This window comes from Panulirus ornatus, chromosome 16 (assembly GCF_036320965.1).
Source record: "Panulirus ornatus isolate Po-2019 chromosome 16, ASM3632096v1, whole genome shotgun sequence".
NCBI classification, from domain to species: Eukaryota; Metazoa; Arthropoda; class Malacostraca; order Decapoda; family Palinuridae; genus Panulirus; species Panulirus ornatus.
Genome location: NC_092239.1, coordinates 48,221,155 through 48,293,243, shown reverse-complemented (window position 1 = coordinate 48,293,243; position 72,089 = coordinate 48,221,155). Strand labels below are relative to the sequence as shown.

Below are 72,089 nucleotides of genomic sequence, written 5' to 3'. Positions count from 1 at the left end.
GGTAAAACTTTTCACTGCTTCTAACAACTTGCCTCCTACACCATATACTCTTAATACCTTCCACAAAGCACCTCTATCAACTCTATCATATGTCTACTCCAGATCCATAAATACTACATACAAATCCAACTGTTTTTCTAAGTATTTCTCACATACATTCTTCAAAACAAACATCTGATCCACACATCCTCTATCACTCCTTAATCCACACTGCTCTTCCCCAATCTAATCCTCTATAGGGACCTTCACCCTCTCAACCAATACCCAACATATAATTTTCCAAGAATGTTTATTAGGTTCAGTAGGGCTGAAGTACAAGTCAATTGGGAGATAGGTTTAAATGGAGAAAACCGGAGAAAGTGAAGGGTTTAGATATCTAGGAGTGGATTTAGTAGCGGATGGAACCATGGAAGCGTAAGATAGTCACAGGGTGGGGGAGAGAGAAGAGGGTCTGCGAGCGTTGAATAATGTGTGGAAGGCGTGAACGTTATCTAGAAGAGGAAAAACAGGTATGAAAAACAGGTTTGAAGGAATGATGATTCCAACAATGTCATATGGCTGCGAGGCGTGGGCTATAGATATGGTTATGCGGAGGAGGGTGGATGTGTTGGAAATGAGATGTTTGTAGTGTGAGGTAGTTTGATCGACTAAATAATGAAAGGGTGAGAGAGATGTGTGGTGATAAAAAGAGTGTGGTTGAGTAAGCAGAAGCGGGTGTATTGAAAGAGGATATATGTGTCAGAGGTGGTGGGAGGAGAAGTGAGAGTCCATATTGGAGGTGGAAGGATAGAGTGAAAATGATTTTGAGCGAGCAGGGCCTGAACATACAGGAGGGTGAAAGGCGCGCAAGGGATAGAGTAAATTGGAACGATGTGGTATACCGGTGTCGACGTACTGTCAATGGATTGAACCGGGGCATGTGAAGTGTGTGGGGTAAGCCATGGAATGTTTTGTGGGGCCTGGATGTGGAAAGGGAGTTGTGGCTTCGATGCATTACACATGAAAGCTAGAGACTCAGTGTGTACGAATGTAGCCTTTGTTGTATTTTCCTAGCGCTACCTCGCGCACATGCTATGTGAGGAGGAGGGTTGTGGGTGGGGTGCCATTTTATGTGTGGCGGGATAGCGATGGGAATGGATGAGACCAGCAAGTATGAATATGTTCATGTACATATATCTATATGTCTGTTTATGTATATGTATGTATACGTTGAAGTATATAGGTACGTATATGTGTGTTTGTGAGCGTTTAGGTATGTACATGTGTCTGTCCGTGGGATGGGCCATTCTTTCGTCTATTTCCTTGGGCTACTCGCTAACGTGGAAGACAGCGACAAAGTATGATAAATGATATATATATATATATATTTTTTTTTCTTTCATAGTATTCGCCATTTCACGCATTAGCGAGGTAGCGTTAAGAACAGAGGACTGGGCCTTTTAGGGAATATCCTCACCAGGCCCCCTTCTCTGTTCATTCTTTTGGAAAATAAAAAAGAAAAAAAAATTGAGAGGGGAGGATTTCCAGCCCCCCGCTCCCTTCCCTTTTAGTCGCCTTCTACGACACGCAGGGAATACCTGGGAAGTATTCTTTCTCCCCTATCCCCAGGGATAATATATATATATATATATATATATATATATATATATATATATATATATATATATATATATATATATATATATATATATATATATATATATATATATTATTTTTATATTTTATTATACTTTGTCGCTGTCTCCCGCGTTTGCGAGGTAGCGCAAGGAAACAGACGAAAGAAATGGCCCAACCCCCCCCCATACACATGTATATACATACGTCCACACACGCAAATATACATACCTACACAGCTTTCCATGGCTTACCCCAGACGCTTCACATGCCTTGATTCAATCCACTGACAGCACGTCAACCCCGGTATACCACATCGCTCCAATTCACTCTATTCCTTGCCCCCCTTTCACACTCCTGCATGTTCAGGCCCCGATCACACAAAATCTTTTTCACTACATCTTTCCACCTCCAATTTGGTCTCCCTCTTCTCCTTGTTCCCTCCACCTCCGACACATATATCCTCTTGATCAATCTTTCCTCACTCATACTCTCCATGTGCCCAAACCACTTCAAAACACCCTCTTCTGCTCTCTCAACCACGCTCTTTTTATTTCCACACATCTCTCTTACCCTTACGTTACTCACTCGATCAAACCACCTCACACCACACATTGTCCTCAAACATCTCATTTCCAGCACATCCATCCTCCTGCGCACAACTCTATCCATAGCCCACGCCTCGCAACCATACAACATTGTTGGAACCACTATTCCTTCAAACATACCCATTTTTGCTTTCCGAGATAATGTTCTCGACTTCCACACATTCTTCAAGGCCCCCAGAATTTTCGCCCCCTCCCCCACCCTATGATCCACTTCCGCTTCCATGGTTCCATCCGCTGACAGATCCACTCCCAGATATCTAAAACACTTCACTTCCTCCAGTTTTTCTCCATTCAAACTCACCTCCCAATTGACTTGACCCTCAACCCTACTGTACCTAATAACCTTGCTCTTATTCACATTTACTCTTAACTTTCTTCTTTCACACACTTTACCAAACTCAGTCACCAGCTTCTGCAGTTTCTCACATGAATCAGCCACCAGCGCTGTATCATCAGCGAACAACAACTGACTCACTTCCCAAGCTCTCTCATCCCCAACAGACTTCATACTTGCCCCTCTTTCCAAAACTCTTGCATTTACCTCCCTAACAACCCCATCCATAAACAAATTGAACAACCATGGAGACATCACACACCCCTGCCGCAAACCTACATTCACTGAGAACCAATCACTTTCCTCTCTTCCTACACGTACACATGCCTTACATCCTCGATAAAAACTTTTCACTGCTTCTAACAACTTTCCTCCCACACCATATATTCTTAATACCTTCCACAGAGCATCTCTATCAAATCTATCATAAGCCTTCTCCAGATCCATAAATGCTACATACAAATCCATTTGCTTTTCTAAGTATTTCTCACATACATTCTTCAAAGCAAACACCTGATCCACACATCCTCTACCACTTCTGAAACTACACTGCTCTTCCCCAATCTGATGCTCTGTACATGCCTTCACCCTCTCAATCAATACCCTCACATATAATTTACCAGGAATACTCAACAAACTTATACCTCTGTAATTTGAGCACTCACTCTTATCCCCTTTGCCTTTGTACAATGGCACTATGCACGCATTCCGCCAATCCTCAGGCACCTCACCATGAGTCATACATACATTAAATAACCTTACCAACCAGTCAACAATACAGTCACCCCCTTTTTTAATAATTTCCACTGCAATACCATCCAAACCTGCTGCCTTGCCGGCTTTCATCTTCCGCAAAGCTTTCACTACCTCTTCTCTGTTTACCAAATCATATATATATATATATATATATATATATATATATATATATATATATATATATATATATATATATATATATATATATATATATATATATATATATATATATATATATATATATATATATATATATATATATAAATATATATATATCTATATATATATATATATATTTTTTTTTTTTTTTTTTTTTTTTATACATTGTCGCTGTCTCCCGCGTTTGCGAGGTAGCGCAAGGAAACAGACGAAAGAAATGGCCCCCCCCCCCATACACACGTACATACACACGTCCACACACGCAAATATACATACCTACACAGCTTTCCATGGTTTACCCCAGACGCTTCACATGCCTTGATTCAGTCCACTGACAGCACGTCAACCCCTGTATACCACATCGCTCCAATTCACTCTATTCCTTGCCCTCCTTTCACCCTCCTGCATGTTCAGGCCCCGATCACACAAAATCTTTTTCACTCCATCTTTCCACCTCCAATTTGGTCTCCCTCTTCTCCTCGTTCCCTCCACCTCCGACACATATATCCTCTTGGTCAATCTTTCCTCACTCATTCTCTCCATGTGCCCAAACCATTTCAAAACACCCTCTTCTGCTCTCTCAACCACGCTCTTTTTATTTCCACACATCTCTCTTACCCTTACGTTACTTACTCGATCAAACCACCTCACACCACACATTGTCCTCAAACATCTCATTTCCAGCACATCCATCCTCCTGCGCACAACTCTATCCATAGCCCACGCCTCGCAACCATACAACATTGTCGGAACCACTATTCCTTCAAACATACCCATTTTTGCTTTCCGAGATAATGTTCTCGACTTCCACACATTTTTCAAGGCTCCCAAAATTTTCGCCCCCTCCCCCACCCTATGATCCACTTCCGCTTCCATGGTTCCATCCGCTGACAGATCCACTCCCAGATATCTAAAACACTTCACTTCCTCCAGTTTTTCTCCATTCAAACTCACCTCCCAATTGACTTGACCCTCCACCCTACTGTACCTAATAACCTTGCTCTTATTCACATTTACTCTTAACTTTCTTCTTCCACACACTTTACCAAACTCAGTCACCAGCTTCTGCAGTTTCTCACATGAATCAGCCACCAGCGCTGTATCATCAGCGAACAACAACTGACTCACTTCCCAAGCTCTCTCATCCCCAACAGACTTCATACTTGCCCCTCTTTCCAAAACTCTTGCATTTACCTCCCTAACAACCCCATCCATAAACAAATTGAACAACCATGGAGACATCACACACCCCTGCCGTAAACCTACATTCACTGAGAACCAATCACTTTCCTCTCTTCCTACACGTACACATGCCTTACATCCTCGATAAAAACTTTTCACTGCTTCTAACAACTTTCCTCCCACACCATATATTCTTAATACCTTCCACAGAGCATCTCTATCAAATCTATCATAAGCCTTCTCCAGATCCATAAATGCTACATACAAATCCATTTGCTTTTCTAAGTATTTCTCACATACATTCTTCAAAGCAAACACCTGATCCACACATCCTCTACCACTTCTGAAACTACACTGCTCTTCCCCAATCTGATGCTCTGTACATGCCTTCACCCTCTCAATCAATACCCTCACATATAATTTACCAGGAATACTCAACAAACTTATACTTCTGTAATTTGAGCACTCACTCTTATCCCCTTTGCCTTTGTACAATGGCACTATGCACGCATTCCGCCAATCCTCAGGCACCTCACCATGAGTCATACATACATTAAATAACCTTACCAACCAGTCAACAATACAGTCACCCCCTTTTTTAATAATTTCCACTGCAATACCATCCAAACCTGCTGCCTTGCCGGCTTTCATCTTCCGCAAAGCTTTCACTACCTCTTCTCTGTTTACCAAATCATATATATATATATATATATATATATATATATATATATATATATATATATATATATATATATATATATATATATATATATATATATATATATATATATATATATATATATATATATATATAAATATATATATATCTATATATATATATATATATTTTTTTTTTTTTTTTTTTTTTTTTTTTATACATTGTCGCTGTCTCCCGCGTTTGCGAGGTAGCGCAAGGAAACAGACGAAAGAAATGGCCCCCCCCCCCATACACACGTACATACACACGTCCACACACGCAAATATACATACCTACACAGCTTTCCATGGTTTACCCCAGACGCTTCACATGCCTTGATTCACTCCACTGACAGCACGTCAACCCCTGTATACCACATCGCTCCAATTCACTCTATTCCTTGCCCTCCTTTCACCCTCCTGCATGTTCAGGCCCCGATCACACAAAATCTTTTTCACTCCATCTTTCCACCTCCAATTTGGTCTCCCTCTTCTCCTCGTTCCCTCCACCTCCGACACATATATCCTCTTGGTCAATCTTTCCTCACTCATTCTCTCCATGTGCCCAAACCATTTCAAAACACCCTCTTCTGCTCTCTCAACCACGCTCTTTTTATTTCCACACATCTCTCTTACCCTTACGTTACTTACTCGATCAAACCACCTCACACCACACATTGTCCTCAAACATCTCATTTCCAGCACATCCATCCTCCTGCGCACAACTCTATCCATAGCCCACGCCTCGCAACCATACAACATTGTCGGAACCACTATTCCTTCAAACATACCCATTTTTGCTTTCCGAGATAATGTTCTCGACTTCCACACATTTTTCAAGGCTCCCAAAATTTTCGCCCCCTCCCCCACCCTATGATCCACTTCCGCTTCCATGGTTCCATCCGCTGACAGATCCACTCCCAGATATCTAAAACACTTCACTTCCTCCAGTTTTTCTCCATTCAAACTCACCTCCCAATTGACTTGACCCTCCACCCTACTGTACCTAATAACCTTGCTCTTATTCACATTTACTCTTAACTTTCTTCTTCCACACACTTTACCAAACTCAGTCACCAGCTTCTGCAGTTTCTCACATGAATCAGCCACCAGCGCTGTATCATCAGCGAACAACAACTGACTCACTTCCCAAGCTCTCTCATCCCCAACAGACTTCATACTTGCCCCTCTTTCCAGGACTCTTGCATTTACCTCCCTAACAACCCCATCCATAAACAAATTAAACAACCATGGAGACATCACACACCCCTGCCGCAAACCTACATTCACTGAGAACCAATCACTTTCCTCTCTTCCTACACGTACACATGCCTTACATCCTCGATAAAAACTTTTCACTGCTTCTAACAACTTGCCTCCCACACCATATATTCTTAATACCTTCCACAGAGCATCTCTATCAATTCTATCATATGCCTTCTCCAGATCCATAAATGCTACATACAAATCCATTTGCTTTTCTAAGTATTTCTCACATACATTCTTCAAAGCAAACACCTGATCCACACATCCTCTACCACTTCTGAAACCGCACTGCTCTTCCCCAATCTGATGCTCTGTACATGCCTTCACCCTCTCAATCAATACCCTCCCATATAATTTACCAGGAATACTCAACAAACTTATACCTCTGTAATTTGAGCACTCACTCTTATCCCCTTTGCCTTTGTACAATGGCACTATGCACGCATTCCGCCAATCCTCAGGCACCTCACCATGAGTCATACATACATTAAATAACCTTACCAACCAGTCAACAATACAGTCACCCCCCTTTTTAATAAATTCCACTGCAATACCATCCAAACCTGCTGCCTTGCCGGCTTTCATCTTCCGCAAAGCTTTCACTACCTCTTCTCTGTTTACCAAATCATTTTCCCTAACCCTCTCACTTTGCACACCACCTCGACCAAAACACCCTATATCTGCCACTCTGTCATCAGACACATTCAACAAACCTTCAAAATACTCATTCCATCTCCTTCTCACATCACCACTACTTGTTATCACCTCCCCATTTACGCCCTTCACTGAAGTTCCCATTTGCTCCCTTGTCTTACGCACCCTATTTACCTCCTTCCAGAACATCTTTTTATTCTCCCTAAAATTTAATGATACTCTCTCACCCCAACACTCATTTGCCCTTTTTTTCACCTCTTGCACCTTTCTCTTGACCTCCTGTCTCTTTCTTTTATACTTCTCCCACTCAATTGCATTTTTTCCCTGCAAAAATCGTCCAAATGCCTCTCTCTTCTCTTTCACTAATACTCTTACTTCTTCATCCCACCACTCACTACCCTTTCTAAACAGCCCACCTCCCACTCTTCTCATGCCACAAGCATCTTTTGCGCAATCCATCACTGATTCCCTAAATACATCCCATTCCTCCCCCACTCCCCTTACTTCCATTGTTCTCACCTTTTTCCATTCTGTACACAGTCTCTCCTGGTACTTCCCCACACAGGTCTCCTTCCCAAGCTCACTTACTCTCACCACCTTCTTCACCCCAACATTCACTCCTCTTTTCTGAAAACCCATACTAATCTTCACCTTAGCCTCCACAAGATAATGATCAGACATCCCTCCAGTTGCACCTCTCAGCACATTAACATCCAAAAGTCTCTCTTTCGCACGCCTGTCAATTAACACGTAATCCAATAACGCTCTCTGGCCATCTCTCCTACTTACATAAGTATACTTATGTATATCTCGCTTTTTAAACCAGGTATTCCCAATCATCAGTCCTTTTTCAGCACATAAATCTACAAGCTCTTCACCATTTCCATTTACAACACTGAACACCCCATGCATACCAATTATTCCCTCAACTGCCACATTACTCACATTCAAATCACCCATCACTATAACCCGGTCTCGTGCATCAAAACCGCTAACACACTTTTAAAGGGGAAGTAAATGTTTATAGTTGTGTTACTGGAGTGATAGTTTCCATGCATGGTGTTTTTGACAAGAAAATAGTGAAGTTGGAGAAAAATGTAGCTTAGACATTGAAGCTTATTGATACAGTGGTGAAATTGATGAGAACTGCTATTGACGTTTGTGTGAATAAATTGTACATTTCCTTTTCCATAGCCAGAGGTTGAACCATTATGTGACATTCATTTTTTTCATTCATTTCAAGCTAAAAGTTTGTTTTCTAAATTGTTTCTTACATTTTTCATATGTATATATATGTATGTGTGTGTGTGTGTGTGTATGTGCGTATGTGTGTGTATGTGTGTGTGTGTGTATATGTATATATATATGTATAGTATCCCTGGGGATAGGGGTGAAAGAATACTTCCCACGTATTCCTCGCGTGTCGTAGAAAGCGACTAGAGGGGACGGGAGCGGGGGGCCGGAAATCCTCCCCTCCTTGTATTAACTTTCTAAAATGGGAAACAGAAGAAGGAGTCACGCGGGGAGTGATCATCCTCCTCGAAGGCTCAGAGTGGGGTGCCTAAATGTGTGTGGATGTAACCAAGATGTGAAAAAAGGAGAGATAGGTAGTATGTTTGAGGAAAGGAACCTGGATGTTTTGGCTCTGAGTGAAACGAAGCTCAAAGGTAAAGGGGAAGAGTGGTTTGGAAATGTCTGGGGAGTGAAGTCAGGGGTTAGTGAGAGGACAAGAGCAAGGGAAGGAGTAGCAATACTCCTGAAACAGGAGTTGTGGGAGTATGTGATAGAATGTAAGAAAGTAAATTCTCGATTAATATGGGTAAAATTGAAAGTTGATGGAGAGAGGTGGGTGATTATTGGTGCATATGCACCTGGGCATGAGAAGAAAGATCATGAGAGGCAAGTGTTTTGGGAGCAGCTGAATATATATATATATATATATATATATATATATATATATATATATATATATATATATATATATATATATATATACGAATAAAGTGGACCGGAGCCCTTACCTTTATCGAACATACAAACCTCCAACAGCCAAGATCGAACCCGGGGCCCCTGTGCAAAAGGGGGAAATGCTACCGCTAGGCTACGGGCCTGGCTAATAGGATATAACTATTCGAACGCTAAGGACTCGAATATCCTTCGTCGCACGTTGGTGACCAACGGGGTGTAGACCGGTGTAGATCCCGTTCCTCACCAACGTCAGACAAAGGGTATTTGAGTACATAGTATTCGAATAGTTATTTCCTATTAGCTAGACCAATAGCCTAGAGGTAGAATTAACGCCTCTTGCACAGGGGTCCCAGGTTCGATCCTGGCTATTGTAGGTATATTGAGTATTCCTGGGAAATTATATGGGATTGTATTGATTGAGAGGGTGAAGGAATGTACAAAGCATCAAACTGGGGAAGAGCAGTGTGGCATCAGAAGTGGTAGAGCATGTGTGGATCAGGTGTTTGCTTTGAAGAATATATGTGAGAAATACTTAGAAAAGCAGATGGATTTATATGTAGCATTTATGGATCTGGAAAAGGCATATGATAGAGTTGATAGAAATGCTCTGTGGAAGGTATTAAGAATATATGGTGTGGGAGGCAAGTTGTTAGAAGCAGTGAAAAGTATTTATCAAGGATGTAAGGTATGTGTAAGTGTAGGAAGAGAGGAAAGTGATTGGTTCTCAGTGAATGTAGGTTTGCGGCAGGGGTGTGTGATGTCTCCACGGTTGTTTAATTTGTTTATGGATGGGGTTGTTAGGGAGGTGAATGCAAGAGTTTTGGAAAGAGGGGCAAGTATACAGTCTGTTATGGATGAGACACCTTGGGAAGTGAGTCTGTTGTTGTTCGCTGATGATACAGCGCTGGTGGCTGATTCATATGAGAAACTGCAGAAGCTGGTGAATGAGTTTGGTAAAGTGTGTTAAAGAAGAAAGTTAAGAGTAGATATGAATAAGAGTTTGGTTATTAGGTACAGTAGAGTTGAGGGTCAAGTCCATTGGGAGTAAGTTTAAATGGAGAAAAACTGGAGGAAGTGAAGTGTTCTACATGCCTGAGAGTGGATTTGGCAGTGGATGGAACCATGGAAGCGGAAGTGAATCATAGGTTGGGGGAAGGGGCGAAAGTTCTGAGAGCCTTGAAGAATGTGTGGAAGTCGAGAACATTATCTCGGAAAGCAAAAATGGCTATGTTTGAAGGAATAGTGGTTCCAACAATATTATATGGCTCCAAGGTGTGGGCTAGGGACAGAGTTGTGCGGAGGAGGGTGGATGTGCTGGAAATGAGATGTTTGAGGACAATATGAGGTGTGAGGTGTTTCGATCGAATGACTAATAATAGTGTAAGAGAGATGTGTGGTAATAAAAGCAGTGTGGTTGAGAGAGAAGAAGAGGGTGTTTTGAAATGGTTTGGTCACATTGAGAGAATGAGTGAGGAAAGATTGACCAAGAGGATGTATATGTTAGAGGTGGAGGGAACGCGGAGAAGTGGGAGACAAAATTGGAGACGGTATTATAGAGAGAAATAGATTTAGAGTAATCAGGGCCTGAACATGCAGGAGGGTGAAAGGCGTGCAAGGAATAGAGTGAATAGGAACGAAATGGTATACCGGGGATGACGTGCTGTCAATGGATTGAACCAGGGCATGTGAAGCGTCTGGGATAAACCATGGAAAGTTCTGTGGGGCCTGGATGTGGAAAGGGAGCTGTGGTTTCGGTGCATAATTATATGACAACTAGAGACTGAGTGTAAACGAATGGGGCCTTTGTTGTCTTTTCCTAGCGCTACCTCGCACACATGAGGGGGAAGGGGCTTGTTATTCCATGTGTGTCTAGGTAGCGATGGGAATGAATAAAGGCAGACAGTATGAATTATGTACATGTGTATTTGGTTGGGTTGGGCCATTCTTTAGTCTGTTGCCTTGTGTGGCGAGGTGGCGATGTAAAAATATATAAATATATATATATATATATATATATATATATATATATATATATATATATATATATATATATATATATTTTTTTTTTTTTTTTTTTATACTTTGTCGCTGTCTCCCGCGTTTGCGAGGTAGCGCAAGGAAACAGAGGAAAGAAATGGCCCAACCACCCCCCCCATACACATGTACATACACACGTCCACACACGCAAATATACATACCTACACAGCTTTCCATGGTTTACCCCAGACGCTTCACATGCCTTGATTCACTCCACTGACAGCACGTCAACCCCTGTATACCACATCGCTCCAATTCACTCTATTCCTTGCCCTCCTTTCACCCTCCTGCATGTTCAGGCCCCGATCACACAAAATCTTTTTCACTCCATCTTTCCACCTCCAATTTGGTCTCCCTCTTCTCCTCGTTCCCTCCACCTCCGACACATATATCCTCTTGGTCAATCTTTCCTCACTCATTCTCTCCATGTGCCCAAACCATTTCAAAACACCCTCTTCTGCTCTCTCAACCACGCTCTTTTTATTTCCACACATCTCTCTTACCCTTACGTTACTTACTCGATCAAACCACCTCACACCACACATTGTCCTCAAACATCTCATTTCCAGCACATCCATCCTCCTGCGCACAACTCTATCCATAGCCCACGCCTCGCAACCATACAACATTGTTGGAACCACTATTCCTTCAAACATACCCATTTTTGCTTTCCGAGATAATGTTCTCGACTTCCACACATTTTTCAAGGCTATATATATATATATATATATATATATATATATATATATATATATATATATATATATATATATATATATATATATATATATTCTGCAGTTTCTCACATGAATCAGCCACCAGCGCTGTATCATCAGCGAACAACAACTGACTCATTTCCCAAGCTCTCTCATCCCCAGCAGACTTTTCATACTTGCCCCTCTTTCCAAAACTCTTGCATTCACCTCCCTAACAACCCCATCCATAAACAAATTAAACAACCATGGGCACATCACACACCCCTGCCGCAAACCTACATTCACTGAGAACCAATCACTTTCCTCTCTTCCTACACGTGAGAAACTGCAGAAGCTGGTGATTGAGTTTGGTAAAGTGTGTGAAAGAAGAAAGTTAAGAGTAAACGTGAATAAGAGCAAGGTAATTAGGAACAGTAGGGTTGAGGGTCAAGTCAATTGGGAGGTAAGTTTGAATGGAGAAAAACTGGAGGACGTAAAGTGTTTTAGATATCTGGGAGTGGATCTGGCAGCGGATGGAACCATGGAAGCGGAAGTGGATCATAGGGTGGGGGAGGGGGCGAAAATCCTGGGAGCCTTGAAGAATGTGTGGAAGTCGAGAACATTACCTCGGAAAGCAAAAATGGGTATGTTTGAAGGAATAGTGGTTCCAACAATGTTGTTTGGTTGCGAGGCGTGGGCTATGGATAGAGTTGTGCGCAGGAGGATGGATGTGCTGGAAATGAGATGTTTGAGGACAATGTGTGGTGTGAGGTGGTTTGATCGAGTAAGTAGCGTAAGGGTAAGAGAGATGTGTGGAAATAAAAGAGCGTGTTTGAGAGAGCAGAAAAGGGTGTTTTGAAATGGTTTGGGCACATGGAGAGAATGAGTGAGGAAAGATTGACCAAGGGGATATATGTGTTGGAGGTTGAGGGAACGAGGAGAAGTGGGAGACCAAATTGGAGGTGGAAAGATGGAGTGAAAAAGATTTTGTGTGATCGGGGCCTGAACATGCAGGAGGGTGAAAGGAGGGCAAGGAATAGAGTGAATTGGATCGATGTGGTCTACCGGGGTTGAGGTGCTGTCAGTGGATTGAATCAGGGCATGTGAAGCGTCTGGGGTAAACCATGGAAAGCTGTGTAGGTATGTATATTTGCGTGTGTGGACGTATGTATATACATGTGTATGGGGGTGGGTTGGGCCATTTCTTTCGTCTGTTTCCTTGCGCTACCTCGCAAACGCGGGAGACAGCGACAAAAAAAAAGAAATATATATATTATTTATTTATTATTTATTTTGCTTTTCGCTGTCTCCCGCGTTTGCGAGGTAACGTAAGGAAACAGACGAAAGAAAATAGCCCAACCCACCCCCATACACATGTATATACACACACGTCCACACACGCAAATATACATACCTATACATCTCAACGTACACATATATATATACACACACAGACACATACATATATACCCATGCACACAATTTACACTGTCTGCCCCTACTCATTCCCATCGCCACCTCGCCACACATGGAATAACATCCCCCTCCCCCCTCATGTGTGCGAGGTAGCGCTAGGAAAAGACAACAATCTATCCTCTTGGTCAATTTCTCGTCACTCATTCTTTCCATGTGCCCAAACCATTTCAAAACACCCTCTTCTGCTCTCTCAACCTTGCTCTTTTCATTTCCACACATCTCTCTTACCCTTACATTACGTACTCGATCAAACCACCTCACACCAAACATTGTCCTTAAACATCTCATTTCTAGCACATCCACCCTCATGCGCACAACTCTATCCATAGCCCACGCCTCGCAACCATACAACATTGTTGGAACCACTATTCCTTCAAACATACCCATTTTTGCTTTCCGAGATAATGTTCTCGACTTCCACACATTCTTCAAGGCTCCCAGGATTTTCGCCCCCTCCCCCACCCTATGATCCACTTCCGCTTCCATGGTTCCATCCGCTGCCAGATCCACTCCCAGATATCTAAAACACTTTACTTCCTCCAGTTTTTCTCCATTCAAACTTACCTCCCAGTTGACTTGACCCTCTCGCTACCTCGCAAACGAGGGGGGAGGGGGTTCTTTTTCTATATGTGGCGGGGTGGCGATGTTAGTAAATAAAGGCAGACAGTATGCATTATGTACAATTGTATATATGTATATGTCTTTGTGTGTATATATATGTATACGTTGAGATATATTGGTATGTATATTTGCGTGTGTGGACGTGTATGTGTATACATGTGCATGTGAGTGGGTCTGTTTCCTTGCGCTACCTCGCTAGCGCGGGAGGCAGCGACAAAGCCAAATAAATGAATAAATATATCTTTCTTTTTCTTTCATGCTATTCGCCATTTCCCGCGTTAGGGAGGCCTATGCCTTTGAGGGAATATCCTCACCTGGCTCCCTTCTTTGTCTCTTCTTTTGGAAAATTAAAAAAAAAGAAAAAAAACGAGAGGGAGGATTTCCAGCTACCCGCGTGTCACTTTTAGTGACCTTCTACGACACGCAGGGAATACGTAGGAGGTATTTTTTCTCCTCGATCCGCAAGGGTAATACGTATATATATATATATATATATATATATATATATATATATATATATATATATATATATATATATATATATATATATATATATATATATATATATATATATATATATATATATATATATATATGCATTATCCCTGGGGATAGAGGAGAAAGAATACTTCTCACGCATTCCTCACGTCTCGTAGTAGGCGACTAAAGGGGACGGGAGCGGGGGACTAGAAACACTCCCCTCCTTGTATTTTAACTTTCTAAAATGGGAAACAGAAGGAGTCACGCGGGGAGTGCTTATCCTCCTCGAAGGCTCAGATTGGGGTATCTAAATGTGTGTAGATGTAACCAAGATGAGATAAAATGAGAGATGGGTAGAATGTTTGAGGAAATGAAACCTGGATGTTTTGGCTCTAAGTGAAACGAAGCTCAGTGGTAAAGGGGAAGAGTGGTTTGGGAATGTCTTGGGAGTAAAGTCAGGGGTTAGTGAGAGTAGAAGAGCAAGGGAAGGAGTAGCGCTACTCCAGAAACAGGAGCGGTTGGAGTATGTGATAAATGTAAGAAAGTAAACTCTAGATTGATATAGTTAAAACTGAAAGTTGTTGGAGAGAGATCGGTGATTATTGGTGCATATGCACCTGGGCATGAGAAGAAAGATCATGAGAGACAAGTGTTTTAAGAGCCGCTGAGTCAGTGTCTTAGTAGTTTTGATGTACGAGACCGTGTTAAACTGATGGGTGATTTGAATGCAAAGTTGAGTACTTTGGCAGTTGAGGGAATAATTGGTATACATGGGGTGTTTAGTGTTGTAAATGGAAATGGTGAGGAGCTTGTAGATTTTTTTGTGCTGAAAAAGGACTGGTGATTGGAAATACCTGGTTTAAAAAGAGTGATATACATAAGTATACGTATGCAAGTAGGAGAGATGGCCAGAGAGCGTTATTGGATTACATGTTAATTGATAGGCGCGCGAAAGAGAGACTTTTGTATGTTAATGTGCTGAGAGGTGCTACTAGTGGGATATCTGATCATTACCTTGTTGAGGCGAATGTGAAGATTTGTAGAAGTTTTCAGAAAAGAAGAGAGAATGTTGGGGTGAAAAGAGTGGTGAGAGTAAATGAGCTTGGGAAGGAGACTTGTGTGAAGAAGTACCAGGAGAGACTGAGTACAGAACAGAAAACGGTTAGAACAAGGACTTAAGGGGAGTGGGGGAGGAATGTGATGTATTTAGGGAAGCAGTGATGGCTTGCGCAAAGGATGCTTATGGCATGAGAAGCGTGGGAGGTGGGCAGATTACAAAGGGTAGTGAGTGGTGGGATGAAGAGGTAAGATTATTAGTGAAAGAGAAGAGAGAGGCATTTGGACGATTTTTGCAGGGAGATAATGCAAGTGAGTGGGAGATGTATAAAAGAAGGAGGCAGGAGGTAAAAAGAAAGGTGCGAGGTGAAAAAGAGGGCAAATGATAGATGGGGTGAGAGAGTATCATTGAATTTTAGGAGAATAAAAAGACGTTTTAGAACGAGGTAAATACAGTGCGTAAGACGAGGGAACAAATTGGAACTTCAGCGAAGTGGGATAATAGGGAGGTGATAACAAGTAGTGGTGATGTGAGAAGGAGATGCAGTGAGTATTTTGAAGGTTTGGTGAATGTGTTTGATGATAGAATGGCAAATTTAGGGGGTTTTAGTCAAGTTGGTGTCGTGTGCAAAGTGGGAGGGTTAGGGAAAATGATTTGGTAAACAGAGAAGAGGTAGTAAAAGCTTTGTGGAAGATGAAAGCCGTCAAGGCAGCGGGTTTGCATGGTATTGCAGTGGAATTTATTAAAAGAAAGGTGGTGAATGTATTGTTCACTGGTTGGTAAGGTTATTTCATGCATGTATGCATGCCTGAGGATTGCCGGAATGCTTGCATAGTGCCATCGTACAATGACAAAGGGGATAAGAGTGAGTGCTCAAATTACAGAGGTATAAGTTTGTTGAGTATTCCTGGGAAATTATATGGGAAGGTATTGACTGAGAGGGTGAAGGCATGTACAGAGCAACATAATGGGGAAGAGCAGTGTGGTTTCAGAAGTGGTAGAGGATGTGTGGATCAGGGGTTTGCTTTGAAGAATGTGAGAAATTCTTAGAAATGCAAATGGATTTGTATGTAGCATTTATGGATCTGGAGAAGGCATATGATAGAGTTGATAGAGATGCTCTGTGGAAGGTATTAAGAATATATGGTGTGGGAGGTAAGTTGTTAGAAGCAGTGAAAAGTTTTTATCGAGGATGTAAGGCACGTGTACGTCTAGTCAGGGAAAAGTGATTGGTTCTCATTGAATGTAGGTTTGCGGCAGGGGTGTGTGATGTCTCCTTAGTTGTTTAATATCTTTATGGATGAGGTTGTTAGGGAGGTAAATGCAAGAGTTTTGGAAAGAGGGGCAAGTATGCACTTTGCTGTGGATGAGAGAGCTTGGGAAGTGAGTCAGTTGTTGTTCGCTGATGATACAGCGCTGGTGGCTTATTCGTGTGAGAAACTGTGAAAGCTGGTGACTGAGTTTGGTAAAGTGTGAGAAAGAAGAAAGCTGAGAGTAAATGTGAATAAGAGTAAGGTTATTAGTTACAGTAGGGTTGAGGGTCAAGTTGATTGGGAGGTAAGTTTGAATGGAGAAAAACTGGAGGAAGTGAAGTGTTTTAGATATCTGGGAGTGGATCTGGCAGCGGATGGAACCATGGAAGCGGAAGTGGATCATAGGGTGGGGGAGGGGGCGAAAATCCTGGGAGCCTTGAAGAATGCGTGGAAGTCGAGAACATTATCTCGGAAAGCAAAAATGGGTATGTTTGAAGGAATAGTGGTTCCATCAATGTTGTATGGTTGCGAGGCGTGGGCTATGGATAGAGTTGTGCGCAGGAGGGTGGATGTGCTGGAAATGAGATGTTTGAGGACAATGTGTGGTGTGAGGTGTTTTGATCGCGTAAGCAATGTAAGGGTAAGAGATATGTGTGGAAATAAAAAGAGCGTGGTTGAGAGAGCAGAAGAGGGTGTTTTGAAATGGTTTGGGCACATGGAGAGAATGTGTGAGGAAAGATTGACCAAGAGGATATATGTGTCGGAGGTGGAGGGAACGAGGAGAAGTGGGAGACCAAATTGGAGGTGGAAAGATGGAGTGAAAAAGATTTTGTGTGATCGGGGCCTGAACATGCAGGAGGGTGAAAGGAGGGCAAGGAATAGAGTGAATTGGATCGATGTGGTCTACCGGAGTTGACGTGCTGTCAGTGGATTGAATCAGGGCATGTGAAGCGTCTGGAGTAAACCATGGAAAGTTGTGTGGGGCCTGGTTGTGGAAAGGGAGCTGTGGTTTCGGGCATTATTGCGTGGCAGCTGGGGACTGAGTGTGAACAAATGGGGCCTTTGTTATCTTTTCCTAGTGCTACCTCGCACACATGAGGGGGGAGGGGGATGGTATTCCATGTGTGGCGAGGTGGCGATGGGAGTGAATGGGGGCAGACAGTGTGAATTGTGTGCATGGGTATATATGTATGTATCTGTGTATGTATATATATGTGTACATTGAGATGTATAGGTATGTATATTTGCGTGTGTGGACGTGTGTGTGTGTATACATTGTGTATGGGAGTGGTTTGGGCCATTTCTTTCGTCTGTTTCCTTGCGCTACCTCGCAAACCCGGGAGACAGCGACAAAGCAAGAAAAAAAAATCATATATATATATATATATATATATATATATATATATATATATATATATATATACGTATTGAAAATACCGAAATATTTTCATGTGTGAGTATCTAAACGGGGACGACTTGGCATATAATAGATCATCATCCAGCAGTGCACACGTTAAAACAAGAGAAGTGCAATCATCTTATAGTTTAGGAACAGATGAACTGTTTCCTAAATATATTTTTTTCACTCGAAGATGATGCAATATACTTGGGGATCATAATGTTATGACGTAATGGAATACGTATTCAATGATGTATGTTTAGTTTGAATGACGTAATTTCTTCTGCTGTACTTACCCGAAAATACTGTACATTAGTATAGTTGGATTCCCATATCATGGTCACAGCTGGGTCATCTAACACATCCCTGAGGGTGTGGTAAGGTTGTGGGATGTGTCTCACGGCCAGGAGGGACATGAGGTTGCCGGCGTAGCTCCGTGTTAACACCAGCGTCATCATCATCCACACCCCCAACACCAGCCGCTCCCACCACCTCCAGCCACCTCCAACCACTAAATAGTCTGTTGGAGGAGGACAATGAAGCATATTCCTGTGTGAATATATTTACCTTTTCTGACATATATTCTTCCTTACATATCATTTTTCTCACTGATCATCGTAGGCAACGCAGATATATATCAATTGTTTCCAACTTTCTCGCCATTTGCATGCCTGTTTATTGGTGAATGAAGCATATCAAGACATCCCCAATTTATTCTCCTCCAGTGTCAAGTGCGCTACATAAACTTTGCTTTTCGATTGTAGAACGCTAGTCCACATTATGTTCAGCACGATCATTGTTTAAACGATAATGCGATAACCACACAATCGTTTACCTTATTGTTGAATTCATATCTACTGAACATCAACCAACGACCAATTCAATAACATCCTTTTCTAAAACTCTTTAGCCTCAAACATACAAATCATGACATTTCTGTATGTCTTTAGAAGTTTTGTTCACCCTATACAGTAAACACGTTTAACTACATTGCCCTATATTATTCCTATCAACCTTATCATCTACCGTACGTAGAACATGTACGCGTCATCATCGTAGCCGTAATGCAATCAAGAGTATTTTCAAACATCTTTTTAAGTTATTTTCTCTCCCATTTTCTATTCTTCACTTTCTCTTCTTTTGTTCCTCTTACCACAATAGATAGACAAAATTATCATTTTTGTTACCTACCTTGATACAAGAAATGGTTTTCGTATCCATACATTCCATGTGAAATATTTACTCCATCCTCCTCCCTCTTTACATTTCATTGGTTCGTCTCTATCTTGTATATTGTGTTCAGATTTGGCAATTCTACCTAACGGCCAGACTGGAGAGATCACAGCGTCGAGTTACCAAGATGATTCTCAGGCTGGAGAGCAAATCCTCTGAGAACCGATTAAATGACTTGTATCTATCTAACTTAGAAAAGGCAAGGTTAAGAGGTGATCGAACACGGATTCAAAATATCAGAAACTGATAATTTTAATCTATGAATCCACGAAAGACTTGATTCTTCTGATTATAATCGTAGTAAAGTCCCCAACTCCTGGGCAAATGTTTTTACCTTGAATTAGGTGAAATACATTTTCTTCAACAGAAGTTTTAACATATGGAACGATCTGTTAATTAGAGGCGTTGAAAGCAGTATTTCAAACATACTTATTTCGCTTTAGGTCAGTGACTTACTTTATTTGTACCTCATTAATCACAATGACAGTTTGATGGTTATTTATTTAGAATTGTGTATATTTCCCTTTAACTTTGACTACAAGAATCTGTGAGTTTCTGATATCTTTCGCAAACACTAGCGACCTCGAAACGACCCAGTGATCTGTTACAATTTGAATTCCTTTGTAATTCTTTGCAATAAAGAGTAAAGAAAATAACGTTCATTCTTCATTTACAGAGCGCTGGTCAGTACTTTTGTTAACATAATCCCTGAAATCACCACAATGTATCTTAACAACAGTACAAAGACGACTGCTCGTCTGTAATTCCTACGATAATATCTAGACCCGTCTCTGTACAGCAAAGACATCATGTTTATTATTCGGTCACTTGGCGCACATACCACTGTCATTACTTCAAGTCCAGATATCTTTATTACCTGATTCTATGATAACGTACTCTAGCATATGTTGGACTTTTGTAAGGATACTGAACCTGAGTATGATAATACACACGGTGAATAGTATGTCCATCCTTCGTACCAGTAAATGATGAGATGATTATGACATGAATATATGCATGACAACATAAAAGAATATAAAGCTCGCCTACGTAGTTTCCATAAACAATATACGATAATAATAAGAGAAAGGTGTACCTACCTTGCTGGAACAAAATGCGAACCAAGCTGAACGTCTCTATGTTTTTATTTCTTGGACTATCAGAGCCTTGCGTAAAGTATGAAGTCAACAGGAACACTGCAGTGGCCATGGCCAGCAGCGCCGTCAGGATGAACGTCCACACTAAAGGGGAGAGAGGCAGCAGAAAGCTCCAAGGGTCCACCTCTGGTCGCCCACGACCAGCCAGGATCCAGGAGTATGCTATGAATATTGGCCACATAAACTCCACAAACTCTGCACGGCTGGAACTGATCCCGAAGGGACCGAGGCCGATGTCTGCCTCCTGTATGCACCCATGAGAATATTTGTGGTTGAGATGGATGATAAGGTTATATCTAAAACATGTACATAGGAAGTGTCCGCAAAGAATAAGAGATCAGAAGAATACTCCGGTAAATGTTTGCTATAGGAGAATACAATTCAAGAGTCTCGTGTCCCTGTATCAGCAGGCAGAAACTAAATCGTGATTGACAGATATATCCTTTTTGTTTTAAGACAGGAAGACACAACACTTGTAATTAGTCCCCTTTGAGTAGTCAAGAGAACTAAAGCCCACACAAGAAAATAAAGCATTGCATGTAAAGATTACTAAATACTGGTGCTCCCTTTAAGTGATAAATTTACGTTGCTCCCAAGATTGTTTAAATGCTTTAATGTAAATGTTGCTTTCAACAATAAAAACACTATAAAGAAGAACTTAATCAAAAACTAGCCAAAAAATTCTGCGGAGTGTGTTTACAGAATTCCTTGTAAAAGCAGTACTGTTTCATAGTTTCGGCAGACTGGTATTTTTATGTTAGACTCAATTAACATTCATATATATATATATATATATATATATATATATATATATATATATATATATATATATATATATATATATATATATATATATATATATATATATATAAGATATATATTTTCAAACTGTTCGCCATTTCCCGCATTAGCGAGGTAGCGTTAAGAACAGAGGACTGGGCCTTTCAGGGAATATTCTCACCTGGCCCCCTTCTCTGTTACTTCTTTGGGAAATTTAAAAAAAAAAAAAAGAGATGGGAGGATTTAAAGCCTCCCGCCCCTTTCCCTTTTAGTCGCCTTCTACGACACGCAGGGAATACGTGGGAAGTATTCTTTCTCCCCTATCCCCAGGGATATCTATCTATCTATCTATCTATCTATCTATCTATCTATCTATCTATCTATCTATATATATATATATATATATATATATATATATATATATATATATACATTATTCATTTATTTTGCTTTGTCGCTATCTCCCGCGTTTGCGAGGTAGCGCAAGGAAACAGACGAAAGAAGTGGCCGAACCCACCCCCATACACATGTATATACATACACGTCCAAACACGCAAATATGCATACCTATACATCTCAATGTACACATATATATATATATATATATATATATATATATATATATATATATATATATATATATATATATATATATATATATATATATATATTTTTTTTTCTTTTATACTTTGTCGCTGTCTCCCGCGTTTGCGAGGTAGCGCAAGGAAACAGACGAAAGAAATGGCCCAACCACCCCCTCCCCATACACATGTATATACATGCGTCCACACACGCAAATATACATACCTACACAGCTTTCCATGGTTTACCCCAGACGCTTCACCATGCCTTGATTCAATCCACTGACAGCACGTCAACCCCGGTATACCACATCGCTCCAATTCACTCTATTCCTTGCCCTCCTTTCACCCTCCTGCATGTTCAGGCCCCGATCACACAAAATCTTTTTCACTCCATCTTTCCACCTCCAATTTGGTCTCCCACTTCTCCTCGTTCCCTCCACCTCCGACACATATATCCTCTTGGTCAATCTTTCCTCACTCATTCTCTCCATGTGCCCAAACCATTTCAAAACACCCTCTTCTGCTCTCTCAACCACACTCTTTTTATTTCCACACATCTCTCTTACCCTTACATTACTTACTCGGTCAAACCACCTCACACCACATATTGTCTTCAAACATCTTATTTCCAGCACATCTACCCTCCTGCGCACAACTCTATCCATAGCCCACGACTCGCAACCATACAACATTGTTGTAACCACTATTCCTTTAAACATAGCCATTTCTGCTTTCCGAGATAATGTTCTCCACTTCCAAACATTCTTCAAGGCTCTCAGGATTTTCGTCCCCTCCTCCACCCTATGATTCACTTCCGTTTCCATGGTTCCATCCGCTGCCAGATCCACTCCCAGATATCTAAAAGACTTTACTTCCGGCAGTTTTTATCCATTCAAACTTACCTCCCAATTGACTTGACCCTCAACCCTACTGTAACTAATAACCGTGCTATCATTCACATTTACTCTTAACTTTCTTCTTTCATACACTTTACCAAACTCAGTCACCAGCTTCTGTAGTTTCTTACACGAATCAGCCACCAGCGCTGTATCACCAGCGAACAACAACTGACTCACTTCCCAAGCTCTCTCATCCACAACAGACTTCATACTTGCCCCTCTTTCCAAAACTCTTGCATTCACCTCCCTAACTAGCCCATCCATAAACAAATTAAACAACCATGGAGGTTTGATGAATGTGTTTGATGACAGTGTGGCAGAATATAGTTTTTTTTAGTCGAGGTGGTGTGCAAAGTGAGAGGGTTAGGGAAAATGATTTAGTAAACAGAGAAGAGGTAGTAAAAGCTTTACGGAAGATGAAAGCCGACAAGGCAGCAGGTTTGGATGATATTGGAGTGGAATTTATTAAAAAAGGGGGTGACAATATTGTTGATTGGTTGGTAAGGTTATTTAATGTATGTATGATTCATGGTGAGGTGCCTGAGGATTGGCGGAATGCTTCCATAGTGCCATTGTACAAAGGCAAAGGGGATAAGAGTGATTGCTCAAATTACAGAGTAATAAGTTTGTTGAGTATTCCTGGTAAATTATATGGGAGGTTTTGATTGAGAGGGTGAAGGCGTGTACATAGCATCAGACTGTGGAAGAGCAGTGTGGTTTCAGAAGTGGTAGAGGATGTGTGGATCAGGTGTTTGCTCTGAAGAATGTATGTGAGAAACATTTAGAAAAGCAAATGGATTTTTATGTAGCATTTATGGACCTGGAGAATGCATATGATAGAGTTGATAGAGATGCTCTGTGGAAGGTACTAAGAATATATGGTGTGGGAGGCAAGTTGTTAAAAGCAGTGAAGAGTTTTTATCGAGGATGTAAGGCATATGCACGTGTAGGAAGAGAGGAAAGTGACTGGTTCTCAGTGAATATATATATATATATATATATATATATATATATATATATATATATATATATATATATATATATATATATTTATCTATTTTGCTTTGTCACTGTCTTCCGCGTTTGCGAGGTAGCGTAAGGAAACAGACGAAAGAATGGCCCAACCCAAACACATACACATGTATATACATACACGTCCACACGCGCAAATATACATACCCATACATCTCAATGTACACATATATATACACACACAAACATATACGTATATACACATGCACACAATTCACAGTGTCTGCCCTCATTCACTTCCATCGCCACCTCGCCATACATGGAATAACATCCTCCTCCCCCCCTCATGTGTGCGAGGTAGCGCTAGGAAAAGACAACAAAGGCCCCATTCGTTCACACTAAGTCTCTAGCTATCATGCAGTAATGCCCAAAAACATAGCTCCCTTTCCACATCCAGGCCCCACACAACTTTCCATGGTTTACCCCAGACGCTTAACATGCCCTGATTTAATCCATTGACAGCACGTTGATCCCAGTATACCACATCGATCCAATTCACTCTATTCCTTGCCCGCCTTTCACCCTCCTGCATGTTCAGGCCCCGATCACTCAGAATTTTTTTCACTCCATCTTTCCACCTTCAATTTGGTCTCCCACTTCTCCTCGTTCCCTCCACCTCCAACACATATATCCTCTTGGACAATCTTTCCTCACTCATTCTCTCCATGTGCCCAAACAATTTAAAAACACCCTCTTCTGCTCTCTCAACCACACTCTTTTTATTTCCACACATCTCTCTTACCCTTACATTACTTACTCGGTCAGACCACCTCACACCACATATTGTCATCAAACATCTCATTTCCAGCACATCCACCCTCCTGCGCATAACTCTATCAATAGCCCACGCCTAGCAACCATACAACATTGTTGGAACCACTATTCCTTCAAACATACCCATTTTCACTTTTCGAGATTATGTTCTCGACTTTCACACATTCTTCAAGGCTCCTACGATTTTCGCCCCCTAACCCACCCTATGATTCACTTCCGCTTCCATGGTTCCATCCGCTAAAAGATCCACTCCCAGATATCTAAAACACTTTACTACTTCCAGTTTTTCTCCATTCAAACTTACCTCCCAATTGACTTGACCCTCAACCCTACTGTACCTAATAACCTTGCTCTTATGCACATTTACTCCTAATTTCTTCTTTCACACACTTTACCAAACTCAGTCACCAGCTTCTGCAGTTTCTCACATGAATCAGCCACCAGTGCTGTATCATCAGCGAACAACAACTGACTCACTTCCCAAGCTCTCTCATCCACAACAGACTTCATAATTGCCCCTCTTTCCAAAACTCTTGCATTCACCTCCCTAACAAGCCCATCCATAAACAAATTAAACAACCATGGAGACATCACACACCCCTGCCGGAAACCTACATTCACTGACAACCAATCACTTTCCTCTCTTCCCACACGTACACATGCATTACATCCTCGATAAAACTTTTCACTGCTTTTAACAACTTGCCTCCCACACCATATATTCTTAATACCTTCCACAAAGCAACTCTATAAACTCTATCATATGCCTTCTCCAGATCCATAAATGCTACATACAAATCCACTTGCTTTTCTAAGTATTTTTCACATACATTCTACAAAGCAAGCACCTTATCCACACATCCTCTACCAATTCTGATAAAACAATGCTCTTCCCCAATCTGATACTCAGTACATGCCTTCACCCTCTCAACCAATACCCTCCCATATAATTTACCAGGAATACTCAACAAAATTACACTTCTGTAATTTGAGCACTCACTCTTATCCCCTTTGCCTTTGTACAATGGCACTATGCACTCATTCCGCCAATTCTCAGGCACCTCACCATGAGTCGTACATACATTAAATAACCTTACCAACGAGTCAACAATACAGTCGCCCACTTTTTTAATAAATTCCACTGCAATACCATCCAAACCTGCTGCCTTGCCGGCTTTCATCTTCCGCAAAGCTTTTACTACCTCTTCTCTGTTTACCAAATCATTTTCCTTAACCCTCTCACTCTGCACACCACCTCCATCAAAACACCCTATATCTGCCACTCTATCATCAAACACATTCAACACACCTTCAAAATACTCACTCCATCTCCTTCTCACATCACCACTACTTGTTATCACCTCCCCATTTGCCACCTTCACTGAAGTTCCCATTGTCTTACGCACTTTTTTTACCTCCTTCCAGAATATCTTTTTATTCTCCCGAAAATTTAATGGTACTATCTCACCCCACCTCTCATTTGCCTTCTTTTCCACCTTGTGCACCTTTCTCTTGACCTCCTGTCTCTTCCTTTTATACATCTTCCACTCATTTGCAGTTTTTCCCTGCAAAAATCGTCCAAATGCCCCTCTATTCTCTTTCACTAATAATCTTACTTCTTCATCCTACCACTCACTACCCTTTCTAATCAACCCACCACCCACGCTTCTCATGCCACAAGCATCTTTTGCGAAGCTATCACTGCTTCCCTAAATACATTCCATTCCTCCCCCACTCCCCTTACCTCCTTTGTTCTCACCTTTTTCCCTTCTGTACTCAGTCTCTCCTTGTACTTCATCACCCAAGTCTCCTTCCCAAGCTCACTTTCTCTCACCACCCTATTCACCCCAACATTCACTGCTCTTTTCTGAAAACCCATACAAATCTTCACCTTCGCCGCCATAAGATAATGATCAGACATCCCTCCAGTTGCATCTCTCACCACATTAACATCCAAAAGTCTCTCTTTCGCGCGCCTGTCAATTAACACAGTCCAATAACACTCTCTGGCCATCGCTCCTACTTACATACGTTTACTTATGTATATCTCGCTTTTTAAACCAGGTATTCCCAATCAACAGACCTTTTCACCTCATAAATCTTAAATCTCTTCATCATTTCCATTTACAGCACTGAACACCCCATTTATAAAAAATTATTCCCTCAACTGCCAAATTACTAACCTTTGCATTCAAATCACCCATCACTATAACCAGGCCCTCTGCATCAAAACCACTAACACACTCATTCAGCTAATCCCAAAACACTTGCCTCTCATGATCTTTCTTGTCATGCCAAGGTGCATATGCACCAATAAACACCCATCTCTCTCCATCCACTTTCCGTTTTACTCATATCAATCTAGAATTTACTTTCTTACATTCTATCACATACTCCCACAACTCCTGATTCAGGAGTTGTGGTACTCCTTCCCTTGCTCTTGTCCTCTCACTAACCCCTGACTTTACTCCCAAGACATGTCCAAACCACTTTTCCCCTTTAACCTTGAGCTTCGTTTCACTCAGAGCCAAAACATCCAGGTACCTTTCCTCAAACATACTACCTTTCTCTCCTTTTTTCACATCTTGGTTACATCCAAACACATTTAGACACCACAATCTGAGCCTACAAGGAGGATGAGCACTCCCCGCGTGAATCCTTCTGTTTCCCATTTTAGAATCCTGTTTCCCATTTTAGAGTCACGCGAAGAGTGCTCATCCTCCTCGAAGGCTCAGATTGGGGTGTCTAAATGTGTGTGGATGTAACCAAGAGGAGAAAAAAGGAGAGATAGGTAGTATGTTTGAGGAAAGGAACCTGGATGTTTTGGCTCTGAGTGAAACGAAGATAAAGGATAAAGTGGAAGAGTGGTTTGGGAATGTCTTGGGAGTAAAGTCAGGGGTTAGTGAGAGGACAAGAGCAAAGGAAGGAGTAGCACTACTCCTGAATCAGGAGTTGTGGGAGTATGTGATAGAGTGTGAGAAAGTAAATTCTAGATTCATATGAGTAAAACTGAAAGTTGATGGAGAGAGATGGGTGAGTATTGGTGCATATGCACCTGGGCATGAGAAGAAAGATCATGAGAGGCAAGTTTTTTGGGAGCAGCTTAATGAGTGTGTTAGTGGTTTTGATGTACAAGACCGGGTTATAGTGATGGGTGATTTGAATGCAAAGGTGAGTAATGTGGCAGTTGAGGAAATAATTGGTATACATGGAGGGTTCAGTGTTGTAAATGGAAATGGTGAAGAGCTTTTTGATTTACGTGCTGAAAAAGGACTGGTGATTAGGAATACCTGGTTTAAAAAGCGAGATATACATAAGTATACGTATGTAAGTAGGAGAGATAGCCAGAGAGCTTTATTGGATTACGTGTTAATTGATAGACGCACGTAAGAGAAACTTTTGGATGTTAATGTGCTGAGAGGTGTAACTGGATGGATGTCTGATCATTATCTTCTGGAAGCGAAGGTGAAGATTTGTGGGAGTTTTCAGAAAAGAAGAGAGAATGTTGGGGTGAAGAGAGTGGTGAGAGTAAGTGAGCTTGGGAAGGAGACTTGTGTGAGGAAGTACCAGGAGAAACTGAGTACAGAATGGAAAAAGGTGAGAACAAAGGAGGTAAGGAGAGTGGGGGAGGAATGGGATGTGTTTAGGGAATCAGTGATGGCTTGCGCAAAACATGCTTTTGGCATGAGAAGTGTGGGAGGTGGGTTGATTAGAAAAGGTAGTGAGTGGTGGGATGAAGAAGTAAGATTATTAGTGAAAGAGAAGAGAGAGGCATTTGGACGATTTTTGCAGGGAAAAACTGCAAATGAGTGGGAGAGGTATAAAAGAAAGAGGCAGGAGGTGAAGAGAAAGGTGCAAGAGGTGAAAAAAAGGGCAAATGAGAGTTGGGGTGAGAGAGTATCATTACATTTCAGGGAGAATAAAAAGATGTTTTGGAAGGAGGTAAATAAAGTGCGTAAGACAAGGGAGCAAATAGGAACTTCAGTGAAGGGGGCTGATTGGGAGGTGATAACAAGCAGGGGATGTTAGAAGATGGAGTGAGTATTTTGAAGGTTTGTTGAATGTGTGTCATGATAGAGTGGCAGATGTGGGGTGTCTTGGTCGAGGTGGTGTGCAAAGTGAGAGGGTTAGGGAAAATGATTTGGTAAATAGAGAAGAGGTAGTAAAAGCTTTACGGAAGATGAAAGCCGGCAAAGCAGCAGGTTTGGATGGTATTGCAGTGGAATTTATTAAAAAAGGGCGTGACTGTATTGTTGACTGGTTGATAAGGTTATTTAATGTATGTATGATTCATTGTGAGGTGCCTGAGGATTGACGGAATGCGTGCATAGTGCCATTGTACAAAGGCAAAGGGGATAAGAGTGATTCCTCAAATTACAGAGGTATAAGTTTGTTGAGTATTCCTGGTAAATTATATGGGAGGGTATTGATTGAGAGGTTGAGGGCATGTACAGAGCATCAGATTGGGGAAGAGCAGTGTGGTTTCAGAAGTGGTAGAGGATGTGTGGATCAGGTGTTTGTTTTGAAGAATGTATGTGAGAAATACTTAGAAAAACAAATGGATTTGTATGTAGCATTTATGGATCTGGAAAACGCATATGATAGAATTGATAGAGATGCTCTGGGGAAGGTTTTAAGAATATATGGTGTGGAGGCAAGTTGTTAGAAGCAGTGAAAAGTTTTTATCGAGGATGTAAGGCATGTGTACGTGTAGGAAGAGAGGAAAGTGATTTGTTCTCAGTGAATGTAGGTTTGCGGCAGGGGTGTGTGATGTCTCCATGGTAGTTTAATTTGTTTATGGATTGGGTTGTTGGGGAGGTGAATGCAAGAGTTTTGGAAAGAGGGGCAAGTATGAAGTCTGTTGTTGATGAGAGAGCTTGGAAAGTGAGTCAGTTGTTGTTCGCTGATGATACAGCGCTGGTGGCTGATTCATGTAAGAAACTGCAGAAGCTGGTGACTGAGTTTGGTAAAGTGTGTGAAAGAAGAAAGTTCAGAGTAAATGTGAATAAGAGCAAGATTATTAGGTACAGTAGGGTTGAGGGTCAAGTCAACTGGGAGGTAAGTTTGAATGGAGAAAAGCTGTAGGAAGTGAAGTGTTTTAGATATCTGGGAGTGGATCTGGCAGCGAATGGAACCATGGAAGCGGAAGTGAATCATAGGGTGGGGGAGGGGGCGAGAATTCTGGGAGCCTTGAAGAATGTTTGGAAGTCGAGAACATTATCTCGGAAAGCAAAAATTGGTATGTTTGAAGGAATAGTGGTTCCAACAAAGTTGTATGGTTACGAGGCGTGGGCTATGGAAAGAGTTTTGCGCAGGAGGGTGGATGTGCTGGAAATGAGATGTTTGAGGACAATATATGGTGTGAGGTGGTTTGATCGAGTAAGTAATGTAAGGGTGAGAGAGATGTGTGGAAATAAAAAGTGTGTGGTTGAGAGAGCAGAAGAGGGTGTTTTGAAGTGGTTTGGTCACATGGAGAGAATGAGTGAGGAAAGATTGACCAAGAGGATATATGTGTTAGAGGTGGAGGGAACGAGGAGAAGTGGGAGCCCAAATTGGTGGTGGAAAGATGGAGTGAAAAAGATTTTGAGTGATCGGGGCCTGAACATGCAGGAGGGTGAAAGGCGTGCAAGGAATAGAGTGAATTGGAACGATGTGGTATACCGGGGTCGACGTACTCTCAATGGATTGAACCAGGGCATGTGAAGCGTCTGGGGTAAACCATGCAAAGTGTGTAGGGCCTGGATGTGGAAAGGGAGCTGTGGTTTCGGTGCATTATTACATGACAGCTAGAGACTGAGTGTGAACGAATCCACTCACTACCCTTTCTAATGTGCCCACCTTCCACTCTTACCATGCCACAAGCATCTTTTGCGCAAGCCATCACTGCTTCCCTACATGCATCCCATTCCTCACCCACTCCCCTTACGTCCTTTGTTCTCACCTTTTTCCATTCTGCACTCAGTCTTTACTGGTACTTCCTCACACATCTTCTCAAGCTCTCTTACTCTCACCACTCTGTTCACCCCAATATTTTCTATTCTTTTCTGAAAACCTCTACAAATCTTCACCTTCGCCTCCACAAAACAATGATCAGACATCTCTCCCGTTGCACCTCTAAGCACATTAATATCAAAAAGTCTCTTTTTCGCGCGCTTATCAATTAACACGTAATCCAACAACGCTCTCTGGCCATCTCTCCAACCTACTTACGTATACTTATGTATATCTCTCTTTTTGAACCAGCTATTCCCAATCACTAGTCCTTTTTCAGCGCACAAATCTAAAAGCACTTCACCATTTCCATTTACAACACTGAACACCCCATGCACACCAATTATTCCCTCAACTGCCACATCACTCACCTTTGCATTCAAATCACCCAACACTATAACCCGATCTCGTGCATCAAACCTGCTAACACACTCACTCAGCTGCTCCCAAAACACTTGCCTTTCATGATCTTTCTTCTCATGCCCAGGTGCATATGCACCAATAATCACCCATCTCTTTCCATCCATTTTCAGGTTTACCAATATCAATCTAGAGTTTACTTTCTTACACTCTATCACACACTCACACAACTCATGTTTCAGGAGTAGTGCTACTCCTTCCCTTGCTCTTGTCCTCTCACCAACCCCTGACTTTACTCCCAAAACATTCCCAAATCACTCTTCCCTTTTCTTTTGAGCTTCGTTTCAATCAGAGCCAAAACATCCAGGTTCCTTTCCTCAAACATACTCTCTATCTCTCCTTTTTTTCTTATCTTCGCTACATCCACACACATTTGGACACCCCAGTCTAAGCCTTCGAGGAAGATGCGCACTCCCCGCGTGACTCCTTCTTCTGTTTCCCCTTTTACAAAGTTTAATCATAAGGATTGAGGGTTTCTATTTGTATATATGTATGTGAATATATTAGATGTTTGAGAACTGTATGTGGCGTGAGGTGTTTTGATCGACTAAGTAGTGAAAGATTGTGGTTGAGAGAGTTGAAGAGGGTGTATTGAAATAGGTTGATCACATGGAGAGATTGAATGAGTAAAGATTGACAAAGAGGATGTATGTGTCAGAGTTGGAGGGAACGAGGAGAAGAGGGAGACCAGATTGAAGGTGGAAGCATGGAATGATAAAGATTTTCAGTGAACGGGGCCTGAACATACAAAGGGATGAAAGGCTTGCAAGGAATAGAGTGACCTGGAACGATTCAGTATGCTGGGGTCGAGGTGTTGTCAGTGGACTAAACCAGGGCATGTGAAGCCCCTGGGGTAAACCATGAAAAGTTTTGTGGTGCAAAGATATGGAAAGGGAGCTTTGGTTTCGGTGCATTACACATGACAGCTAGAGACTGAGGCTTTAATTGTGTTTTCCTAGCGCTACCTAGCGCGCATGCGGGGGAGTTGGGTGTCATTTCATGTGTGGTGGGAAGGCGGTGGGAATGGATTAAGGCAACATGTATGAATATGCATATATGTATATATGTATATGACTGCGTATATATATTTATGTATACGATGAAATGTATACATATGTACATGTGCATTAGTGGTCATTTATGTATATACATGTGTATGTGGGTGGGCAGAGCCGTTCTTTTGACAGTTTCCTTGAGGTACCTCGCTAACGCCGGAGACAAAGTATAATAAACAAATAGAATAAATAATTTTTTTTTTTTTTATTATACTTTGTCGCTGTCTCCCGCGTTTGCGAGGTAGCGCAAGGAAACAGACGAAAGGAATGGCCCAACCCCCCCCCATACACATGTATATACATACGTCCACACACGCAAATATACATACCTACACAGCTTTCCATGGTTTACCCCAGACGCTTCACATGCCTTGCTTCAATCCACTGACAGCACGTCAACCCCGGTATACCACATCGCTAAAATTCACTCTATTTCTTGCCCTCCTTTCACCCTTCTGCATGTTCAGGCCCCGATCACACAAAATCTTTTTCACTCCATCTTTCCACCTCCAATTTGGTCTCCCTCTTCTCCTTGTTCCCTCCACCTCCGACACATATATCCTCTTGGTCAATCTTTCCTCACTCATCCTCTCCATGTGCCCAAACCACTTCAAAACACCCTCTTATGCTCTCTCAACCACGCTCTTTTTATTTCCACACATCTCTCTTACCCTTACGTTACTCACTCGATCAAACCACCTCACACCACACATTGTCCTCAAACATCTCATTTCCAGCACATCCATCCTCCTGCGCACAACTCTATCCATAGCCCACGCCTCGCAACCATACAACATTGTTGGAACCACTATTCCTTCAAACATACCCATTTTTGCTTTCCGAGATAATGTTCTCGACTTCCACACATTCTTCAAGGCCCCCAGGATTTTCGCCCCCTCCCCCACCCTATGATCCACTTCCGCTTCCATGGTTCCATCCGCTGACAGATCCACTCCCAGATATCTAAAACACTTCACTTCCTCCAGTTTTTCTCCATTCAAACTCACCTCCCAATTGACTTGACCCTCAACCCTACTGTACCTAATAACCTTGCTCTTATTCACATTTACTCTTAACTTTCTTCTTCCACACACTTTTCCAAACTCAGTCACCAGCTTCTGCAGTTTCTCACATGAATCAGCCACCAGCGCTGTATCATCAGCGAACAACAACTGACTCACTTCCCAAGCTCTCTCATCCCCAACAGACTTCATACTTGCCCCTCTTTCCAAAACTCTTGCATTTACCTCCCTAACAACCCCATCCATAAACAAATTAAACAACCATGGAGACATCACACACCCCTGCCGCAAACCTCCATTCACTGAGAACCAATCACTTTCCTCTCTTCCTACACGTACACATGCCTTACATCATCGATAAAAACTTTTCACTGTTTCTAACAACTTTCCTCCCACACCATATATTCATAATACTTTCCACAGAGCATCTCTATCAACTCTATCATATGCCTTCTCCAGATCCATAAATGCTACATACAAATCCATTTGCTTTTCTAAGTATTTCTCACATACATTCTTCAAAGCAAACACCTGATCCACACATCCTCTACCACTTCTGAAACCACACTGCTCTTCCCCAATCTGATGCTCTGTACATGCCTTCACCCTCTCAATCAATACCCTCCCATATAATTTACCAGGAATACTCAACAAACTTATACCTCTGTAATTTGAGCACTCACTCTTATCCCCTTTGCCTTTGTACAATGGCACTATGCACGCATTCCGCCAATCCTCAGGCACCTCACCATGAGTCATACATACATTAAATAACCTTACCAACCAGTCAACAATACAGTCACCACCTTTTTTAATAAATTCCACTGCAATACCATCCAAACCTGCTGCCTTGCCGGCTTTCATCTTCCGCAAAGCTTTCACTACCTCTTCTCTGTCTACCAAATCATTTTTCCCTAACCCTCTCACTTTGCACACCACCTCGACCAAAACACCCTATATCTGCCACTCTATCATCAAACACATTCAACAAACCTTCAAAATACTCACTCCATCTCCTTCTCACATCACCACTACTTGTTAACACCTCCCCATATGCGCCCTTCACTGAAGTTCCCATTTGCTCCCTTGTCTTACGCACTTTATTTACCTCCTTCCAGAACATCTTTTTATTCTCCCTAAAATTTAATGATACTCTCTCACCCCAACTCTCATTTGCCCTTTTTTTCACCTCTTGCACCTTTCTCTTGACCTCCTGTCTCTTTCTTTTATACATCTCCCACTCAATTGCATTTTTTCCCTGCAAAAATCGTCCAAATGCCTCTCTCTTCTCTTTCACTAATACTCTTACTTCTTCATCCCACCACTCACTACCCTTTCTAATCAACCCACCTCCCACTCTTCTCATGCCACAAGCATCTTTTGCGCAATCCATCACTGATTCCCTAAATACATCCCATTCCTCCCCCACTCCCCTTACTTCCATTGTTCTCACCTTTTTCCATTCTGTACTCAGTCTCTCCTGGTACTTCCTCACACAGGTCTCCTTCTCAAGCTCACTTACTCTCACCACCCTCTTCACCCCAACATTCACTCTTCTTTTCTGAAAACCCATACAAATCTTCACCTTAGCCTCCACAAGATAATGATCAGACATCCCTCCAGTTGCACCTCTCAGCACATTAACATCCAAAAGTCTCTCTTTCGCACGCCTGTCAATTAACACGTAATCCAATAACGCTCTCTGGCCATCTCTCCTACTTACATAATTATACTTATGTATATCTCGCTTTTTAAACCAGGTATTCCCAATCATCAGTCCTTTTTCAGCACATAAATCTACAAGCTCTTCACCATTTCCAGTTACACCACTGAACACCCCATGTATACCAATTATTCCCTCAACTGCCACATTACTCACCTTTGCATTCAAATCACCCATCACTATGACCCGGTCTCGTGCATCAAAACCACTAACACACTCATTCAGCTGCTCCCAAAACACTTGCCTCTCTTGATCTTTCTTCTCATGCCCAGGTGCATATGCACCAATAATCACCCACCTCTCTCCATCAACTTTCAGTTTTACCCATATTAATCGAGAATTTACTTTCTTACACTCTATCACATACTCCCACAACTCCTGTTTCAGGAGTATTGCTACTCCTTCCCTTGCTCTTGTCCTCTCACCAACCCCTGACTTTACTCCCCAGACATTCCCAAACCACTCTTCCCCTTTACCCTTGAGCTTCGTTTCATTCAGAGCCAAAACATCCAGGTTCCTTTCCTCAAACATACTACCTATCTCTCCTTTTTTCACATCTTGGTTACATCCACACACATTTAGGCACCCCACTCTGAGCCTTCGAGGAGGAGGAGCACTCCCCGCGTGACTCCTTCTTCTGTTTCCCATTTTAGAAAATTGATACAAGGAGGGGAGGATTTCTGGCCCCCCGCTCCCGTCCCCTCTAGTCGCTTTCTACGACACGCGAGGAATACGTGGGAAGTATTCTTTCACCCCTATCCCCAGGGATAAATAAATAAATAAATAAATAAGTATATATATATATATATATATATATATATATATATATATATATATATATATATATATATATATATATATATATATATATATATATATATATATATATATATATATATAAAGATGGTGAGAATGAAGGACGTTTGGACAGAGGCAGAGAGAGGTCCCGGGGTACAGTGCGAGCTTATACAAAGAGTGGTCGCAAAGTCAAAGGAAGAGGTTCCTTGCACGTCAATCTGAGGCATTCTGAGGCATGCCTTGTGGTCGATCATGTCTCTCCTAGGGGCTGGACCCTCCTGCTCCTCATTCACTCTGATCTGACTGTGTAGAGCGACAGCCTCGGCACAATCACTGAACACCACAATCCAAGATCAAGAAACTGGATGCATCTAAAGAATCAGGACGTCCGCCCGTCAGGAACTCATCTACCCGTGCACGGAACCGCTTCGGGTGAACATACTTGGACGTGGTGGGACAAGTAGTTGCACGGACTGTGATCCTCGCTTTAGTTACAAGAATGTTCTTCCGCCCACCAGTGATGCTACTACTTTTGTGAATTAAGAACCATTGCAACACAAACCTAGCCAGGTGGTAGAGTAACCCGCAGTGTATCGAGACAGACTTCCCCAGAAGTTTTTTTAAAGGGGAAGTAAATGTTTATAGTTGTGTTACTGGAGTGATAGTTTTCATACATGGTGCTCTGACAAGAATATAGTGAAACTGGAAAAGAATGTAACTTAGATATTGAAGCTTATTCTTTCATAGAAATAGAAAGGGAGCATTCTTTTTTTTTCAAAGTGATAGATATGGAAAGCAAAAAGGTGTTTTTCATGAATGTACTGGAAAAGTTGAGGTCCAGATAAACTTTTGGTCTGTCAAGGCTTTATTATGGCGGATGACCAACTACCTACCCTCATGTATCCAAGATATGGTTGTACTTTGTGTAATGAAGACAATTGAGAAACATCATAAGCCAATATTCCATTTTCATGATAAGATAAGTGGACCAGGCAGTATGATACAGTGGTTAAATTGATGAATACTATTGAGGTTTGTGTAAATAAATTATACATTTCCCTTTTCCATAGCCAGAGGTTGAACCATTATATGACATTCATTTTTCATTTCATTTCAAGCTAGAAGTTTCAGTTTTCTAAATTATTTCTTACATTTTTCATATGTATATATATATATATATATATATATATATATACATATATATATATATATATATATATATATATATATATATATATATATATATATATATATATATATATATATATATATATATATATATATATATATATATATATATATGTGTATGTATGTGTGTATATGTATGTATATATGTGTATATGTATGTATATATGTGTATATATATATATATATATATATATATATATATATATATATATATATATATATATATATATATATATATATATATATATATATATATATATATATATATATATATATATATATATATATATATATTATCCCTGGGGATAGGGGTGAAAGAATACTTCCCACGCATTCCTCACGTGTCGTAGAAGGCGACTAGATGGAACGGGAGCGGGGGGCCAGAAATCCTACCCTCCTTGTATTTTAACTTTCTAAAAATGGGAAACAGAAGGAGTCACGCGGGGAGTGCTCATCGTCCTCGTACACTCAGATTGGGGTGTCTAAATGTGTGTGGATGTAATCAAGATGTGAAAAAAGGAGAGATAGGTAGTTTGTTTGAGGAAAGGAACCAGGAGGTTTTGGCTCTAAGTGAAACGAAGCTCAAGGGTAAAGGGGACGAGTGGTTTAGGGATGTCTTAGGAGTAAAGTCAGGGGTTAGTGAGAGGACAAGAACAAGGGAAGGAGTAGCAGTACTCCTGAAACAGGAGTTGTGGGAGTATGTGATAGAATATAAGAAAGTAAATTCTCGATTGATATGGGTAAAACTGAAAGTTGATGGAGAGAGATCGGTGAATATTGGCGCATATGCACCTGGGCATGAGAAGAAAGATCATGAGAGGCAAGTGTTTTTGGAGCAACTGAATGAGTGTGTTAGTGGTTTTCATGCAGAAGACCAGGTTATAGTGATGGGTGATTTGAATGCAAAGGTTAGTAATGTGGCAGTTGAGGGAATAATTGATATACATGGGGTTTTCAGTGTTGTAAATGGAAATGGTGAAGAGCTTGTAGATTTATGTGCAGAAAAAGAACTGGTGATTGGGAATACCTGGTGTAAAAAGCGAGACATACATAAGTATGTGTATGTAAGTAGGAGAGATGGCCAGAGAGTGTTATTGGATTACGTGTTAATTGACAGGCGCGCGAAAGAGAGACTTTTGGATGTTAATGTGCTGAGAGGTGCAACTGGAGGGATGTCTGATTATCTTGTGAAGGCTAAGGTGAAGATTTGTATGGGATTTCAGAAAAGAAGAGTGAATGTTGGGGTGAAGAGGGTGGTGAGAGCAAGAGAGCTTGGGAAGGAGACTTGTGTAAGGAAGTACCAGGAGAGACTGAGTACAGAATGGAAAAAGGTGAGAACAATGGAAGTAAGGGGAGTGGGGGAGGAATGGGATGTATTTACGGAATCACTGATGGAGTGCGCAAAAGATGCTTGTGGCATGAGAAACGTGGGATTTGGGTTGATTAGAAAGGGTAGTGAGTGGTGGGATGAAGAAGTAAGATTATTAGTGAAAGAGAAGAGAGAGGCATTTGGACGATTTTTGCAGGGAAAAAATGCAATTGAGTGGGAGATGTATAAAAGAAAGAGACAGGAGGTCAAGAAAAAGGTGCAAGAGGTGAAAAAGAGGGCAAATGAGAGTTGGGGTGAGAGAGTATCATTAAATTTTAGTGAGAATAAAAAGATGTTCTGGAAGGAGGTAAATAAAGTGCGATAGACAAGAGAGCAAATGGGAACTTCAGTGAAGGGGGCTAATGGGGAGGTGATAACAAACAGTGGTGATGTGAGAAGGAGATGGAGTGAGTATTTTGAAGGTTTGTTGAATGTGTTTGATGATAGAGTGGCAGATATAGGGTGTTTTGGTCGAGGTGGTGTGCAAAGTTAGAGGGTTAGGGAAAATGATTTGGTAAACAGAGAAGAGGTAGTAAAAGCTTTGCGGAAGATGAAATCCGGCAAGGCATCAGGTTTGGACGGTATTGCAGTGGAATCTGTTAAAAAAGGGGGTGACTCTATTGTTGACTGGTTGGTAAGGTTATTTAATGTATGTATGACTCATGGTGAGGTGCCTGAGGATTGGCGGAATGCGTGCATAGTGCCATTGTACAAAGGCAAAGGGGATAAGAGTGAGTGCTCAAATTACAGAGGTATAAGTTTGTTGAGTATTCCTGGCAAATTATATGGGAAGGTATTGATTGAGAGGGTGAAGGCATGTACAGAGCATCAGATTGGGGAAGAGCAGTGTGGTTTCAGAAGTGGTAGAAGATGTGTGGATCAGGTGTTTGCTTTGAAGAATGTATTTGAGAAATACTTAGAAAAGCAAATGGATTTGTATGTAGCATTTATGGATCTGGAGAAGACATATGATAGAGTTGATAGAGATGCTCTGCGGAAGGTATTAAGAATATATGGTGTGGGAGGCAAGTTGTTAGAAGAAGTGAAAAGTTTTTATCGAGGTAAGGCATGTGTACGTGTAGGAAGAGGGGAAAGTGATTGGTTCTCAATGAATGTAGGTTTGCGGTAGGGGTGTGTGATGTCTCCATGGTTGTTTAATTTGTTTATGGATGGGGTTGTTAGGGAGGTGAATGCAAGAGTTTTGGAAAGAGGGGCAAGAATGAAGTCTGTTGTGGATGAGAGAGCTTGGGAAGTGAGTCAGTTGTTGTTCGCTGATGATACACCGCTGGTGGCTGATTTATGTGAGAAACTTCAGAAGCTGGTGACTGAGTTTGGTAAAGTGTGTGAAAGAAGAAAGTTAAGAGTAAATGTGAATAAGAGCAAGATTATTAGGTACAGTAGGGTTGAGGGTCAAGTCAATTGAGAGGTAAGTTTGAATGGAGAAAAATTGGAGGAAGTAAAGTGTTTTAGATATCTGGGAGTGGATCTGGCAGCGGATGGAACCATGGAAGCGGAAATGAATCATAGGGTGGGGGAGGGGGCGAAAATCCTGGGAGCCTTGAAGAATGTGTGGAATTCGAGAAAATTATCTCGGAAAGCAAAAATCGGTAAGTTTGAAGGAATAGTGGTTCCAACAATGTTGTATGGTTGCGAGGCGTGGACTATGGATAGAGTTGTGCGCAGGAGGGTGGATGTGCTGCAAATGAGATGTTTGAGGACAATGTGTGGTGTAAGGTGGTTTGATCGTGTAAGTAATGTAAGGGTAAGAGAGATGTATGGAAATATAAGAGCGTGGTTAAGAGAGCAGAAGAGGGTGTTTTGAAATGGTTTGGGCACCTGGAGAGAATGAGTGAGGAAAGATTGACCAAGAGGATATATGTGTCGGAGGTGGAGGGAACGAGGAGAAGTGGGAGACCAAATTGGAGGTGGAAAGATGGAGTGAAAAAGATTTTGAGTGATCGGGGCCTGAACATGCAGGAGGGTGAAAGGCGGGCAAGGGAGATAGTGAATTGGATCGATTTGGTATACCGAGATTGAGGTGCCGTCAGTGGATTGAATCAAGGCATGTGAAGCGTCTGGGGTAAACCATGGAAAGTTGTGTGGGGCCTGGATGTGGAAAGGGAGCTGTGGTTTCGGGCATTATTGCATGACAGCTAGAGACTAAGTGTGAACGAATGGGGCTTTTGTTGTCTTTTCCTAGCGCTACCTCGCACAAATGAGGGGAGAGGGGCATGGTATTCCATGTGTGGCTAGGTGGCAATGGGAATGAATAAAGGCAGACAGTATGAATTGTGTGCATGGGTATATATATATGTGTCTGTGTGTGTATATATATGTGTACATTGAGATGTATAAGTATGTATATTTGCGTGTGTGGACGTGTATGTATATACATGTGTATGGGGGTTGGTTGGGCCATTTCTTTCGTCTGTTTCCTTCCACTACCTCGCAAACGCGGGAGACAGCGACAAAGCAAAATGAATAAATAAATAATACATATATATATATATATATATATATATATATATATATATATATATATATATATATATATATATATATATATATATATATATATATATATATATAGGAAAGGATCAAAATTTTGCGCGTTATCAAGATATTCCTACTAGTCCACGGGGAAGATGACACACGAAAAGTTCCCAAGTGCATTTTCGTGTAATAATCACATCGTCAGGTGAGACACAAGAGAGAAATATAACAGTCAGTTGATATACATCGAAGAGGCGAAGCTAAGACGCCATTTGGTAAATATATTTACTATATATATATATATATATATATATATATATATATATATATATATATATATATATATATATATATAATTATATATATATATTTTTCTTTTTTGCCGCTGTCTCCCGCGTTTGCGAGGTAGCGCAAGGAAACAGACGAAAGAAATGGCCCAACCCACCCCCATACGCATGTATATACATACGTCCACACACGCAAATATACATACCTACACAGCTTTCCATGGTTTACCCCAGACGATTCACATGCCCTGATTCAATCCACTGACAGCACGTCAACCCCGGTATACCACATCGATCCAATTCACTATATTCCTTGCCCTCCTTTCACCCTCCTGCATGTTTAGGCCCCGATCACACAAAATCTTTTTCACTCCATCTTTCCACCTCCAATTTGGTCTCCCACTTCTCATTTCCTTCACCTCCGACACATGTATCCTCTTGGACAATCTTTCCTCACTCATTCTCTCCAGGTGCCCAAACAATTTCAAAACACCCTCTTCTGCTCTCTCAACCAAACACTTTTTATTTCCACACATCTCTCTTACCCTTACGTTACTTACTCGATCAAACCACCTCACACCACACATTGTCCTCAAACATCTCATTTCCAGCACATCCATCCTCCTGCGCACAACTCTATCCATAGTCCACGCCTCGCAACCATACAACATTGTTGGAACCACTATTCCTTCAAACATACCCATTTTTGCTTTCCGAGATAATGTTCTAGACTTCCACACATTCTTCAAGGCTCCCAGGATTTTCGCCCCCTCCCCCACCCTATGATCCACTTCCGCTTCCAGGGTTCCATCCGCTGCCAGATCCACTCCCAGATATCTAAAACACTTTACTTCCCCCAGTTTTTCTCCATTCAAACTTACCTCCCAGTTCACTTGACCCTCAACCCTACTGTACCTAATAACCTTGCTCTTATTCACATTTACTCTTAACTTTCTTCTTTCACACACTTTACCAAACTCAGTCACCAGCTTCTGCAGTTTCTCACATGAATCAGCCACCAGCGCTGTATCATCAGCGAACAACAACTGATTCACTTCCCAAGCTCTCTCATCCACAACAGACTTCATACTTGCCCCTCTTTCCAAAACTCTTGCATTCACCTCCCTAACAACCCCATCCATAAACAAATTAAACAACCATGGAGACATCACACACCCCTGCCGCAAACCTATATTCACTGAGAGCCAATCACTTTACTCTCTTCCTACACGTACACATGCCTTACATCCTCGATAAAAACTTTTCACTGCTTCTAACAACTTGCCTCCCACACCATATATTCTTAATACCTTCCACAGAGCATCTCTATCAACTCTATCATATGCCTTCTCCAGAGTCATAAATGCTACATACAAATCCATTTGCTTTTCTAAGTATTTCTCACATACATTCTTCAAAGCAAACACCTGGTCCACATATCCTCTACCACTTCTGAAACCACACTACTCTTCCCCAATCTGATGCTCTCTACATGCCTTCACCCTCTCAATCAATACCCTACCATATAATTTACCAGGAATACTCAACAAACTTATACCTCTGAAATTTGAGCACTCACCATTATCCCCATTGCCTTTGTACAATGGCACTATGCACACATTCCGCCAATCCTCAGTCACCTCACCATGAGTCATACATACATTAAATAACCTTACCAACCAGTCAATAATACAGTCACCCCCTTTTTTAATAAATTCCACTGCAATACCATCCAAACCTGCTGCCTTGCGGGCTTTCATCTTCCGCAAACCTTTACTACCTCTTCTCTGTTTACCAAATCATTATCCCTAACCCTCTCACTTTGCACACCACCTTGACCAAAACACCCCATATCTGCCACTCTATCATCAAACACATTCAACAAACCTTCAAAATACTCACTCCATCTCTTTCTCACATCACCACTACTTGTTATCACCTCCCCATTTGCGCCCTTCACTGAAGTTCCCATTTGCTCCTTTGTCTTACGCACTTTATTTACCTCCTTCCAGAACATACATACATATATATATATATATATATATATATATATATATATATATATATATATATATATATATATATATATATATATATATACATGTATATATACATATATATATTTTTTTCTTTTTTTTTCTTTTTTTTATACTTTGTCGCTGTCTCCCGCGTTTGCGAGGTAGCGCAAGGAAACAGACGAAAGAAATGGCCCAACCCCCCCCCCCATACACATGTACATACACACGTCCACACACGCAAATATACATACCTACACAGCTTTCCATGGTTTACACCAGACGCTTCACATGCCTTGATTCAATCCACTGACAGCACGTCAACCCCTGTACACCACATCGCTCCAATTCACTCTACTCCTTGCCCTCCTTTCACCCTCCTGCATGTTCAGGCCCCGATCACACAAAATCTTTTTCACTCCATCTTTCCACCTCCAATTTGGTCTCCCTCTTCTCCTCGTTCCCTCCACCTCCGACACATATATCCTCTTGGTCAATCTTTCCTCACTCATTCTCTCCATGTGCCCAAACCATTTCAAAACACCCTCTTCTGCTCTCTCAACCAAGCTCTTTTTATTTCCACACATCTCTCTTACCCTTACGTTACTTACTCGATCAAACCACCTCACACCACACATTGTCCTCAAACATCTCATTTCCAGCACATCCATCCTCCTGCGCACAACTCTATCCATAGCCCACGCCTCGCAACCATACAACATTGTTGGAACCACTATTCCTTCAAACATACCCATTTTTGCTTTCCGAGATAATGTTCTCGACTTCCACACATTTTTCAAGGCTCCCAAAATTTTCGCCCCCTCCTCCACCCTATGATCCACTTCCGCTTCCATGGTTCCATCCGCTGACAGATCCACTCCCAGATATCTAAAACACTTCACTTCCTCCAGTTTTTCTCCATTCAAACTCACCTCCCAATTGACTTGACCCTCAACCCTACTGTACCTAATAACCATGCTCTTATTCGCATTTACTCTTAACTTTCTTCTTCCACACACTTTACCAAACTCAGTCACCAGCTTCTGCAGTTTCTCACATGAATCAGCCACCAGCGCTGTATCATCAGCGAACAACAACTGACTCACTTCCCAAGCTCTCTCATCCCCAACAGACTTCATACTTGCCCCTCTTTCCAGGACTCTTGCATACACCTCCCTAACAACCCCATCCATAAACAAATTAAACAACCATGGAGACATCACACACCCCTGCCGCAAACCTACATTCACTGAGAACCAATCACTTTCCTCTCTTCCTACACGTACACATGCCTTACATCCTATATATATACATATATATATATATATATATATATATATATATATATATATATATATATATATATATATATATATATATATATATACATATATATAAATATATATATATATATATATATATATATTTATATATATATATTTTGCTTTGTCGCTGTCTCCCGCGTTAGCGAGGTAGCGCAAGGAAACAGACGAAAAAATGGCACAACCCACCCACATATATATGTATATACATACACTTCCATACACCCAAATATACATACCTATACATCTCAACGTATACATATATATACACCCAGATACATATACATATATACACATGTACATAATTCACATTGTCTACCTCTATTCATTCCCATCACTGCCCCGCCACACATGCAATAACAACCCCCTCCCCCCTCATGTACTCGAGGTAACGCTAGGAAAAGACAATAAAGGCCCCATTCGTTCACACTCAGTCTCTAGCTGTCTATAATGTTGCACCGAAACCACAACTCCCTTTCCACATCCTGGCACAACAGAACTTTCCATGGTTTACCTCAGACTTTTCACATGCACTAGTTCAATCCATTGACTCCCGTCGACCCCGGTATACCACATCGTTCCAATTCACTCTATTCCTTGCAAGCCTTTCACCTTACTGCATGTTCAGGCGCCGATCACTCAAAATCTTCTTTACTCCACCTTCCACCTGCAATTTGCTCTCCCACTTTTCCTCGTTCCCTCCACCTATGACACATATAACCTCTTGGTCAATCTTCCCTCACTTATTTTCTCCATGTTACTAAAACATTTCAAAAGACCCTGGTTCCGCTTTCTCAACCACACTCTTTTTATTAACACACATCTCTGTTACCCTATTATTACCTACTCCATCAAACCACATCACACCACATATTCTCCTCAAACATCTCATTTCCAGCACATACACCCTCCTCCGCACAACTCTATCTATAGCCCACGTCTCGCAACCATATAACATTGTTGGAACCACTATTCCTTCAAAGATAACCATTTTTGTTTTCCGAGATAGCGTTCTCGACTACCACACATTCTTCATCGCTCCCAGACCTTTCGCACCCTCCCCCACCTTATAATTCACTTCCGCTTCCATGGTTCCATCCGCTGCCAAATCCAATCCCAAATATCTAAAACACTTCAGTTCCTCCAACTTTTTCCATATATATATATATATATATATATATATATATTTTTTTTTTTTTTGCTTTGTCGCTGTCTCCCGCGTTTGCGAGGTAGCGCAAGGAAACAGACGAAAGAAATGGCCCAACCGACCCCCATACGCATGTATATACATATGTCCACACACGCAAATATACATACCTACAGAGCTTTCCATGGTTTACCCCAGACGCTTCACATGCGATGATTCAATCCACTGACAGCACGTCAACCCCGGTATACCACATCGATCCAATTCACTCTATTCCTTGCCCTCCTTTCACCCTCCTGCATGTTCAGGCCCCGATCACACAAAATCTTTTTCACTTCATCTTTCCACCTCCAATTTGGTCTCCCACTTCTACTCGTTCCCTCCACCTCCGACATATATATCCTCTTGGTCAATCTTTTCTCACTCATTCTCTCCAGGTGCCCAAACAATTTCAAAACACCCTCTTCTGCTCTCTCAACCAAACACTTTTTATTTCCACACATCTCTCTTACCCTTACGTTACTTACTCGATCAAACCACCTCACACCACACATTGTCCTCAAACATCTCATTTCCAGCACATCCATCCTCCTGCGCACAACTCTATCCATAGTCCACGCCTCGCAACCATACAACATTGTTGGAACCACTATTCCTTCAAACATACCCATTTTTGCTTTCCGAGATAATGTTCTAGACTTCCACACATTCTTCAAGGCTCCCAGGATTTTCGCCCCCTCCCCCACCCTATGATCCACTTCCGCTTCCAGGGTTCCATCCGCTGCCAGATCCACTCCCAGATATCTAAAACACTTTACTTCCTCCAGTTTTTCTCCATTCAAAATTACCTCCCAGTTCACTTGACCCTCAACCCTACTGTACCTAATAACCTTGCTCTTATTCACATTTACTCTTAACTTTCTTCTTTCACACACTTTACCAAACTCAGTCACCAGCTTCTGCAGTTTCTCACATGAATCAGCCACCAGCGCTGTATCATCAGCGAACAACAACTGACTCACTTCCCAAGCTCTCTCATCCACAACAGACTTCATACTTGCCCCTCTTTCCAAAACTCTTGCATTCACCTCCCTAACAACCCCATCCATAAACAAATTAAACAACCATGGAGACATCACACACCCCTGCCGCAAACCTACATTCACTGAGAACCAATCACTTTCCTCTCTTCCTACACGTACACATGCCTTACATCCTCGATAAAAACTTTTCACTGCTTCTAACAACTTGCCTCCCACACCATATATTCTTAATACCTTCCACAGAGCATCTCTAACAACTCTATCATATGCCTTCTCCAGATCCATAAATGCTACATACAAATCCATTTGCTTTTCTAAGTATTTCTCACATACATTCTTCAAAGCAAACACCTGGTCCACATATCCTCTACCACTTCTGAAACCACACTGCTCTTCCCCAATCTGATGCTCTGTACATGCCTTCACCCTCTCAATCAATACCCTCTCATATAATTTACCAGGAATACTCAACAAACTTATACCTCTGAAATTTGAGCACTCACCCTTATCCCCTTTGCCTTTGTACAATGGCACTATGCACGCATTCCGCCAAACCTCAGGCACCTCACCATGAGTCATACATACATTAAATAACCTTACCAACCAGTCAATAATACAGTCACCCCCTTTTTTAATAAATTCCACTGCAATACCATCCAAACCTGCTGCCTTGCGGGCCTTCATCTTCCGCAAACCTTTACTACCTCTTCTCTGTTTACCAAATCATTATCCCTAACCCTCTCACTTTGCACACCACCTTGACCAAAACACCCCATATCTGCCACTCTATCATCAAACACATTCAACAAACTTTCAAAATACTCACTCCATCTCTTTCTCACATCACCACTACTTGTTATCACCTCCCCATTTGCGCCCTTCACTGAAGATCCCATTTGCTCCTTTGTCTTACGCACTTTATTTACCTCCTTCCAGAACATATATATATATATATATATATATATATATATATATATATATATATATATATATATATATATATATATATATATATATATATATATATATATATATATATATATATATATATATATATACATATATACATATATATATATATATATATATATATATATATATATATATATATATATATATATATATATATATATATATATATATATATATATGTATATTTTGCTTTGGCGCTGTGTCCCGCGTTAGCGAGGTAGCGCAAGGAAACAGACGAAAAAATGGCACAACCCACCCACATATATATGTATATACATACACTTCCATACACCCAAATATACATACCTATACATCTCAACGTATACATATATATACACCCAGAGACATATACATATATACACATGTACATAATTCACACTGTCTACCTCTATTCATTCCCATCACTGCCCCGCCACACATGCAATAACAACCCCCTCCCCCCTCATGTACTCGAGGTAACGCTAGGAAAAGACAATAAAGGCCCCATTCGTTCACACTCAGTCTCTAGCTGTCATATAATGTTGCACCGAAACCACAACTCCCTTTCCACATCCTGGCACAACAGAACTTTCCATGGTTTACCTCAGACTTTTCACATGCACTAGTTCAATCCATTGACTCCCGTCGACCCCGGTATACCACATGGTTCCAATTCACTCTATTCCTTGCAAGCCTTTCACCTTACTGCATGTTCAGGCGCCGATCACTCAAAATCTTCTTTACTCCACCTTCCACCTGCAATTTGCTCTCCCACTTTTCCTCGTTCCCTCCACCTATGACACATATAACCTCTTGGTCAATCTTCCCTCACTTATTTTCTCCATGTTACTAAAACATTTCAAAAGACCCTGGTTCCGCTTTCTCAACCACACTCTTTTTATTAACACACATCTCTGTTACCCTATTATTACCTACTCCATCAAACCACATCACACCACATATTCTCCTCAAACATCTCATTTCCAGCACATACACCCTCCTCCGCACAACTCTATCTATAGCCCACGTCTCGCAACCATATAACATTGTTGGAACCACTATTCCTTCAAAGATAACCATTTTTGTTTTCCGAGATAGCGTTCTCGACTACCACACATTCTTCATCGCTCCCAGACCTTTCGCACCCTCCCCCACCTTATAATTCACTTCCGCTTCCATGGTTCCATCCGCTGCCAAATCCAATCCCAAATATCTAAAACACTTCAGTTCCTCCAACTTTTTCCATATATATATATATATATATATATATATATATATATATATATATTTATTTTTTTTTTGCTTTGTCGCTGTCTCCCGCGTTTGCGAGGTAGCGCAAGGAAACAGACGAAAGAAATGGCCCAACCGACCCCCATACGCATGTATATACATATGTCCACACACGCAAATATACATACCTACAGAGCTTTCCATGGTTTACCCCAGACGCTTCACATGCGATGATTCAATCCACTGACAGCACGTCAACCCCGGTATACCACATCGATCCAATTCACTCTATTCCTTGCCCTCCTTTCACCCTCCTGCATGTTCAGGCCCCGATCACACAAAATCTTTTTCACTTCATCTTTCCACCTCCAATTTGGTCTCCCACTTCTACTCGTTCCCTCCACCTCCGACATATATATCCTCTTGGTCAATCTTTTCTCACTCATTCTCTCCAGGTGCACAAACAATTTCAAAACACCCTCTTCTGCTCTCTCAACCAAACACTTTTTATTTCCACACATCTCTCTTACCCTTACGTTACTTACTCGATCAAACCACCTCACACCACACATTGTCCTCAAACATCTCATTTCCAGCACATCCATCCTCCTGCGCACAACTCTATCCATAGTCCACGCCTCGCAACCATACAACATTGTTGGAACCACTATTCCTTCAAACATACCCATTTTTGCTTTCCGAGATAATGTTCTAGACTTCCACACATTCTTCAAGGCTCCCAGGATTTTCGCCCCCTCCCCCACCCTATGATCCACTTCCGCTTCCAGGGTTCCATCCGCTGCCAGATCCACTCCCAGATATCTAAAACACTTTACTTCCTCCAGTTTTTCTCCATTCAAAATTACCTCCCAGTTCACTTGACCCTCAACCCTACTGTACCTAATAACCTTGCTCTTATTCACATTTACTCTTAACTTTCTTCTTTCACACACTTTACCAAACTCAGTCACCAGCTTCTGCAGTTTCTCACATGAATCAGCCACCAGCGCTGTATCATCAGCGAACAACAACTGACTCACTTCCCAAGCTCTCTCATCCACAACAGACTTCATACTTGCCCCTCTTTCCAAAACTCTTGCATTCACCTCCCTAACAACCCCATCCATAAACAAATTAAACAACCATGGAGACATCACACACCCCTGCCGCAAACCTACATTCACTGAGAACCAATCACTTTCCTCTCTTCCTACACGTACACATGCCTTACATCCTCGATAAAAACTTTTCACTGCTTCTAACAACTTGCCTCCCACACCATATATTCTTAATACCTTCCACAGAGCATCTCTAACAACTCTATCATATGCCTTCTCCAGATCCATAAATGCTACATACAAATCCATTTGCTTTTCTAAGTATTTCTCACATACATTCTTCAAAGCAAACACCTGGTCCACATATCCTCTACCACTTCTGAAACCACACTGCTCTTCCCCAATCTGATGCTCTGTATATGCCTTCACCCTCTCAATCAATACCCTCTCATATAATTTACCAGGAATACTCAACAAACTTATACCTCTGAAATTTGAGCACTCACCCTTATCCCCTTTGCCTTTGTACAATGGCACTATGCACGCATTCCGCCAAACCTGAGGCACCTCACCATGAGTCATACATACATTAAATAACCTTACCAACCAGTCAATAATACAGTCACCCCCTTTTTTAATAAATTCCACTGCAATACCATCCAAACCTGCTGCCTTGCGGGCCTTCATCTTCCGCAAACCTTTACTACCTCTTCTCTGTTTACCAAATCATTATCCCTAACCCTCTCACTTTGCACACCACCTTGACCAAAACACCCCATATCTGCCACTCTATCATCAAACACATTCAACAAACTTTCAAAATACTCACTCCATCTCTTTCTCACATCACCACTACTTGTTATCACCTCCCCATTTGCGCCCTTCACTGAAGATCCCATTTGCTCCTTTGTCTTACGCACTTTATTTACCTCCTTCCAGAACATACATATATATATATATATATATATATATATATATATATATATATATATATATATATATATATATATATATATATATATATATATATATATATATATATATATATATATGTATATTTTGCTTTGGCGCTGTCTCCCGCGTTAGCGAGGTAGCGCAAGGAAACAGACGAAAAAATTGCACAACCCACCCACATATATATGTATATACATACACTTCCATACACCCAAATATACATACCTATACATCTCAACGTATACATATATATACACCCAGAGACATATACATATATACACATGTACATAATTCACACTGTCTACCTCTATTCATTCCCATCACTGCCCCGCCACACATGCAATAACAACCCCCTCCCCCCTCATGTACTCGAGGTAACGCTAGGAAAAGACAATAAAGGCCCCATTCGTTCACACTCAGTCTCTAGCTGTCATATAATGTTGCACCGAAACCACAACTCCCTTTCCACATCCTGGCACAACAGAACTTTCCATGGTTTACCTCAGACTTTTCACATGCACTAGTTCAATCCATTGACTCCCGTCGACCCCGGTATACCACATCGTTCTAATTCACTCTATTCCTTGCAAGCCTTTCACCTTCCTGCATGTTCAGGCGCCGATCACTCAAAATCTTCTTTACTCCACCTTCCACCTGCAATTTGCTCTCCCACTTTTCCTCGTTCCCTCCACCTATGACACATATAACCTCTTGGTCAATCTTTCCTCACTTATTTTCTCCATGTTACTAAAACATTTCAAAAGACCCTCTTCCGCTTTCTCAACCACACTCTTTTTATTAACACACATCTCTGTTACCCTATTATTACCTACTCCATCAAACCACATCACACCACATATTCTCCTCAAACATCTCATTTCCAGCACATACACCCTCCTCCGCACAACTCTATCTATAGCCCACGCCTCGCAACCACATAACATTGTTGGAACCACTATTCCTTCAAAGATACCCATTTTTGTTTTCCGAGATAGCGTTCTCGACTACCACACATTCTTCATCGCTCCCAGACCTTTCGCCCCCTCCCCCACCTTATAATTCACTTCCGCTTCCATGGTTCCATCCGCTGCCAAATCCAATCCCAAATATCTAAAACACTTCAGTTCCTCCAACTTTTTCCATATATATATATATATATATATATATATATATATATATATATATATATATATATATATATATATATATATATATATATATATATATATATATATATATATATATATATATATATATATATATGTATATATATATATTTATTTTTTTTTTTTTTGCTTTGTCGCTGTCTCCCGCGTTTGCGAGGTAGCGCAAGGAAACAGACGAAAGAAATGGCCCAACCGACCCCCATACGCATGTATATACATATGTCCACACACGCAAATATACATACCTACAGAGCTTTCCATGGTTTACCCCAGACGCTTCACATGCGATGATTCAATCCACTGACAGCACGTCAACCCCGGTATACCACATCGATCCAATTCACTCTATTCCTTGCCCTCCTTTCACCCTCCTGCATGTTCAGGCCCCGATCACACAAAATCTTTTTCACTCCATCTTTCCACCTCCAATTTGGTCTCCCACTTCTCCTCGTTCCCTCCACCTCCGACACATATATCCTCTTGGTCAATCTTTCCTCACTCATTCTCTCCAGGTGCGCAAACAATTTCAAAACACCCTCTTCTGCTCTCTCAACCACGCTCTTTTTATTTCCATACATCTCTCTTACCCTTATGTTACTTACTCGATCAAACCACCTCACACCACACATTGTCCTCAAACATCTCATTTCCAGCACATCCATCCTCCTGCGCACAACTCTATCCATAGCCCACGCCTCGCAACCATACAACATTGTTGGAACCACTATTCCTTCAAACATACCCATTTTTGCTTTCCGAGATAATGTTCTCGACTTCCACACATTCTTCAAGGCTCCCAGGATTTCCGCCCCCTCCCCCACCCTATGATCCACTTCCGCTTCCAGGGTTCCATCTGCTGCCAGATCCACTCCCAGATATCTAAAACACTTTTCTTCCTCCAGTTTTGCTCCATTCAGACTTAGCTCCCAATTGACTTGACCCTCAACCCTACTGTACCTAATAACCTTGCTCTTATTAACATTTACTCTTAACTTTCTTCTTTCACACACTTTACCAAACTCAGTCACCAGCTTCTGCAGTTTCTCACATGAATCAGCCACCAGCGCTGTATCATCAGCGAACAACAACTGACTCACTTCCCAAGCTCTCTCGTCCACAAAAGACTTCATACTTGTCCCTCTTTCCAAAACTCTTGCATTCACCTCCCTAACAACCCCATCCATAAACAAATTAAACAACTATGGAGACATCACACACCCCTGCCGCAAACCTACATTCACTGAGAACCAATCACTTTCCTCTCTTCCTACACGTACACATGCCTTACATACTCGATAAAAACTTTTCACTGCTTCTAACAACTTGCCTCCCACACCATATATTCTTAATACCTTCCACAGAGCATCTCTATCAACTCTATCATATGCCTTCTCCAGATCCATAAATGCTATATACAAATCCATTTACTTTTCTAAGAATTTCTCACATACATTCTTCAAAGCAAACACCTGATCCACACATCCTCTACCACTTCTGAAACCACATTGCTCTTCCCCAATCTGTTACTCTGTACATGCCTTCACCCTCTCAATCAATACCCTCCCATATAATTTACCAGGAATACTCAACAAACTTATACCTCTGTAATTTGAGCACTCACTCTTATCCCCTTTGCCTTTGTACAATGGCACTATGCAAGCATTCCGCCAATCCTCAGGCACCTCACCATGAGTCATACAAACACTAAATAACCTTACCAACCAGTCAATAATACAGTCACCCCCTTTTTTAATAAATTCCTCTGCAATACCATCCAAACCTGCTGCCTTGCCGGCTCTCATCTTCCGGAAAGCTTTTACTACCTCTTCTCTGTTTACCAAATCATTTTCCCTAACCCTCTCACTTTGCACACCAACTCGACCAAAACACCCTATATCTGCCACTCTATCATCAAACACATTCAACAAACATTCAAAATACTCATTCCATCTCCTTCTCACATCACCACTACTTGTTATCACCTCCCCATATGCGCCCTTCATTCAAGTTCCCATTTGCTCCATTGTCTTACGCACTTTATTTACCTCCTTCCAGAACATCTTTTTATTCTCTCTAAAATTTAATGATACTCTCTCACCCAAACTCTCATTTGCCCTCTTTTTAACCTCTTGCACCTTTCTCTTGACCTCCTGTCTCTTTCTTTTATACATCTCCCACTCAATTGCATTTTTTCCCTGCAAAAATCGTCCAAATGCCTCTCTCTTCTCTTTCACTAATAATCTTACTTCTTCATCCCACCACTCACTACCCTTTCTAATCAACCCACCTCCCACTCTTCTCATGCCACAAGCATCTTTTGCGCAATCCATCACTGATTCCCTAAATACATCCCATTCCTCCCCCACTCCCCTTACTTCCATTGTTCTCACCTTTTTCCATTATGTACTCATTCTCTCCTGGTACTTCCTCACACAAGTCTCCTTCCCAAGCATTTCATAAACATATATATATATATATATATATATATATATATATATATATATATATATATATATATATATATATATATATATATATATATATATATATATATATATATATATATATATATATATATATGTATATATATATATATATATATGTATATATATATATATATATATATATATATATATATATATATATATATATATATATATATATATATATATATATATATATATATATATATATATATATATATATATACATATATATATATATATATATACATATATATATATATATATATATATATATATATATATATATATATATATATATATAAATATATATATATATATATATATATATATATATATATATATATATATATATATATATATATATATATATATATATATATATATATATATATACATATATATATATATATATATATATATATATATATATATATATGTATATATATATGTATATGTATTGGAGGTGGAAAGATGGAGTGAAAAAGATTTTGTGTGATCGGGGCCTGAACATGCAGGAGGGTGAAAGGAGGGCAAGGAATAGAGTGAATTGGAGCGATGTGGTATACCGGGGTTGACGTGCTGTCAGTGGATTGATTCAAGGCATGTGAAGCGTCTGGGGTAAACCATGGAAAGCTGTGTAGGTATGTATATTTGCGTGTGTGGACGTATGTATGTACATGTGTATGGGGGGGGGGGGGGGGGGGGGGGGTTGGGCCATTTCTTTCGTCTGTTTCCTTGCGGTACCTCGCAAACGCGGGAGACAACAAAAAAGGGAACAGAGAAGGGGCCTAGGTGAGGATATTCCCTCAAGGGCCCAGTCCTCTGTTCTCAACGCTACTTCGCTAATGCGGGAAATGGCATATAGTATGAAAGAAAAAGAAAAGAATATATATATATATATATATATATATATATATATATATATATATATATATATATATATATATATATATTTTTTTTTTATACTCTGTCGCTGTCTCCCGCGTTTGCGAGGTAGCGCAAGGAAACAGACGAAAGAAATGGCCCCACCCCCCCCCCCCCATACACATGTATATACATACGTCCACACACGCAATATACATACCTACACAGCTTTCCATGGTTTACCCCAGACGCTTCACATGCCCTGCTTCAATCCACTGACAGCACGTCAACCCCGGTATACCACATCGATCCAATTCACTCTATTCCTTGCCCTCCTTCCACCCTCATGCATGTTCAGGCCCCGATCACAAAAAATCTTTTTCACTCCATCTTTCCACCTCCAATTTGGTCACCCTCTTCTCCTTGTTCCCTCCACCTCCGACACATATATCCTCTTGGTCAATCTTTCCTCACTCATCCTCTCCATGTGCCCAAACAACTTCAAAACACCCTCTTCTGCTCTCTCAACCACGCTCTTTTTATTTCCACACATCTCTCTTACCCTTACGTTACTCACTCGATCAAACCACCTCACACCACACATTGTCCTCAAACATCTCATTTCCAGCACATCCATCCTCCTGCGGGCAACTCTCTCCATAGCCCACGCCTCGCAACCATACAACATTGTTGGAACCACTATTCCTTCAAACATACCCATTTTTGCTTTCCGAGATAATGTTCTCGACTTCCACACATTCTTCAAGGCCCCCAGGATTTTCGTCCCCTCCCCCACCCTATGATCCACTTCCGCTTCCATGGTTCCATCCGCTGCCAGATCCACTCCCAGATATCTAAAACACTTCACTTCCTCCAGTTTTTCTCCATTCAAACTCACCTCCCAATTGACTTGACCCTCAACCCTACTGTACCTAATAACCTTGCTCTTATTCACATTTACTCTTAACTTTCTTCTTCCACACACTTTTCCAAACTCAGTCACCAGCTTCTGCAGTTTCTCACATGAATCAACCACCAGCGCTGTATCATCAGCGAACAACAACTGACTCACTTCCCAAGCTCTCTCATCCCCAACAGACTTCATACTTGCCCCTCTTTCCAAAACTCTTGCATTTACCTCCCTAACAACCCCATCCATAAACAAATTAAACAACCATGGAGACATCACACACCCCTGCCGCAAACATACATTCACTGAGAACCAATCACTTTCCTCTCTTCCTACACGTACACATGCCTTACATCCTCGATAAAAACTTTTCACTGCTTCTAACAACTTTCCTCCCACACCATATATTCTTAATACCTTCCACAGAGCATCTCTATCAACTCTATCATATGCCTTCTCCAGATCCATAAATGCTACATACAAATCCATTTGCTTTTCTAAGTATTTCTCACATACATTCTTCAAAGCAAACACCTGATCCACACATCCTCTACCACTTCTGAAACCAGACTGCTCTTCCCCAATCTGATGCTCTGTACATGCCTTCACCCTCTCAATCAATACCCTCCCATATAATTTACCAGGAATACTCAACAAACTTATACCTCTGTAATTTGAGCACTCACCCCTTATCCCCTTTGCCTTTGTACAATGGCACTACAAAAAATGCCGCATTCCGCCAACCCCCAGCACCTCACCATAAAGCCCATCCATACATTAAATAACCTTACCAACCAGTCAAAAATTTAACAGTCACCCACCCCCTTTTTTTAATAAATTCCCCACTGCAAAAAACCTTTCCCAAAACCTCCCTCCCTGCCGCTTCCATCTTCCGCAAAGCTTTCACTACCTCTTCCTGTTTACCAAAATAAATTTTTCCTTTATCCCTAACCCTCTCACTTTGCACCCCCCACCTGGGGACCAAAACACCCTATATCTCCACCTATCATCAAACACATCAACAAACCTTCAAATACTCCCCCCAAATTCCATTCCTTCTCAAATCACCCACTACTTTTATCACCCCCCAAAAATTTGCCCCTCACTGATTCCCCCATTTGTTTCCCTTTTTTTAAAAACCACATTATTTACCTCCTTCCAAAAACATCTTTTTATTCTCCTAAAATTTAATGATCCCTCTCTCACCCCCCCCTCCCCCATTTCCCCCTTTTTTTTCACCACTTTGCAACCTTTCTTTTTTTTGACCTCCTGTCCCCTTTATTTTTTTTAAACATCTCCCCACTAAATTGCATTTTTTTTTCCCCGGGCAAAAATCATCCAAATGCCTCTCCCCTCTTTCACTAAAAACTCTTACCTTCTCATCCCACCACTCACATACCCTTTTTTTAATCAACAAACCCCCCCCTCCCACTCTCTTTTTTCATGCCCCCAAAACAACTTTTGGGGCAATTCCCATCACGATTCCCAAAATACATCCCATTTCCCTCCCCACCTTTTTCCCCCTTTCTTCCAAAAATTTTTTCTCCCACCTTTTTCCAATCTGTTTCTCCCCTTTCTCTCTCCTGGTTTCTTTTCCCCACACAGGTCTCCTTCCCAAACTCACCTACTCTACCACCCTCTTCAAAACCCCCAAAATTCCCCTCTTCTTTTTCCCGAAAAACCCAAACAAATCTTCACCTTACCTCCACAAGATAATGATCAAAAATCCCACCAGTGACCCCCTCAGCACATTAACATTTCCAAAAATTTTTCCCCTTTTCGCAAGCCTTGGTCAAAATTTTAAAAACGATAATCCAATAACGCTCTCTGGCCATCTCCCTACTTACAATTAAGTATACTTATGTATAAATCCTCCCATTTAAAAAAAAACCCGGGGATTCCCATCATCCAATCCCCCTTTTCCCCGCACATAAATCTACAAGCTCTTCACCATTTTTCCCTTTAACAACACTGAACCCCCCCCATGTAAAAAAAACCAAATTTATTTTTTCCCCTCAAACTTTCCACATTACCACCATGCATTCAAATCACACCCATCACTAAAACCCGGGGCCTCGTGCACAAAACCACTTTAAAACACTCATTCAGGCCTCCCAAAAGACTTGCCTCCTTATCTTTCTTCTCTATGCCCAGGTTTAAATGCACCAATAATCACCCACCCCCCTCCTCCAACAACTTTCAGTTTACCCCATATTAATCGAGAATTTTTACTTTCTTAAAACCTAACACATCCCCCCCACAACTCCTGTTTCAGAGTATTGCTACTCCAATTTTCCCATGCTCTTGACCTCTCAACTTGCTGACTTACCCCTGACTTTAACTCCCCAGCTAACATTCCCAAACCGAACTCTTTTTCCCCCTTTATACCCTCTGAGCTTTCTTTCATCACTCCTCATAGCCAAAACATCCAGGTTTCCTTTCCTTTCCTCAAACAAAACTACCATATCAACATCCAACTCCACCACCTAACCACCACCCCTCCCTCTCTCTCTTCTTCACCCGCATCTCTCTTCTTACTCTCTCTATCTTACTCCTCTCCCTATCCTATCGCCCATCCCAATCATCCCTCCTCGCTTAGCCTCATGCCCTCTCCCATCCCTCTCACTCCCTTTTTTCCTATTATCCGTCCTTTCCGAATCTCATCAACCTACCTAACAATCAAACTCATTCCTTTGTCCCACATCTTGGTTACATCCACACACATTTATGACACCCCACTCTGAGCCTATTCGAGGAGGATGGCACTCCCCGCGTGACTTCCTTCTTCTTTCTGTTTCACCCCATATTTAAAAGTTAATAACAAGGAGGGTAAGGAATTCTGGCCCCCCGTCCCGTACCCCTCAAGTCGCTTTCGACGACAAAACCGCGAGGAATATACTTGGTTAGTATACTTTCAACCCTTTCCCAATTTATAACATACATATAAAATATACATAATAAAGTACACATACACGACGACTTACACATACATAACACATAAACACACACACACATACCCAAACATATGAATACATATAAAATGGTAAGAAACCAATTTAGAAAACTGAAACTTCTACTTGAAAGAATGAAAAAAATAATTTCACATAATGGTATCAACCTCTTTGGCAAGGAAAAAAGGAAATGTATAATTTATTTACGACAAAAAATATAAATAAATATCTAAATACTATAAATATAAAAATTAAATAATAATATATAAATATAATATAAATTATATATATTCACATAAGATCCACTGGGAAAAGTAAAAACAACGATAAGTATTCCCAATTGCACATTCGTGTAATAAGTCAATCATCCAGGGAGACAAAGAAAAATAAAACAGGTCAGCTAGATATACATGGGGAGATACGACGCAAAGGAAGCCATATGGTAAACATAAGATTTCCAAACAACGAAGGAGCGTTACATAAACTATATCATTATAAACAAATTATGTCTGCACTAAGATAACTAAATTGTAAAGACCTTACCACTGATATCAGATTAAATTCATTAGGGTGTAATTCTGATAGACATCTTCAACAATTAACAAAGTATCGTCGAATCGACATAGTCAAAATCAGAATGGCAATAAAAACCCCGACAGAAAACATAGTAGCATGAGTTTTTTGAATTGCAATTCAAACAACCCGTATATGATTCTTATTGTTCCCGTTCATATACTAAATCAAGAAAGCTTATACTTACTAACCAGAAAAAAAAATCCATACTATTCTTCCAACATTAAATTCATTACAAATCCCCTACCACAATTGTAAAACCTTTATAAAGAAGCATCCAGAGGGGAATATCTCTTGAGTGAATGACCCTGCTTAACATATTCATTATAATAGATGTATTATGTATGCTTAGAAGGTAGACATTTACCATTAAAGGATTTAAGGAACAAGTGTAAGTAAAAGGAAAAACCATGATGAGAAAAGGGAGAACTACACTGATTCTTAGCATCAATGGGAGGTATAAGGTATGCCTCAATACTATAAAATATTTCTTTCTTTGCAACTTAACGTTCAGGATGACTTGGTGTCAAATGGAGTGGTTTGAGGGGCTCAAGTCTATAAATTTGAACATCTATAGCTAACTTAATGGGATGTATGGCTATTACCATTTATTATCGATTGCATGATCCATGATCAGAGGATACTAAAGTATAAAATATAGTTAAAATGCAGTTACAGTAAAACCTAAACCATGTAAGTGCTTCATATATCCATTATTTACTCACACAAAACAAGATAGAGTTTTAAGAATAACATTATATTCTAATCTATTGTCCATCGGGGCATTACTTATTTGCAAAACCAATTTCACATTGAGTGGATTTTGAGAATAAACATTTCTATGGGTATCTAATTAAAGTACCCTACAAGCTTTAATTTGATAAAATCCCTTAAATATTTACAAAGAAAGATCATATTTATTAGAGTTGAGTCCACATCTCCCCATGAACCCTAAGAAACTTTTAGATAACTCCCCTTTTGATAGTGATTTTACTTACTGTCTAATTTCCCCCTTCCCAAGTTCCGATAAATCCTTTAATTAAAAGTTTGCCTTCAGCTACAATAATACTGTAAACAAAAATATCTGTAATAGTCAGGAATTCCACTCCACACCAGACAAATTCCTCCTTGGATAGCATCTATAAAGTGCCTTATGGAAAATAGATAACCGTTTGTAGATGTAGGGCAGGATCAGGTAAGGATCTTCTGCTAGACCCATAATTATTAAGTAACATAAATATATAATACGACAAGAAAGCGGTTGCCATTAATTTCTAAATCACGTAAAAAGGCTATGATCATAGAAGTTGACTGGAGTGATGGCCAATCTCAAGTTAACTCTAGACTCAATTACCAACGATATAAAATCATTGAAACTTCCCATTAACAAATACACAAAGAATTATAATCTTAATATTAGCGATGGTCAATACAAATTATATAACATTTTTTGTTGATAAAATTTGTAAAATTATAAATTTATGAACGCATGGTGTCTGTCTTTGAACCACATGTTTTTATAGAATGGCGGTCCTTAAAGCTTCGGACTCCTTGCGATATAAACTCAAATGACTGGTTATATTTCTTTGCATGCTACTCCCCCTGATGATATCTGATTATTTACATACGAAAGTACACATGGGAACTTATCGTGTACAATTTTCCCCCCTGGACTCAGGAATATCTTAATCACGCGCAAAACTGTGATTCTTTCCAATATATATATGTATCAATATATATATATATATATATATATTGGATATATATATATATATATATATATATATATAAATATATATATATATATATATATATATATATATATATATATATATATATATATATATATATATATATATATATATATATATATATATATAATATATATATATATATATATATATATATATATATATATATATATATATATATATATATATATATATATATATATATATATATATATATATATATATATATATATATATATATATATATATATATATCACTCTCGTGGAGTGAGTATTTTGAAGGTTTGTTGAATGTGTTTGATGATAGAGTGGCAGATATAGGGTGTTTTGGTCGAGGTGGTGTGCAAAGTGAGAGGGTTAGGGAAAATGATTTGGTAAATGGAGAGGAGGTAGTAAAAGCTTTGCGGAAGATGAAAGCCGGCAAAGCAGGAGGTTTGGATGGTATTGCAGTGGAATTACTTAAAAAAGGGGGTGACTGTATTGTTGACTGGTTGGAAAGATTATTAATGCATGTACGATTCATGGTGAGGTGCCTGAGGATTAACTGAATGCGTGCATAGTGCCATTGTAAAAAGGTAAAGGGGATAAGAATGAGTGCTCAAATTACAGAGGTATAAGTTTGTTGAGTATTCCTGGTAAATTATAAGGGAGGGTATTGATTGAGAGGGTGAAGGCATGTACAGAGCATCAGATTGGGGAAGAGCAGTGTGGATTCAGAAGTGGTAGAGGATGTGTGGATCAGGTGTTTCCTTTGAAAAATGTATGTGAGAAATACTTAGAAAAAGAAAAGGATTTGTATGTAGCATTTATGGATCTGGAGAAGGCATATGATAGAGTTGATAGAGATGCTCTGTGGAAGGTATTAAGAATATATGGTGTGGGAGGCAAGTTCTTAGAAGCAGTGAAAAGTGTTTATCGATGATGTAAGGCATGTGTACGTGTAGGAAGAGAGGAAAGTGATTGGTTCTAAGTGAATGTAGGTTTGCGGCATGGCTGTGTGATGTCTCCATGGTTCCATTTGTTTATGGATGGGGTTGTTAGGGAGGTGTATGTAAGAGTTTTGGAAAGAGGGGCAAGTATGAAGTCTGTTGTGGATGAGAGAGCTTGGGAAGTGAGTCAGTTGTTGTTCGCTGATGATGCAGCGCTGGTGGCTGATTCATGTGAGAAACTGCAGAAGCTGGTGACTGAGTTTGGTAAAGTGTGTGAAAGAAGACAGTTAAGAGTAATTGTGAATAAGAGCAAGGTTATTAGGTACAGTAGGGTTGAGGGTCAAGTCAATTAGGAAGTAAAGTGTTTTAGATATATGGGAGTGGATCTGGCAGCGGATGGAACCATGGAAGCGGAAGTGAATCATAGGGTGGGGGAGGGTGCGAAAATCCTGGGAGCCTTGAAGAATGTGTGGAAGTCGAAAACATTATCTCGGAAAGCAAAAATGGGTATGTTTGAAGGAATAGTGGTTCCACCAATGTTGTATGGTTGCGAGGCGTGGGCTATGGATAGAGTTGTGCGCAGAAGGGTGGATGTGCTGGAAATGAGATGTTTGAGGACAAAATATGTGGTGTGATGTGGTTTGATCGAGTATGTAAAGGTAAGAGAGATGTTTGGAAATAAAAAGAGTGTGGTTGAGAGAGCAGAAGAGGGTGTTTTGAAATGGTTTGGGCACATGGAAAGAATGAGTGAGGAAAGATTGACAAAGAGGATATATGTGTCAGAGGTGGAGGGAACGAGAAGTGGGAGACCAAATTGGAGGTGGAAAGATGGAGTGAAAAAGATTTGAGTGATCGGGGCCTGAACATGCAGGTGGGTGAAAGGCGTGCAAGGAATAGAGTGAATTGGAACGATGTGGTATACCGGGGTCGACGTGCTGTCAATGGATTGAAGCAGGGTATATGAAGCGTCTGGGGTAAACCATGGAAAGTTGTGTGGGGCTTGGATGTGGAATGGGAGCTGTGGTTTTGGTGCATTATTACATGGAGATATCACACACCCCTGCTGCAAACCTACATTCATTGAGAACCAATCACTTTCCTCTCTTTCTACACGTACTCATGCCTTCCATCCTCGATAAAAACTTTTCAATGCTTCTAACAACTTGCCTCCCACACCACATATTCTTAATACCTTCCACAGAGCATCTCTATCAACTCTATCATATGCCTTCTCCAGATCCATAAATGCTACAAACAAATCCATTTGCTTTTCTAAGTATTTCTCACATACATTCTTCAAAGCAAACACCTGATCCACACATCCTCAACCATTTCTGAAACCACACTGCACTTCCCCAATCTGATGCTCTGTACATGCCTTTACCCTCTCAATCAATACCCTCCCATATAATTTACCAGGAATACTCAACAAACTTATACCTCTGTAATTTGAGCACTCACTCTTATCCCCTTTGCCTTTGTACAATGGCACTATGCACGCATTCCGCCAATCCTCAGGCACCTCACCATGAGTCATACATACATTAAATAACCTTACCAACCAGTCAACAATACAGTCACTCCTTTTTTAATAGATTCCACTGCAATACCATCCAAACCTGCTGCCTTGCCGACTTTCATCTTCCGCAAACCTTTTACTACCTCTTCTCTGTTTACCAAATCATTTTCCCTAACCCTCTCACTTTGCACACCACCTCGACCAAAACACCCTATATCTATCACTCTATCATCAAACACATTCAATAAACTTTCAAAATACTCACTCCATCTCCTTCTCACATCACCACTACTTGTTATCACCTCCCCATTAGCCCCCTTCACTGAAGTTCCCATTTGCTCCCTTGTCTTACGCACTTTATTTACCTCCTTCTAGAACATCTTTTTATTCTCCCTAAAATTTAATGATACTCTCTCACCCCAGCTCTCATTTGCCCTCTTTTCACCTCTTGCACCTTTCTCTTGACCTCCTGCCTCTTTCTTTTATACATCTCCCACTCAATTGCATTTTTTCCCTGCAAAAATCGTCCAAATGCCTCTCTCTTCTCTTTCACTAATAATCTTACTTCTTCATCCCACCACTGACTACCCTTTCTAATCAACCCACCTCCCACGCTTCTCATGCCACAAGCATCTTTTGCGCAATCCATCACTGATTCCCTAAATACATCCCATTCCTCCCCCACTCCCCTTACTTCCATTGTTCTCACCTTTTTCCATTCTGTACTCAGTCTCTCCTGGTACTTCCTCACACAAGTCTCCTTCCCAAGCTCACTTACTCTCACCACCCTCTTCACCCCAACATTCACTCTTCTTTTCTGAAAACCCATACAAATCTTCACCTTATCCTCCAGAAGATAATGATCAGACATCCCTCCAGTTGCACCTCTCAGCACATTAACATCCAAAAGTGTCTCTTTCGCGCGCCTGTCAATTAACACGTAATCCAATAACGCTCTCTGGCCATTTGTCCTACTTACATACGTATGCTTATGTATATCTCGAATTTTAAACCAGGTATTCCCAATCACCAGTCCTTTTTCAGCACATAAATCTGTAAGCTCTTCACCATTTCCATTTACAACACTGAACACCCCATGTATGCCAATTATTCCCTCAACTGCCACATTACTCACCTTTTCATTCAAATCACCCATCACTATAACCCGGTCTCGTGCATCAAAACCACTTTCTAACACACTCATTCAGCTGCTCCCAAAACACTTGCCTCTCATGATCTTTCTTCTCATGCCCAGGTGCATATGCACCAATAATCACCCATCTCTCTCCATCAACTTTCAGTTTTACCCATATTAATCGAGAATTTACTTTCTTACATTCTATCACATACTCCCACAACTCCTGTTTCAGGAGTACTGCTACTCCTTCCCTTGCTCTTGTCCTCTTACTAACCCCTGACTTTACTCCCAAGACATTCCCAAACCACTCACCCCCATATATATATATATATATATATATATATATATATATATATATATATATATATATATATATATATATATATATATATATATATATATATATATATATATATATATATATATATATATATATATATATATATATATATATATATATATATATATATTATATAATCTCTGGCAGTAATTTTCTGCCATTTGTCAAGAATATAAGTTTGCCGAAAACTCTAATGTATAGACAACGTTAAACTTGGCCATTTAAATAACTTAGTGTCTCTTGTGTACACAACCCTGCTTAACTTTTCATTTTAAATCCCCCTAGTCACTGGACTAATCCTTATGTTTTTGCTCTGTGGACTAATAGATCGATCCTTTGCTCACTATAACTACCATGCTGGATCCCGTAGTACATTTTGATCTCAAAGTATTCTGCGTCCCTGTTCACCACACTAGTCGTCCCTCTAGGTGGCCTACCAAATCAATCTCCATGCTCGCCATATCCCCTGTCACCTTCCGTTTATGTTATCCTGTCTACTAGAAATAAAATTACGACCAAAGATAACCTCATCACGGACCATTAAGTCTCATGATATTATCAGTCATGTCCTGTATCCCGACCTGCTGGAAGAAGTCCCATCGTCCTGCCTGCCTGGTGAGCCACTACACGTACCTCCCTGATCACCATACCCAACATGCCAGACCACGATCCGTCTTCCTGCTGGGCACCCCAGGTCCCATCACGGGGCTGCTTGTATATATACCTGATGATGGACACGTTTTATTTAAGAATTTCGTCGATGATGTAAATTCTGTCTAGGAAAAGTTTGTAGTCATATACAAGCTAATGGATAAAGGAACGAATTTCTAAGTATTACTGAAGGTATTGTTTCATTTTTTTTTTTTAAGTATTTCATATATTTCGTTATAACTGAAAAATCCTGCAAGAGTTGAAATTGGTATGATGACATCGAATAGAAAATATGTACGTCGGTTTGGCTCACTTCACAAAATTGAGCGTGGAATTCATTCATTTAAGACGAATGAGTTGTGAAAAGCTAAGAATGTGGACAGATTAGAAGACAATCAAAAGTAGGGCAAAGAAGGATTGGAATCGATCAGAGGAAAGTTGTATTGAAAGGATACCCCCATATATTTAGAATCATAGGAAAGTGATGCAATTGGTTGATCTGCGAGAGAAAATCATCTATTGCGTCACTGTGCCATCGTCTCAGAATGGAAGTGAGTACAGTCTGGTTGAGGGCCTCGCTCCAAAGGAATTTTTCATTCCATTTGTCGTCACTGTAATTTGAACATTCAGTTTTGTCTCCCTTACTTTTATACAGGGGCACTATACAAACATTCAACCAATCCTTAGGCACTTCATCACGAACCATCCATGCATGGAAAGTCCAAACTAACTAATCAACAACACAGTCATCCACTTTTTTTGTTTAGAAATTTGACCACAATCCCATACTCTACAGCCGCTTTAATGGATTTCATCTTACTAAACTCTCACCATCACTTCTCATTTTATTCACCAAACCAATCTCTCTGACTCCTTCACTTCACATACCTTCATGCCTGATACATCGACATATCCCAGATTTGCTCTCAATCAACACATTTAGCAACCCTTCCAAATACTCACTCCGTCTCGACCTCACCTCATCACCGTCACCCTCACCGACGACGCTCCCATTTGCTCTCTTCTTTATCTCACATTACTAACCACCTTCCAACACATTTTCTTATCCTCCCTGTAGTTTGCTGGTACTTTCACACCCCAGCTTACGTGAAATTGATGGCTTGTGAGAGATAGTGAAGCAGGTTTGGCATGAACCCCGTGAAGGAGAGTCGCCTTCCACCAGGGGCCTCAGGATCCTCCACTAACACAACTTCCTGTGTTGGAAACTCCTCCGCCGCCACCACCAGTGTTGGCCGCTCGGGAAATCTAAGAAGATTCATTGGTTGGTCGTGTTCGAAAATGGGTCATTGAAAAGTTTTATTTTTTCTGTACAATATTCCCATTTTCTTATACACATCATGAATATGGTGATTCATTTTGATTCTTATAAGAAAATCAGATTCAAAATGGATACGTTGATTTTATGAACTTCATAAGACTGACAATAAAGACACCTTTTGATAGATCTTAGTTACAACATGACCCGCGCAAGATCTAGATTTGAGACAAAGTTTAATCATAAGTGAGTATATAATGATGCACTCAGAGATCTCTTGGAATTAACAATAACAATGATCAAGATTACGAATAGAGAGAATATGACCGGTGACCAGGGTGAGGCATGACCCAGGGTAAGGTATGACCCAGGGTGAGGCATAACCCAAGGGCGAGGCTTGGCCCAGGGAGAGGCATGACCCAGGGTGAGGATTGACCCATGGTGAGCCGTGACCCAGGGTGCGGCCTGACCCAGGAAAAGCATGACCCAGGATGAGGAATGACACAGGGTGAGGCATAACGCAGAGTGATGCATGATCCAGGGTAAGGCTTGACCCAGGGTGATGCATGAAAAAGGGTGAGGCATGACACAGAGTGAGGCATTACCAAGAGTGAGGCATGACCCAGGTTGATGCATGATCCAGGGTGAGATATGACCCATGGTAAGGTATGACACAAGGTGAGGTGTGACCCAGGGTGAGGCACGACCCAGAGTGAGGCGTGAACCAGGATGAGGCAACTCCCAGGGTGAGGCGTGACTCAAGGTGAGGCATGACCCAGGGTGAGGCATGGCCCAGGTGAGGCATGACCCAGGTAAAGCATGACCCAGGGTGAGTCATGACACAAGGTGGTGCATGACACAGGGTGAGGCATGACCCAGGGTGAGGCATGACCCAGAGTGAGGCATGTCCCAGGGTTAGGCATTACCCAGGGTGAGGCATAACCCAGGAGTATGCATGACCAAGGGTAAGACATGATCCAGGGTGAGGCATGAAACAGGGTGAGGCATGAACCAGGGAGAGGCATGACACAGGAAAAGGTATGACCCAGGGTGAGACGTGACCCCTGGTGAGGCATGACCCATGGTGAGGCATGATCCAGGGTGAGCCATGAAACAGGGTGAGGCATGAAACAGGGTGAGGCATGACCCAGGGTAAGGCATGATCCAGGGTGAGGCATGACGCAGGTTGAGGCAAGACCCAGGTTGAAGCATGACCCCGGGGAAGGCTTGATCCAGGGAGAGACATGACCCAGGGTAAGGCGTGACCCAGGGTGAGGCAAAACCCAAAGTGAGGCATGACCCAAGGTGAGGCGTGACCAAAGGTGATTCATGACCCAGGTGAGACTTGAGCCAGGTAAGGCATGACCAAGGGTGAGGCATGACACAGGGTGAGGCATGATCTCTGTGAGGCTTGACCCAGGGTGAGGCATGACCAAGAGTGAGACATGATCCAGGTTGAGGTATGACACAAGGTGAGGCGTGACCCAGGGTGAGGCATGACCCAGGTAAGGCTTGACCCAGGTAAGGCATGACCCATGGTGAGGCATGACAAGGTGATGCATGACCCAGGGAGAGGCATGATCCAGGGTGAGGTGTGACCCCGAGTGAGGCATGACGCAGGGTAAGGCATGACCCATGGTGAGGCATGATCCAGGGTGAGGCATTACCCGGAGTGAGGGATCATCCAGAGAGGCATGACCTAGGGTGTGGAATGAAACAGGAAGATGCATAACAGAGTGTAAGACATGACACAGGGTGAGGCATGACATAAGGTGAGGCATGACACAAGGTAAGGCATAACATAGGGTGAGGCATGACCCAGGGTGAGGCGTGACCCAGGATGAGGCAACACCCAGAGTGAGGCGTGACCCAAGGTGAGGCGTGACTCAAGGTGAGGCGTGACCCACGTGAGACTAGACCCAGGAAAGGCATGACCCAGGGTGAGGCATGAAACAGGGTGAAACATAACAAAGGGTGAGACATGACAAAGAGTGAGGCATGATCCAGGGTGAGGCATGACCCAGGGTGAGGCATGACAAAGGTGAAGCATGACTCAATGACACAGGGTGAGGCATCATCCAGGATGACTCAAGACCAAGGGTGAGGCGAGCCCCAGGGTGACGCAACACCCGAGATGAGGCGTAACCCAAGGTGAGGCGTGACCCAGGGTGAGGCATGACCCAGATGACACTTCAACCAAGTAAGGAATGACCCAGGGTGAGGCCTGACACAGGGTAAAGCATGACAACGAATGAGGCATGACCCAGAGTAGGGATGACCCAGGATGAGGCGTGACACAGAGTAAGGCAACACCAGGGTGAGGGGTGACCCAAGGTGCGGCGTGACCCAGGGTGAGGCATGACCCAGATGAGACTTGATCTAGGTAAAGCATGACCGAGGGTGATGCATGACACAGGGTGAGGCATAACCCAGGGTAAGGAATGACACAGGGTGAGGCATGACCCAGGGTGAGGCATGACAGAGAGTGAGGCATGACCCATGGAGAGGCATGATCCTGGGTGAGGCATGACTCAGCATGAAGCATGACACAGGGTAAGGCATGACGCAGGGTCAGGCATGATCCAGGGTGAGGCATGACACAGGATGAAACGTGACCCAGGGTGAAGCACCCAGGGTGAGGCAGCACCTAGGGAGAGGCGTGACCCAAGGTGAAGAGTCACACAGGATTAGGCATGACACAGGTGAGGCTTAACCCAGGTAGGGCATGACCCAGGGTGAAACATGACACAGGATGATGCATGACACAAGATGAGGCATGACCCAAGGTGAGGCGTGACCGAGGGTGGGGCAAGACTCAGGGTGAGGCGTGACCCCTGTTGAGGCATGACACGGGGGTAAGGCATGACCCATGGCGAGGCAACATCCAGGGTGAGGCATGACCGAGGGTGAAGCATGACACAGGGTGAGGCAAGACCCAGGGTGAAGCATGACCCAGGGTAAGGCGTGACCCAGGGTGAGGCATGATCCAGGGTGAAGCATGATCTAGGGTGAGGCATGACCCATGGTGAGGCATAACCTAGGGTGAGGTATGACAGAAGATGAGGCATGACACAGGGTGAGACATGACCCAGGTTCAGGCGTGATCCATAGTGAAGCGTGAAACAGAGTGAAGCATGACCCAGATGAAACTTGACCCAGGTAAGGCAAGACACAGGGTGAGGCAACACCCAAGGTGAGGCGTGACCCAAGGTAAAGCATGACCCACTTGAGACTTGAGCCAGGTAAGGCATGAGCCAGGGTGAGGCATGACACAGGGTAAGGCATGACCCAGGGTGAGGCATGATCAGGGTGACGCATGACACAGGGTGACGTATGATACAGGGTGAGGCATGACCCAGGGTGAGGCATGACCTAGAGTGAGATATGATCCAGGGTTTGATATGACACAAGGTGAGGCGTGACACAAGGTGAGGCATGACACAGGGTAAGGCATGACCCATGTTGAGGCATAATCCAGGGTGAGGCATTACCCAGGGTGAGACATGACCCAAGGTGAAGCATGATCCAGGGTGAGGCATGACACAGGGTGAAGCATGACCCAGGGTGAGACATATTCCAGGATGAGGCATTACATAGGGTAAGGCGTGACACAGGGTGAGGCATGACCCATGGAGAGGCATGACAAAGGTTGAGGCATGACACAGGGTGAGTCAAGACCAAGGGTGAGGCATGACCGAGGGTGAGACATGATCAGTCTGAGGCATGACACAGAATAACGCATATCACAGGGTGTGGCATAACTAAGGGTGAGGCATGACCAAGAGTGAAACATGATCCAGGTTGAGGTATGAAACAAGGTGATTCGTGACCCAGGGTGAGGCATGACCCAGGTGAGGATTGACCCAGGTAAGGCACTACCCATGGGTGAGGCATGACACAGGGTGATGCATGACCAAGAGTGAGACATGATCCAGGTTGAGGTATGACACAAGGTGAAGCGTGACCCAGGGTGAGGCATGAGCCAGGTAAGGCTTGACCCAGGTAACGCATAACCCATGGTGAGGCATGACACAGGGTGATGCATGACCTAGGAAGAGGCATAATCCAGAGTGAGGTGTGTCCCCGGGTGAGGCATGACGCAGGATAAGGCATGACCCATGGTGAGGCATGGTCCAGGGTGAGGCATTACCCGGAGTGAGGGATCATCAAGAGAGGCATGACCAGAATGTGAAATAATACAGGGAGATGCATAACACATTACCCACCATGCGGCATGACCCAGGGTGAAGCATGATCAAGGGTGAGGCATGACACAGGGTGAAGCATGACCCAGGGTGAGGCATAATCCATGATGAGGCATTACAAAGGTAAGGCGCGACACAGGGTGAGGTATGACCCAAGGTTAGGCATGACAAAGGTTGAGGCATTACACAGGGTGAGGCAAGACCTAGGGTGAGGCATGATCGAGGGTGAGACATGATCAGTCTGAGGCATGACACAGGATAACGCATGACACAGGGTGTGGCATGACCCATGGTGAGGCATGACCTAGAGTAAGATATGATCAAGCATGAGATAAGACACAAGGTGAGGCGTGACACAGGGTGAGGCATGACACAGGGTAAGGTATGACCCATGGTGAAGCATGATCCAGGGTGAGGCATTAGCCAGAATGAGGCACGACCCAGGGTGAGGCATGATCCAGGATGAGGCATTACACAGGGTAAGGCGTGACACAGTGTGAGGCATGATACATGGTGAGGCATGATCCATGGTGAGGCATGACAAAGGTTG

At 41.6% G+C, this 72,089-nt stretch overlaps 1 protein-coding gene across 1 annotated transcript; it reads right to left on the bottom strand.

Annotated features, from left to right (window-relative positions):
• Positions 1 to 18,401: 18,401 nt before the first annotated feature.
• On the bottom strand, positions 18,402 to 67,338 carry LOC139753936 (probable glutamate receptor). Its single transcript, XM_071670896.1, has 4 exons — positions 67,166 to 67,338; positions 20,589 to 20,941; positions 18,552 to 18,775; positions 18,402 to 18,461 (listed from the first exon to the last, which is right to left on the bottom strand). Exons 1-4 carry the CDS (start codon positions 67,336 to 67,338, stop codon positions 18,402 to 18,404), a joined length of 810 nt encoding a protein of 269 aa, XP_071526997.1.
• Positions 67,339 to 72,089: the final 4,751 nt, after the last annotated feature.

Coding starts and splice junctions, on each gene's coding strand:
- LOC139753936 (XM_071670896.1), bottom strand. CDS start 67,338: ATGAATCTTCTTAGATTTCCCGAGCGGCCAACACTGGTGGTGGCGGCG. Junction 20,942..67,165: donor TCACAAGCCATCAATTTCAC/GTAAGCTGGGGT, acceptor TACATGTTTTAG/ATATAACCTTATCATCCATC. Junction 18,462..18,551: donor CTAATGTACAGTATTTTCGG/GTAAGTACAGCA, acceptor ATGATCCCCAAG/TATATTGCATCATCTTCGAG.